The sequence below is a fragment of the Zophobas morio genome, unplaced genomic scaffold (genome assembly GCF_036711695.1).
Source record: "Zophobas morio isolate AGI-343-1 ecotype UQ-CSIRO unplaced genomic scaffold, CSIRO_AGI_Zmor_V1 ptg000004l, whole genome shotgun sequence".
Classification (NCBI taxonomy): domain Eukaryota; kingdom Metazoa; phylum Arthropoda; class Insecta; order Coleoptera; family Tenebrionidae; genus Zophobas; species Zophobas morio.
The window spans coordinates 8431632-8503720 of NW_026972109.1; the positions used below are offsets into that span (position 1 = coordinate 8431632).

The 72089-nt window shown below is 33.9% G+C and overlaps 1 protein-coding gene across 1 annotated transcript; it reads right to left on the reverse strand.

Moving 5' to 3' along the window:
* Positions 1-2778: 2778 nt before the first annotated feature.
* LOC135134860 (muscle segmentation homeobox-like) lies at positions 2779-50368 on the reverse strand. The gene is made up of 3 exons (XM_064063722.1): positions 49804-50368; positions 9261-9448; positions 2779-4002 (listed from the first exon to the last, which is right to left on the reverse strand). The coding sequence occupies exons 1-3, from the start codon at positions 50315-50317 to the stop codon at positions 3730-3732; spliced, it is 975 nt and encodes a 324-aa protein (XP_063919792.1). The 5' UTR covers positions 50318-50368; the 3' UTR covers positions 2779-3729.
* Positions 50369-72089: the final 21721 nt, after the last annotated feature.

A 72089-nucleotide genomic window follows, 5' to 3' on the forward strand; every position in this document is an offset into this window, starting at 1 on the left:
AGTCAGATTTTTTTGGAAAAAAATTTAAAAATGAACAAACAAAAAATTGTGATATAAAATCAAGAAAATGAAAATTAAAAAATCGGGAAAATGAAACATAAATATCAAAAACTTGAAAAATTATGAAACCACAAAAAAAAGAAAAATTGAAAAATTAAAGAAAAGAAAACATTAAACTGTGATATCAAACAATTTGCCGAAGGTAAATAAATCCAAATTTTTCGAAAAATTGTAAGATTTAATTTTGCGATTTTTTTTTTGATAACCCTTCTAAATCAAAATAAAAACATGTATGTAATGTTAAAATATTTACATTTATTTACACTTTCATAATGTAAAATATGATATTATGTTTTTAAATAAAAACATGTCAATCTCAGAGCATGAAAAAATATGCAGAAACGGAACACTCTGTATAGTTGAAAATAATTTTAAGTATGCTACTCCAAAAACCGTACAACATACACCTTGTTTTTTTTATATCTAATCATTAATGGAATATACAGAATGAGTCAAAAAAAAATCTAGACTGTATAGTTATTTGCGAACCATACACTAAATTTATTTTTAACTACACAGGTGTCCAGTTTTTAAGCTGTAACAGACAACTCAAATGCAATATCTATATATTTTTATATATTCTGATTGACCTTTTCTTAGTCTTTATACCCACAGTCTATTTTATAAATACCGAGGCGACGTTGCCAAGTTATTCCGATTTTATTCAATATTTTAACAATAGAATATATTGTGAAAAGATAAATTAAAACAACGCATTTTATTATGGCATCACTAAAAGTGGATTGTAATATACAGAGTGTTTATAATAAATTAAATTGCAGCAATTTTCAAATATCAATTAAACCTGACCTAACCTGATCTAACCTGACTTGACCTGACCCGAGCCGACCTGACCGGACCTGACCTGATCTGACCTGATGACTTGACCGAAACTTTGTTTTAATTGAATCATTTATGACTTTTCATTAAAATGTTGTATTTATTTTTCTCCAAAAACCCACATTTCTGGCCAAACTAAACCAGTGTCAAGCCCATTCCCTCAAAGCATATATAAGCGGTTTAATCTTTATGTTTTTTTTAATAGTGTTTTTTAGAAAGAATTTAAATCTGAGTAATAATAAACTAGCCTTTAAACTTTTAAAATTTAAACAGTAAACTTTTATACCTCATCTTGTATATTATTTGAAAACTAACTGAATATATATTTTTATATCTCACGCTAGAAATATAGTCTTCTGTCATCTGATTGTTGCGACACTCTGTATATATCAAAATAATCATGACATCTGACACAAACGTACTAGTGATTTCAGTGGTTTTAATCCTCGAGAATATAATGGTACCGATCTATGTACATATTTTTAGAAATAAGAAATTAGGGGGCAGATTTTAACCTGTTCGTCAATATATTAAATTGTGGCTTCCAGTGTCGGATTGAGGACCTGGGGGTCCACCGGAAAATTTACAAGGGGGTGCCCCGGGGTACTGTATAGTGTATACTGATGTTTAGATATTATTATTATTATTATTACTATTATTTTGAGTTTTGCCAACGACATTGGCATCTTGAAAAAATTGATGGAAGATTATTCAACAGAACTTCCCTCGCCCGTTCGAAAAATTACAAAATTTGATTTTGGAAAAATTATTTTTTTTATGAAAATTCCTACAGGTTAAAATAAGATATGATGTATACAATGTTAAAAGTAAATGTGAAGCAGTGTGCTACGCATATGTTTCAAATGAGTTTTTTCTTTACAAAATTTTGTAATAACGTCATCAACATTTTTGCAAGAACACGTATTTATAACTACCATGAAAAATTCGAAATCTAAAAAATGTGTAAATCCAACAAATTTAAAGAACAAGTAAATGAACAAAAGTAGAAAAACGATAAGGACATGAGAAACGAATTCTGTTTTAATGGAATAAATAACTCAGTATAGTTTCTATCTAATAAAAATATCAAAAAACAGATGGAAATGGGAGACCTACTTTTCATTTTCTAAGAAATATTAAATTTTGAGAGAGGATGCAATTAATCATTCTTCAAATGGAGTTTAGCTTGCTCTCACAAAGCAAATAGATGAAATAAAAAGTAATAAGATAATTATCACTTAAACACGGTGTGACTTTCGCCCATCATTAAAAAAGCCCCCACATTCTTAAGAAGATTCAAAATTCCACGTTTAATAACACCAGCAATTTTTGTTCCCATCCCATCACTCCCATCCATCCATCCATTAATTAACCGTCTCAGTACCGACATCACGTCCACAATGATCTTGCAAATTCCTCAAAAACCACCCAGCTAATACCTCAAATATCTCAATCGCTTACAAAGCCTTCGCCGCACTCACCATTCCTCCATTAAATTGATTTGTTCCGTGAAGCCTCCCGTCGCCCCGCAGCATAATACCAACAATACACAATCAAAACGTTTAAATATTGAAACCACCTGTCAAATCAAAGTGAAATTGATATGTAGCCGCCATTGATCACGAAATTCGCTCAATAGATTTGATTAAAGCCGCAATCGCTGCGGCCTTGCGCCTCTTGTGCCACCATAGACCCAATTAACCCATCAGCCGCAGCGCTCCACAATCGGGCCCCTGCTTTCCCTAATTAATGCGGCGATTTACGAGGGCATAAAATCTCGCGTTTCCACGAAGCGGCCAGGGCGCGAACCGCAGGGCGCCAATTAAGGGCCCATTCTGTTCCGAGTGGTGGTGGGGGTAAAGGAATGAAACGAGGGGGTAGAGAACTCGGTTATCTGTTTATTTTTTCGCTCTATATGTACTATGAACCGTCGTGGTGAACCTAGCGAGGACTAAGTGCCATACTGGGTGTTTTTACACTTTAAATAGTAAAATTACGCCTATAATTTACATCGTAGTTTTTACAACACTATATACAAACTTTGTACAAATACTATTTACAAAATACATTAAATGCAATCATTTAACGGTTAGTTTGGTTTTATCACTCTTGGTGCTCGTTTGCTGACCCTGGTGGTGATAACCTAGGGATTTTTGTGGTGATAAAGGAAATTAATTTGCTTTGGAATAATAAAATTTGTTTGTGTGGGATTAAGTCATGTTTAATTATAAACGGATTGTTTGTTGGGTTTTCCTTTAAATGACCTCCTCCATTAGCGAGTGGAAAAAGCAGATGAGTTACAGTAAAAAATGAAAAAAAAGTTTTTACAAAATATCCAAAATCAAAAATTAAACACGTTTTAATTCAAAATTTAATTCAATGACAAATATTTTCAAATTTAGAAACGTAATATATACGACGATTTAAAGAAGTTCGACTGTATGATTATTACGAAAAGGTAATATAATTTCTAAACGTAGACCTTTTTTCTTAAACGGTGCGTAAACTTTTGAAAATTTCTGGCTCACCGTGTATATTTCGGACCCGGATGAACATCTTTATCTCCCTTTTGAGAATCCCGCCGTCAAAAATCAATTTATAAACGTCTCAAAAGCGTCGAATCGTGCCGTAATGAGTGCAAAGATCAAGCGAACGGCGATAAGCAGTGAGAGGTCGCCATGAACGATAAAACCAAAACCATGACACAACAAAACAAAAACAACCGATTAAAATGCTAGAGTATCGAATCACTAATTTGGCACAAAGAATAATAATAGTGCGTTCTTCCATTGTAACGATCACATATTGCAGCGTTTGCCGCCCCACGATTTAGGACATGTGGGGGCTGGGAGATCGGATCGCACCTTGCGGCGACGTCAAGTGTGGGGGCGGTTGCGGAATGAGGCCGAGGTGGCCCATGGGGGGCCGGGCCCCCAGCAGCGACGCCAGGGGGTGGGCTCCGGGGGGGAAATAGCCCTGCAGCGCTGGATGCGGGTAGAGTGGATGAGGGTGGCGAGATAAAGACGCCATCTTCAGCTTCTCGATTTCGGCTTCCTGGAGGCGTTTCGCCTTGGCACGGCGGTTTTGGAACCAGATTTTCACCTGGAAAGAAACGAAACGTTAACCTCACCTGTCGGAGTCCACGAACTCGACTATATTATTGTATATGTATAATTTTGTGCCTTAGTATTTTCAGGAATACAGATGTTCTGCAAATCGACCACATCGCCATCAACAACTTAAAATACGCTTCTTAAATTACAATTAAACCTGACAAGACTACAAATTTGCGCTTACTTTTTGAACTTTCATTCGTTCTTCCTGTTACGAGCCTTTGTGGTGTAGTTTTTGCTCGACATGTAATATTGCACAACAAAAGAGCACTTACAAGAAGTATCCATTAAGCTAACGAAGCATAAAATCGCTGTTGGGACGTAATTTGCTACACTTGATTTTTTTGTGTCGTATTTGTAGCGCAAAAATCTATTGCAACATTGTGGAAGAATTCGTTGTTTGTTTGTATGTTTGTTATATACGCATTTGGTGAGCTCTTTATGTGTATATGGGTTTCAAAAGCCAATTAACACCCGCATGTTGTATATCTAGTATTTACCTTGGGGACAACCAATGAAAATACGGAAAATATTTGTTTTACAAAAATGCGGTGATCGTATTCTAATGAGCTTAACAAGACTTGGCAGGTGTTTTGATGGATGTATTATCAACACAACTGATCAACTAACTCTTCTTTTTTCTAACCCACATGTTAAGCGTACGTCAAAAAATTTCCGAACAGGTGACGTTTATTTTTTTGAAGGATTCTGTGTTTATTTATATAATAATTTATCTGTAATGGGTTGTTTAACCTTAAATGGTCACCTCTGAAAATTCATCAGCAATAATAGATAACGGTTTGAAGGTGTTTTGTGAAATTTGTTCGTAATGGCTTTTTCAAGAAACTCAAAATCTTTTTGGTTTTCTGAAACTACACATATTTTCCATACGCCAAATTTTGTCAGCGAATGGTTACTTAAATACTTATTTTTTTTATACATATATTGGTTGATTTGATAATAAAAAAAATAAGTAGTTTTTATTATCCATTTTTTTCGTATTTGTTGTAACCAATTCTTTTTTTTTCACTTTCCTCTCTAGTGTGTTGAAAATGGATATTTTCGCAGTTAAAAATGGCCCACTTTTTGCGTTTTTTTTTTTTTTGTATACATACTGTATCCAAATGGCACTCAAACTCAACGGTATATTATTAATTTATTAAGTTTCCATGTTTATCAATAATATTTAAGTTTTTTCTATTGATATAAAATGAAGAAAGCTGTGGATAAAATATTGTTAATTTCAAAATCATTCTGAATAATAAAAGTACGGTTAAGTAATATAAAAGAGTTCATAGTGATGTTGCCAGTTCATCAAGTACTCTGAATTCCCGAAGGAGTCATATATAAATATTATAAAATTTGGAATCTCCATTTTTATAATAATTAAAAAAAAATACGGTGAAACACAGCCATGGATTTTCGAAGATTTGTCTTTGTTAGAATTTTCGTCTTGTCAGATTCCGTCAATTTGAAAGTTTGAATTGAAAATGTAACGATCAAAGGCAAAATTTGGAATAACCAATATATATTTGCCTTTTTTCTTATACCTAGTTTTCTTCTTCAATTTTTGTAGACAAATTTGGATTTTGGAATTAAACTCCGCCTCTCGATCTGACAACGAATAAAAAATCCGTCACAATTGAGATCAGGGCGGGTATGGGTGGGGCTTAATCTTTGGCTTTATTTTCTGTAGTATTCTTTGCACGACACGATACTCAAAATCATGTTTTTAATTTCTCGTAGAGAAACAAAATTTTTGCAAATATGCTGCACCCCCTTGACTCGTGACGAATAAAAAAAATCATCACGATTTCTTTTTTACTTAATACATATAATTTTCTTTGAACAACACGATTTCGTAAGAACACGTTTCCCATAGGTAGAAAAATAAGGATTTAATTAAGCTCCACCACCGATTTACGACGAATAAAAAAAATCGTCACAATTGAGATAGGGTGGGTGGGCGGGGCTTATATTTTGCCCTTTTTCTTAATATAGGCAGTCATCTTTTCACAGTAGAAACTTAAAACATGTTTAAAATGGTAAATTTTTGTAGACAAATATGGATTTTCCAATTAAGCCCCGCCCCCCTGTTTACGACGATTAAAAAAATAATTTATTTCGCTAATCACGTTCCAAATTTTTATGTCTTTAGGTATGTTTTTTATTATATTTTTGTGAAAAAATTATTCTCATTTAGTTTCTGCGTTTTCAAAAATCGCTAAACATTTTTCATTTTAATAATAATGTACGATTTTAACGTTAATCAAGAAACTGTAAAGATATGTGATTCTACGGGGAAAAAAATAAAAACCAAAAATTCGTAAATCTTTACTTTTTCATTTTTGCCGTTTTATTTTTAATCTGTTTTTTAAACCACCAAAAATTTTCTGTTTATATGTTTTTAATCCGTGTATTAATGTTTTGTTAATAATGTAATCGATCTTTTTGACCCAACGAAATCAAATATATACAAAATTACTACTTGAATAGCGCTTTAACGCTAATCAAGAAATATGTAAAAAGAAGGATAACTCCAAAAAAAGAGAGAAACAAATCAAAAAGTCATACTTGAGCAACAAATATTTGAAACCTATATTTTTTTATTTTTGTCGTTTTACTTTTGACATGTTTTTTAAAACCACTTAAAACTTTTCTATTGTTACGTTTTGAATTCATTTATTTAATTGTTTGTTTTTTAAAATGTTTAAGCAGTACTTTTGCCTGAAATACCTTTACTTTTACCGAATTTTCTCAGTTTTTGTGTACTCAAAAATTGTTAAACAAATACCGCCTTAATAATGCACGATCTCGTCGTTAATAAAGAATCTTTAAAGATATGTGATATGCAGAGAGAGCAAATCTTTACTTTTTTTGCCGTTTTACTTTAAATCTGTTTTTTAAACAATTGATAAAAGAATAGGTAAAAAGGATGACTGCAAATAGAAAGAAAAAAAAAACAAAAATTCATGTTTGCGTATTCAGCAACATAAATTTATAAACTTATTTTTTTATTTTTGTCGTTTTATTTTTGACATGTACATAGTTTAAACCAACTAAATATTTCCTATATATAATATACCTAACTGGTACTTTTACCTGAAATAGTGCTATTTTTTCGAAAATTTACGAAATTTTTCAGTGTATTCATAAATTACTAAACAATTAATTACAACTTTAATACTCCACGATTTCAACGTAAATTTTGGAACCTAGTTTTTTTTAAACACATGAATTTGGAAGTACTTTGGAGCCTCTAGTGTCTTTTCTTACAATAATTTAATTAAATTTCTTAGAGGATACCTTATTTACCAAAATCAGTCTTATCTTAGGAGGTACTAGCCCCGTCCACGCACCCTCTCTTTTCTTAAAGGGTATCTCATGAGCCAAAGTCAGTCTTATCTGAGCAGCGACTAGCCCCGCCCACCCACCCTCTCTTTTCTTAGGGTGTATGTCATTTGCCAAATTCAATCTTATTTTAGCAGGTACTAACCCCACCCACCCACTTTCTATTTTCTTTGAGAGATCTCATTTGCCAAAATAAGTCTTGTCTTAGCAGGTACTAGCCCCGCCCACCCACCCTCTCTTTTCTTAGAGGCTATGTCATTTGCCAAAATCAGCCTTTTCTTAGCAGGTACTAACCCCGCCCACCCACCCTCTCTTTTCTTAGAAGGTATCTCATTAGCCAACGTCAGTCTTATCTTAGCAGCCACTAGCCCCTCCCACCCACCTTCTCTTTTCTTAGAGTGTATGTCATTTGCCAAAATCAATCTTGTCTTAGCAGGTACTAGCCCCGCCCACCCACCCTCTCTTTTCTTAGAGGCTATGTCATTTGCCAAAATCTGCATTTTCTTAGCAGGTACTAGTACCACCCACCCACCCTCTCTTTTCTTAGAAGGTATCTCATTAGCCCACATCAGTCTTATCTTAGCAGCCACTAGCCCCGCCCACCCGCCCTCTCTTTTCTTATAGTGTGTGTCATTTGCCAAAATCAGTCTTGTCTTACCAGGTACTAGCCCCGCCCACCCACCCTCTCTTTTCTTAGAGACTATGTCATTTGCCAAAATCAGTCTTTTCTTAGCAGGTACTAGCCCCCCCCCCACCCACCCTCTCTTTTCTTAGAGGGTGTGTTATTTGCCAAAAACAATTCGAGAATCAGAAATTTCAAATATTTACATTTTTACTGTTTTATTTTGAATCCAAAAATTCCATGTACATATTTAATTAAATTAATCGTCTTTTTGACCCAACTAGTTCGACGTGAATCAAGAATTAAGAAAAATGAGTGGAATAGACAAAGAAAAAAAAAACAAAAGTGCGTGGTTAGTAACAAAAATTTGGAATTTTTTTTTGTCGTTTTATTTTTGACATGTTTTTTAAACCACACAACACTTTTCTACTTTTATGTTATCAATTCATTTATTCAATTGTTTATTTATTAACCTAGCCAGTACTTTTGACTCAATTAGTGCCTTTTTCCCCAAAAAATTACCGAATTTTCTCACATTCTGTGTTCGTATTCAAAAGTCGCTCTACAATTATCACTTTAATAAATCAACAATTTCGACGTTAAACAAGAATCATAAAAATATGTGATTGGACGGAGAAAGAAAATAAAAACAAAAAATTCGTAAAATCAGAAATTTCAAATCTTGTTTTTTTTTTTATTTTTGCCGTTCTATTTTTAATCGGTTTTTAAACCGCCGAAAATATTATGTTTATATTCTTTTGATCGGTGTATTTAATTTTCTGTTAATAATATAATCGGTCTTTTTAACCTAAAATAAAAACTTTTCTATTTTTACGTTTTCAATTCATTGATTTAATTTTTTATTTATTAATGTAACCAGTATTTTTGACTCCTAGTGCCCTTTGTCCCAAAAAATTTACCGAATTTGCCAGTTTAAGTGCATTCAAACATCCTCTAAAAATTTCGACTTAAATAATTTCCAAATAAATTACGAATATGTAAGAAAATATGATTACATAGAGAAAGGAAAAACCAAAAAGTGGTGCCTGCAGTTAAGTGTTGGAAAATTCAAATCTTTAATTTTTATTTTAGTCCTTCTATGTTTGATGTATTTTTAAATCACTCAATTTTTTCCTGTATTTACGTTCCTAATGCTTTATTTTTTATGAATGAATTTTCACTGTATCAAGATAACCAATACTTTTGACTCGGTTATAAAAATTTAAATTAATTTCTCAGTGCTTCTGTATTAAAAATTCTGAAAAAAATCGCACCTGTGTCTCCGTGAGCCTTAAACTACTCGAAAACTCCGCCCTCTCCGCTATACTCAGGTACTGCTTATCCCTAAACTTCTTCTCCAAAGCCAGAAGCTGCTGCGTAGTAAACGGCGTCCTGGGCTTCCTATTCGGCTTATGTTTCCTCAAATTACACTTCAGCTTGGGAGGTTCTCCATTGGAATCCACTGCAACAACAAAAAACCCACTTACAACAACACAAAAAATAACCCTCTTCTCAAATTAGTCGCGATTTTAGACCACTACTAACCCATACCAAGAACCGAGAGCGCTACCCATCCAGCATACAAATGTGTTGGACGCACGGCTCATATGCAACTAATTGCCCCCATATTGCAATATCCTGTCTCTAAACGGGCAAAAAAGTCTCATTATATCAACTGTCACACAGCACGCATTCACTCATGAGAAAACATCAACGTTGGTCTTATGCCAACGGCGGCCATCTTTACAGACGCATCGGAAGTTGATTAATCCGTGGGTTTAATTACAATGTTAATAACATACAATTAGTTCGGCTTACTTTAATTATCAACACAAACCATCGGGTTTGACGGAAAATTGATGTTTATGCTTTTATTGTTAATTTGTCTTGTGGCTAGATTAATACACGACGATCGATGCTTGGCTAAACTTTGACTTTGAATTCCAAAATTACTACTTGAGTTTACCATAAATCGAGGTTTTTGTTTGATAGTGCAAAAGTGCTTATTCACGAGTAATAATGAAAATACGTTTACCTGTTAGTCAATAATTGAAAAACTCGTTCAACCATCGTCCGTATGTACAGTTTCCATTAGGGAAAAGACACAGAGCAGTCGATGCTAATTTATACTAATAATAGAAAAAATGTGTAGAATAACGGTCGCAGTAATTAAAGAATCAAAGGGGCTAACTGTGTCTTCAAATAACTTGCTCAATTCTTACATTTGCCCCTTTCTTGACCACGCCACTGTCTTCGAGGTTTTCGATCCCGCCCATTATCTCCGATCTCCATTATAATGAATTGTTAATTCAGATTTAACGAAATTACTCATCTGATGATATCTCAAGAATTATAAAATCTTAGAACCTTGAGCATTCCTGAAAATTATTGTCGGTGAAGTGACAACGTGGACAAGGCTAACGCACCACACTGTAGAAAATACGGCCATTATCATAAAACAAAACCACTCTTTTTAACTAAGTCATTAATTGTGTGCCTAATTACGACGGATTAAAAGCGCACATGTTCAAAGCCGGATATTCTTGTATCAACCGTCACTCGATATAAGCATTGTGCAAAAAGTCAACGTTGACAATAATTTTGATATTGTACTAAAAAACGTTTCCGCTTTTTATGAACACCTGAAGTTTTGCGTGGTTCCGAACGAGGTTCGAGTTAATTAAGTGGATTTTTGTGTGGAGAATTAATAATGTAATAAGTATGATTTGCGATTTTGCGTGGTTGTGATAAGGACTTTATTGTTGTATTTCCTAATGGATTCTATTGATTTCGGTTCACGCATTCGTATACATCATCGAAATTACCATAAATAATCTATTTTAATGGGTGTTTGCTATTTTTAACGGTTGACGCGGAAATTTATCCACATTCGGGATTATGATAACACGAATAAACGGTGTGGTTAAGTTACAGTTATTTAAATTTTATATCGAAGGCGTAGAAATATTTATATGCATTGATGGAATATAAAAAAACCCAAATCCGGAGTTACCAGGAGACTATTTGGTTTCAACACCCCATTTTGGACGCCAAGTACGACAATGAAACTTTTCCTGTCAGATGGATAGGCCGAAAGGGTACTATCGAGTAGCCTGCCAGGTCACCGGATTTGACACCACTTGACTTTTTTGGTGAGGGGTATTTGAAGAATCGCGTTTATATCAATAGACCGATTCACTACAAAATTTTATTCATCGTCTTTTTTACTACCAGGAAGTAATTGGAGAGCACTTTGAGCATCTTTTGTAGAAAACAGAAGTTTAATTTTGGTTGTGGTTGCTATTGGTTAATTTATTTATTTAATTACTGTTTAGTAATTTCTTTTGGCATTTCAATCAGAAAGAAAATATTATTGTGCTACATCAATGAATGAATGAAGCTGTATTATCCAAAAATGCATTAATTATAATAACATGGTAGTGCCATTTCAAAAAATCAAGTTGGCCTTGCATCTGGAAAACGAATGAAGCAAAAAAAAATTTTTTTACTAATAATTAGAGCACAATTTCTTGTACCCGCATATAAACCTCTCTATTTATAACTTTATAAGCTACATGGGGTTAGAATGACTTAAACTGACTTTATATGTATTCCATGAACACATACAAATATTTCTACGCCTTTGACATAAAATTTAAATAACTGTAAGTTGACCGCATCGTTTATTCGTGTTATCATAATACCGAATGTGGATAAATTTACGCCGCTACCGTTAAAAATAACAACCACCCATTTAATTCAGATTTGTAGAAAATGGTGCTTATTATAATAATAACTATAGTGTCAATATTGCGCTTGAAATGTTTGAAGTCCCTTCTTTCAAAACGTTTTAAGAAAAATATTGCAAAAAAGGTATTTCTACTATTAAAGAAATTGTAAAAAACCAGTTTATATATTTTGTAGTGGACGAAACCTCTGATGCTTGGGGGCGTTATATTGCTAGTCAGTAGATTGTAGTAGTGATAAAGGGTCTAGTAAATCCTATTTAATTGCATTGAAACGATTAGAGAAACCAACTATCTGACTATATTAAGATTTATCAAGGAATCCTTCATGAATTGCTTTCTTCCTGATATTGTTCCTGAATAAGTAATGTGCAAAAAATACATATCCCGAGAACGGTTTGTTGAATCTTTTTATACTTCATTTATTTTTGAGATCCAGGCCTAACTTTTTTTTAATAGGACTATTAGTTAAATATTCCGTTTTTAAATAGTATTTTTTTCCTGAATTGGTGCCAGCGTAACAGATTGATTTAAATGCAATTTCCAAATAATTTACAAAATAGATTTTCTAGAAATTTAATATTTAATGATTGTAAATAGTGAATACATTGTTATGAAAGCTTTTTGAAAAATTTTAATAAAAAAACTATAGGTACTCTTGAAAAAAGATTAGGTAACATTTAAAAGACAATAATTTTACAACAAATATTCGAACTGTTCTCCATTTACTTCCAGCAATAGTAAATACGTTGAACAAAGTTTTCAAATGAATCAGTTATAGAATATTAGAAGGAATATCAGCAATCACATTTAATATTTTTTCTTGGAGTTCTTCGATGCTTTGTGGTCTATTAACATAAATTCGATTTTTACATACCCCACAGAAAAAAGTCAAGTGGAGTTAAATCGGGTGACCTAGCTGGCCACTCAACTGCTCCCCTTCGTCCTATCCACTTTCCAACAAAAGTTTCATTCAAGTAACGCCGTACTTGACGTCGGAAGTCAGGTGGTGCTCCATCTTGTTGGAACCAGATGGACTCTGAAGGTAAATTTGGATTTTCATAGTTGGGAAATATTTGTCCAAGTAGAAGAATAATACTTTGTTGTAAAAGTTGGAGGTATTTGTCAGATGTTAAATTTCCGTTGTTAAGCCCCACCCACCCTCCCCTTTCTCGATTGTGACGAATTTTTCATTTGTGGTATGATTGTGGGGCAGAGCTTAATTGCAAAATTCATATTTGTTTGATTCTTTAAAGTCCCCAGTGTCTTTTTTAAGAAAATTGATACACAGTTTTCGAGGCCACAAGTATCAGTTTAAATGACTATCACATAGTCTCGAGAGCCACGAATTTCTATTTTAAAATATTATGACACAATTTCGGACTCCCCAATGTTTTATGTATCGCGTTATTGAAAGAAAACTACCTATGATTAATTAAGCCCCACCCATCTGCCCTTTTCTCGATTGTGACGAATTTTTCACTTATTGTCTAATGGAGGGGCGGAGCTTAATTGCAAAATTCATATTTGTTTGATTTTTTAAAAATATAATTTTAAAGAATCTCGGGAGTCCCGAGTGTTTTTTTGAGAAGATAATAAGGAATTTCGGGGGCCACAGGTGTCAATTTTAAATGATTATAACACAATTTCCGACGCCACAAGTATCAATTTAAATGATTATGACATAGTCTCGAGAGCCACGAATTTCTATTTTAAAATATTATCACACAATTTCGAACTCCCAATATTTTATGTATCGCGTTGTTGAAAGAAAAGTACGTATATGTGAAGAAAAAGAAACCAAAGATTAATTAAGCCCCACCCACCCGCCCCTTTGTCGATTGTGACGAATTTTCCATTTGTTGTATGATCCTGGGGCGGAGCTTAATTGCAAAATTCATATTTGTTCGATTCTTTCAAGTCCCGAGTGTCTTTTTTAAGAAAATTAATAAGCAACCTCGAGTGCTACTAGTGTCAATTTTAAATTATTGACACAGTTTTCGAGACCACAAGTATCAATTTAAACGATTATCACATCGTCTCGAGAGCCACGAATTTCTATTTTAAAATATTATAACACAATTTCGGACTCCCCAATGTTTTATGTATCGCGTTATTGAAAGAAAACTACCTATGATTAATTAAGCCCCACCCATCTGCCCTTTTCTCGATTATGACGAATTTTTCACTTATTGTCTAATGGAGGGGCGGCGCTTAATTGCAAAATTCATATTTGTTTGATTTTTTAAAAATATAATTTTAAAGAATCTCGGGGGTCCCGAGTGTTTTTTTGAGAAGATAATAAGGAATTTCGGGGGCCACAGGTGTCAATTTTAAATGATTATAACACAATTTCCGACGCCACAAGTATCAATTTAAATGATTATGACATAGTCTCGAGAGCCACGAATTTCTACTTTAAAACATTATCACACAATTTCGAACTCCCAATGTTTTATGTATCGCGTTGTTGAAAGAAAAGTACGTATATGTGAAGAAAAAGAAACCAAAGATTAATTAAGCCCCACCCACCCGCCCCTTTGTCGACTGTGACGAATTTTCCATTTGTTGTATGATCCTGGGGCGGAGCTTCATTGCAAAATTCATATTTGTTTGATTCTGTCCAGTCCCGAGTGTCTTTTTTAAGAAAATTAATAAGGAACTTCGAGTGCTACTAGTGTCAATTTTAAATTATTGACACAGTTTTCGAGGCCACAAGTATCAATTTCAATGATTATCACATAGTCTCGAGAACCACGAATTTCTATTTTAAAATATTATGACACAATTTCGGACTCTCCAATGTTTTATGTATCGCGTTATTGAAAGAAAACTACCTATGATTAATTAAGCCCCACCCACCCGCCCCTTTGTCGATTGTGACGAATTTTTCATTTGTTGTTTGAGTAAAGGGCGGAGCTTAATTACAAAATTCATATTTATTACTCCTAGATTCTTTAAAAAGACGATTAATAAATCTCGGGTGTCCAGAGTGTCTTTTCTAAGAAAATTATTAATGAATTTCGAGGGCCACAAGTGTCAATTTTAAATGATTATGACACAGTTTCCGAGCCCACAAGCATCTATTTTAAATGATTATGACACAATCTCGCGGACCAAATTTCAAGAAGATCCAACTAACCGTTCCCGAAACATTCAACTGCTTCCATACTTTTTAACAACCATGTATATACGCATATTTTGACAAATATTTATGCATATAAATTCGCTCTTTATTTATAACATACAGATCTTCTAAAAATTTTGAAGCAATGATTGAACAAATTAACAAAAAATGTGTCGCAGGAAGCCACTGAACTAAGACTGATCTATATAAAGCATAAAATAGCAGGAGTATATTCTCCAACTTGACCCAATACCCTGTTCTGGTCCACCTTCCTCTAGATATCGTTATTCGTGAGCATCATTAATAATTCTCTAATTTGGAATTCTGCTGCTTATACAACTTGTTATAGATCTTCATGGTGCTCGTGACTTGTATACACCTAAGTCAAAGGTTTATTAAGAAATGAATTAATCTTCAAATTTGACCTACTGCACCATAATTTCCAAAATTTCGAACCATGACTGCACACCGTATACGAAAAATTTAAAAATATCGTTTCCGGAGGTATCGAATGAGATTTATATGTGACCAAACTGTATTTTAATGAATTCACATTATTTTAAAAAAATTGCCTCCCGTCTGCGATTCTTGACCCGGACCTTGTCCAAACCAGCGAGTTACAAATGTCGCAATTACTTATACAGTTTTGGCACGATTGACATATCAACTTGTCCGGTGACTAATTGCAATATTAAACGTCGAACAAGATTAGTAATTTTATTACTAATAAAAATAAACAACTAAATCGAGCAGATACCGTTGGCCGCGCCAAAAAAACCTCCATAAAAAACCTAACCCAGTCCGTCAAGTCGCTGAAACCGGCACACCATTAATTATAATTAACGAGCAATTAAAAACTAATTAGTTGCAGAAACACAATAAGCGCTCTCAAGACCGAAATCTTCATTCAAACTTGTAATTAGCAACATTTGTCGAAATTATTTTTAATTGGGAGGCGAACAAATTGCGCGCGGAAACGGCCATCTTGGCGGAAAATCGATTTTTTGCCGCCGCCGCCGCCGCCGTCAATTAGGGAATAATGGCTTTCGGGAAGGCCGAGAGTGAGCTTGTAGGAAATGAAAGCGCGCACGTTCTATCGATTAATAACTGGAAATAGCCGTTTGGAGTTTTTAATGGAAAATTATGCGGAGTTGGTGAAACGGTGGCGGATACTTCCAGCTGCTTTCGAATTAATTTTCTTAATTGTGAGATAAAAATACTGCGGCGTTCGTGCCGGCGCCGCGAGAGCCTTCGGGGAGTGGAAGAAGATGATAATTTGTGGCTGGGGACTAAATGTTAAATTACAAACAAGTTAAACGCACTTACTTATGGGGATTTCGGTGATTCTACGAAATAATGGCGCGAGGGAAACGGAATCTTGCACATTAAATTACATGGATTTTTTGATAAAATAATTTCTGTGAGAATATTTGCAGTTCAATTTAAAACACAAAAAAAGTTGGCGTTTTCTTTATACATTGCATGCTGACAATAAAATCTCTCAACACTGGTTTTAAAACAAGTAAATAGAATAAATTTTCACACCTACTCATAGTAGAAGAAATTGCTATTGCTATCCATCACGCTTTAGATAAAATTCTTTGTGTACAGCGGCACGACAAGTCCATGTAACTAGATTACATTTTTGTAGCTGGAACAAATGCTTTCGTGCTTATTTTTCATATTTTCGATTTAAAACGACTGATAAGAGATAAAAAATGAACTCAAAAGTCCGTCAAAGTTAATCCATGTAGTGGACGATCGTAAAACTGCAGTGAAACCTGTCAATTAATGACTAGCCCCAGTCAAAGTTACGGTAAGCTACAGAGCACAGGAGGGTTTGTTCTTCATCTATTAAGAGCTATTGTTCGTTTTTAACACATTAATTTCATAAACAATATTTTTTAACTCTACTTTTTTTCTCTTTCGTAGAGTCATTTTTTACTATTGAAAACAACATTGAATCCAGTACACATTCTTGTTTAACCCCTAATTCATTCAGTTGCAAATTCTGCAGCCTCCTCAGTGTTTTTTCTTATAATATTTGTGTTGTTTTAATACTGATCGTATCATCTCAATTGTTCCTTGCTTTACTTTATCATAGGAGAAACATACCTGTATATTTATACTTATTTATTAATTTATTACTGTGTATATGCTTCAGCACTGTTAAATATTGAAAAGTCTGTTGCAAAAAATTTTATGTAGGTTTTACTGCTGCAGTGATAAACAAACACAAAAGAAAAAAGAACTGAGTTGAAGCTAAGTTTGTAGAAGATTTGCAATCATATTATTATATACACAGTGTCCCAGTAAAAACTCTGTAATCTTATACCCTCTGGAAAATTCCCGACTTACGCGTGATGACTTTTAAATAATTTGAAAGAATTTTTTGGATCACATGTGTCTGTTTTTTGAAGTAATTTGAAAGAGTGTCAGAGACCATTTCTATCTGGTTTTTGAAGTAGTCCAAAGAATCTGAGGACCCCTTTTGTTTTGTTTTTAAATACAAATTTTAAAGAATCATGGGATCCCTTCTCACGTTTTTGAAGTACCTATGTAATTAGAAAAAATCTCGGGGACCTCTTGTGTTTTCTATACGAAATTGTTTAAAAGAGTTTCAAAAATGTATTCTTTTGTTTTTGAAGTAAGTATATTTGGCTTTTGAAGTTGTTTAAAAGAATCTCGGGAAACTCTTGTGCCTGGTTTTTGAAGTAGTTTGAACGATTTCGGGAACTGGTTCTGCTTTGTTTCTAAAGTCGTTTGAAAAAATTTCCAGGACCCCTTGTCCCTGGTTTTTGAAGTAGTTTTAAACAACCTCGGGGACCCATTTTGTTTTGTTTTTGAAATTGTTTGAAAGAATCTAGAGGATCCCCTGTGCCTGGCTTTTAAAGTAGTTGGAAGAATTTTGGGGACCCATTTTGTTTTATTTTTTAAGTAGTTTGAAAGAATCTTAAGAATCCCTTTCTGGTTTTTAAAGCAATTTGAAAGAATCCCGGAAAACCCTTCTGCCTTATTTTTGAAATAGTTTGAAAGAATCTCGAACACCTCGTTTGTTAATTTTTGAAGTAGTGTTAAACAATATTGAGGATCTCTTTCTAGTTTTTGAAGTAATTTGATAGAATCTCGGGAATCCCTTGTGTCTTGTTTTAGAAGTAGTTTCAAAGAATCTCTAGAACCCCTTGTGTCTGGTTTGTAAAGTAGTTTGAAGGAATCTTGAGGACCCCTTGTGACTGGTTTTTTAAATAATTTGAAAGAGAAACCCCTTTTGTTTTGTTTTTGAAGTAGTTTTAAAAAATCTCGGAAATCCATTGTGCCTAATTTTTGAAGTAGTTTGAAAGAACTTGGGAATCCCTTTTTTGTTTTTGACGTAATTTGAAAGAATCTTAAAGATCTCTTTCTGGTTTTTGAAGTAATTTGAAAGGTTGTCGGGAACCCCTTGTGTCTTGTTTTTGAAGTAGTTTAAAAGAATCTTGTGTTTGTTTTCTGGAGTAGTTTGAAAGAATCTCGGGGACTTTTTATGCCTGCTTTTTGAAGCAGTTTGAAAGAATCTCACGAATCCCTTTTGTTTTATTTTTGCAGTAGTTTGAACGAGTCTTGGCGTCCCTTGCCTGGTTTTTGAAGTATTTCGAAATAATCTGGAAATACAATTTTGTTTTTGACATAGATTGAAAGAATCGCAGGGACCCCTTATGCCTGGCTTTTGAAGCAGCTAGCTTGTAAAATCCCGGAAACTTCTTTGGTTTTCTTTTTGAAGTAGTTTGAAATAATCTTGACGGTCCCTTTCTGCTTTTTGAAGTAGTTTGAAAGAATTTCGGGAACCCATTCTGTTTTATTTTTAAAGTTGTTTTGATGAATCGCGCGGTCTCATTTTGTTTTGTTTTTGAAATTGTTGAAAAGAATTTCGGAGACCCTTTTTGACTTTTGAAATAGTTTGAAGGATCTCGGGAACCCCTTTTGTTTTGTTTTTGAAGTAGTTTAAAAAAAATTTGATAATCTTTTGTTGGTTTTTGAAGTAATTTGAAAGAATCTCGGGTACCACTTGTGTCTGGTTTTTGAAGTAGTTTTAAACAATCTCGGACACCCATTTTCTTTTGTTTTTGAAATTGTTTACAAGAATGTCAGAGACTCCTTGTGTCAGGGTTTTTGAAGTTGTTTTAAGAATTTCGGGGACCCATTTTGTTTTGTTTCTAAAACTGTTTAAAAAAATCTTGGGGAACCCTTGTGCCTGGATTGAAGTATTTTGAAAAGCCTAAGGGAACCCTTTTGTTTTGTTGTTGAAGTATCTTTAAAAAATCTTGAGGATCCCTTTCTTGGTTTGTGAAGCAATTTGAAAGAATCTCGGGTACCATTTGTGGCTTTTGAAGTAGTTTTAAAAAATTTTGACGATCCTTTTCTTGATTTTTGAAGCTATTTGAAAGAATCTCGGGTACCGCTTGTGTCTGGTTTTTGAAGTTGTTTTAAAAAAATCTCGGGGACCACTTGTGCTTGGATTGAAGTAGTTTGAAAAGCCTGAGGGATCCCTTTTGTTGTGTTTTTGAAGTAGCTTTAAAAAATCTTAAGGATGCCTTTCTTGGTTTTTGAAGCAATTTGAAAGAATCTCAGGTAACACTTGTGTCTGGTTTTTGAAGTTATTTTAAAAAATCTCGGGGACTCATTTTCTTTTGTTTTTGAAGTTGTTTTAAAGAATCTCGGAGTCCCAGTTTGTTTTGTTTTTCAAATTGTTTAAAAGAATTTCGGGGAACCTTTGTGGCTTTTGAAGTAGTTTTAAAAAATTTCGATGATCCTTTTCTTGATTTTTGAAGCAATTTGAAAGAATCTCGGGTACCGCTTGTGTCTGGTTTTTGAAGTTGTTTTAAAGAATCTCGGGGACCCATTTCCTTTTGTTTTTGAAATTGTTTAAAAGAATCTCAGGGTGTTCTTGTATTTGGTTTTTGAAGTTGTTTTAAAAAAATCTCGGGGACCACTTGTGCCTGGATTGAAGTAGTTTGAAAAGCCTGAGGGATCCCTTTTGTTGTGTTTTTGAAGTAGCTTTAAAAAATCTTGAGGATCCCTTTCTTGGTTTTTGAAGCAATTTGAAAGAATCTCGGGTACCACTTGTGTCTGGTTTTTGAAGTTGTTTTAAAAAATCTCGGAGTCCCAGTTTGTTTTGTTTTTCAAATTGTTTAAAAGAATCTCGGGGACCATTTGTGGCTTTTGAAGTAGTTTGAAAAATCTCGGGGACTCCTTTTGTTGTGTTTTTGAAGTAACTTTAAAAAATTTTGAGGATCCCTTTCTTGGTTTTTAAAGCAATTTGAAAGAATCCTGGGTACCCCTTGTGACTGGTTTTTGAAGTTGTTTTAAAGAATCTCGGGTGACCCCTTGGATGCCTTTCTTGGTTTTTGAAGCAATTTGAAAGAATCTCAGGTAACACTTGTGTCTGGTTTTTGAAGTTATTTTAAAAAATCTCGGGGACTCATTTTCTTTTGTTTTTGAAGTTGTTTTAAAGAATCTCGGAGTCCCAGTTTGTTTTGTTTTTCAAATTGTTTAAAAGAATTTCGGGGAACCTTTGTGGCTTTTGAAGTAGTTTTAAAAAATTTCGATGATCCTTTTCTTGATTTTTGAAGCAATTTGAAAGAATCTCGGGTACCGCTTGTGTCTGGTTTTTGAAGTTGTTTTAAAGAATCTCGGGGACCCATTTCCTTTTGTTTTTGAAATTGTTTAAAAGAATCTCAGGGTGTTCTTGTATTTGGTTTTTGAAGTTGTTTTAAAAAAATCTCGGGGACCACTTGTGCCTGGATTGAAGTAGTTTGAAAAGCCTGAGGGATCCCTTTTGTTGTGTTTTTGAAGTAGCTTTAAAAAATCTTGAGGATCCCTTTCTTGGTTTTTGAAGCAATTTGAAAGAATCTCGGGTACCACTTGTGTCTGGTTTTTGAAGTTGTTTTAAAAAATCTCGGAGTCCCAGTTTGTTTTGTTTTTCAAATTGTTTAAAAGAATCTCGGGGACCATTTGTGGCTTTTGAAGTAGTTTGAAAAATCTCGGGGACTCCTTTTGTTGTGTTTTTGAAGTAACTTTAAAAAATTTTGAGGATCCCTTTCTTGGTTTTTAAAGCAATTTGAAAGAATCCTGGGTACCCCTTGTGACTGGTTTTTGAAGTTGTTTTAAAGAATCTCGGGTGACCCCTTGTATCAGGGTGTTGGAAGTTGTTTTACAAAATCTCGGGGACCCATTTTGTTTTGTTTTTGAAATTGTTTAAAAGAATCTCGGGGACCCTTTGTGGCTTTTGAAGTAGTTTGGAGGATGGCGGGGACCTCTTTACCTTTGTTTTTGATGTAGCTTTAAAAAATCTTGAGGATCCCTTTCTTAGTTTTTCCTAAGCAATTTGAAAGAATCTCGGGTACTCCTTATGTTTGGTTTTTGAAGTTGTTTTAAGGAATCTCGGGAACCCTTTGTGTCAGGGTTTTTGAAGTTGTTTTAAAGAATCTCGGGGACCCATTTTGTTTTGTTTCTGAAATTATTTAAAAAAATCTCGGTGTCCCCTTGTGCCTGGTTTTTGAAGTAGTTTGAAGGATCTTGGGGACCCCTTGTGCCTGGTTTTTCAAATCTGAAGGATCTCGAGGTCCACTTTTGTTTAGTTTTTGAAGTAGTTTGAAAGAATCTCGGGACCCTCTTGTGCTTGGTTTTTGAAATAACTTGAAAGGATCTCGAACATCCCATTTGTTTTATTTTTGAAGCAGTTTGAAGGAATGTCACAGGCTGTTCATACGACTTTAAGGGGATTACTACATCCGTACTACATCTAATTTTGAATACTAAGAAAATTTTCCAGTCATGTTAGTGCTCTTTAAGCCTACGTGATCGAATAATCTTCCTGAAAGAAATCTTCATCTATCTTTTGTATTTTTTGTAACAATATTTTGAAATCTGCTTAAATTTGAGGGTTCTGTTTAGGAAAATAGTTTGATTCACTGGACTAAACACCTGAGCCAGATCGTTGCAGAATAAAGCAAGTCCGTCCCTGGTGACCGTTTTGCTGCTCCTCAAACTTCGAACGAGAGTGTGTAGTTTATAATTTTATGTGTTAAACTCTTTAATGTTTCGGTTGAAAAATTTTATTGATATGCGAAAATAGTGTTCTTTCCATACAATAACATACAAATCCAAGTTAATGTCAAAAAATAAACGTTTTATTATTTTAGTGCAAAAATATGTGTCAGGCATATCACATATCGCTAACGAATTGAAATGAGCCTAGTCGAGCATGAAAAAAATATATTATCATTAACTATAACTTAAATAATCCGCTAAAATTATCGGCAGTTAAATAATGCCGTAACAGTTTCAGTGTGTCATAACCACAAAACACAATAAAATTTGTTTTTCCACGGTAATTCATAACCATTAAGAATGACAAAATCGTCTACGTACTAACGTCCACGTTTATAATTTATACCACATTAAAACATCGTTGCAATGCAAATCCTCTACGTAAGTGTAGATAAGTAAAAATTTGTACTATTTTCAAGCTTATTATACCTGTTAAATTTTAATTATAATTTAAATTTGCGTAAACGGAAGTCACAAAACATAACCTTTGAGGCATTAATTCATATGCAAATTGCTAGCTTGAGCACTGTAATAGTACAAGCATATGCCATTTAAGTACACACAAAAACACAAAAAATAAACTTGGAAGGCTTGAAGAAAAACACCCCTCAATTAAATATTTACGCTACGATTGTAATTATGAATCATGTCAACTCCCATTTGCAAGGAGCGGAATGCGAATGCGCATTTGTGTAAAACGCGTGAACCGACTCGCAGTAATTGTGACAAATGTTATGTGTAATTTGGCTCACGGTTTTTGCTTTGTTTTTAATCTTTGTCGACGTCCGCATCCTTCTTGAGTAGCTGTCAAGAATTAAATGGCTCTAAGCCGGCCGCTTTCATAAGAATTCCGCCGTCAGAAGCTTGAAAGTCGCTCTTAATCGATGACTTGTGGAAGAATTTTGACGGAAACGGAAACAATTAGTATTTTTTGAAAAAGTTCGTAATTAGCCAACTATCATGTGATTGGGCCATTTGACATTGCCATTGTGTAGTCTAATTTAAAATGTTAATGAAATAAAACCCGTAATTTGGTAAAAGCGTCTTTATTAGATAAAATTAAAATTTATTAATTACGATATCTCGCACGCTGATGGCGGAGAAAAGAAAAAAATCCGAATTAGCAATTTTAATGAAGGACATAAAGTAAAGCGTTCGTTACAACTAATTAAAAATATACAATAGAGGTATATATAAACATCATTTGTACCGAAAACAGCATTCCCGGCTTCATTTAAATAAACTGACGCATACAAATTTGTATTAATTATTGTTATGTTGATTTCTGGCCGTACTTAATTAATTGCGATACATTATTCATATCTCGCTTTAAAAAGAAACAGTGTTGAAAGCCCATAAACACGTACGCGTGGAATGACCCCAACTCGCCTCCCGTCGCGAAACCCCCAAAACAAGATATCAGATCTTTTAAAAAATACCGGCATTAACGTGAAATATTCCCACAGATAACATCTCCCTTTAATAATTCGAAAATAGTCCAGAATTCCTCCGACAAAAAACCCGAACTGTAGCTATTCGAAGAGAAGGCGGCTCATTATTCATCCGATGAAGGGACTCAGTGGCGGAGGGAAAATAATCGCGCCACTGATCCCACACTCGTTGACAAACACGACTCAAATCTATAGTCTTATTCGAATTTTTCTTACATGAAGAGAAAGAGTGGACTGCATTTTTTACAACATGGTGGGACCCTATTTGAGAAAAAAATAAAAATATCTTAACAAATAATGACTAATTGGATATTTATGCATTATTTATAAACAAATTCATTTTGCTTTATTATCTTGAATAAAATTTGATATTATTGAAAAACAGTTTTATAAATAATGCAGCCGATTGCAAGCGTCAGGTCAGAATAACATCCTTATCTAACATAATTTTTTTTGAAGAGCTTCAAGGCAGAAATATCACGCTAAAGCTAATTTAATATTTTCTGCCATGAAGATAAATAGTGAACTGTATTTTTTCACAATATGGTGGGACCCTATTTCAATGGTGCAAATAAAAAAGAGAAAAACATCATTGATAATGACTTGATTTGGATATGTATGCATTATTTATAAAAAAATTCCATTTTACTTTATTATCCTGAGTAAAATTTGTAACATTGAAAAAAACAGTTTTATAAAAATGCAGCCGATAGGTAGTGTCAGGTCATCATAACACCCTTGTCTAGAATTATTTTTCCTGAACAACTTCAAGACAGAGATATCACGCAAAAGCTTATTCAACTTTTTCTTCCATGAAGATAAATCGTGGACTGTAATTTTTTACAACATGGTGGAAACCTATTTCCTTGGTGAAGATAAAAAAATAAAAATATCGTAACTAATAATAACTCATTGGGATATTTATGCATTATTTACAAAATTTTTTTATTTTACTATAATATCGTGGGTAAAATTTGATATAATAGAAAAACAGCTTTATAAATACTGCAGCCAGTTGCAACTGTCTGGTCAAAATAACATCTTCATCTGAATTTTTTTTCTTGAAAACCTTCAAGATAGAAATATCACGCTAAAGTTTATTAAATATTTTCCTCTATGAAGATAAATAGTGGACTGTAATTTTTTACAACATAGTGGGACTCTATTTCATTGGTTCAGAGAAAAAAAAGAGAAACATCTTAACTGAAAATAACTAATTTAGATATCTATGAATTATTCTTGTAGAGAAATAAGGATTTTGCAAATAAGCTCCACCCCTTTGCCTCACGACGAATAAAAATAATCATCAGAATTGAGACAGGGCGGGTGGGCGGGGCTTATATTTTGTTTTTTTTTTTCTTAATATAGGTACATAGCCATCTTTTCACAACAAGAAACTTAAAACATGATTATAATGGGACATTGTTGCAAGTAAATATGCAATTAATATTTCCTTATACAAATTTTGCATTTTAAACATGCTTTAAGTTTCATGTTGCGAAAAGAAGTCTACACATATTAAAACAAAAAAGCAAAATATAAGCCCGCCCACCCGCCCTATCTCAATTGTGATGACTTTTTTTATTCACCGTGAACCAAGGGGGCGGAGTTTAAATGCAAAATACTTATTTTTTACAAGAAAATAAAAAAATGTTTTTGAGTATCGTGTTGTTCAAAGAATACTATGTATATTAAGAAAAAAAGGGAAATTTGGCAAATGATATACCCTCTAAAAAAATAGTGGGTGGGTGGGAGGGGATAGTCCTCCCTAAGATACGACTGATTTTGCCAAATGACATACCCTCTAAGAAAATAAAAGGCGGGTGGGCGGGGCTGGTACTTGTTAAAATAAGACTCTCATTCGTGATGATTTTTTTAGTCGTCGTGAGCCAGGGCGGCGGAGCTTAATTCGGTCCTCACTTTTCTCCAAAAAGTTACCATGTGATACATGTTCTTAAATAATTGTGTTGTTTTAAGAAAACAATAATAATTAATTTTGATTTATTTTCCCGTGGAGGTGAGTATTACGTAAAAAGAAAAGACGTTCCTTTCTTTTGTATTTAAAGAAGAAAGTCAAATTTTTAGCCCTACCTAGACTCGCCCCGATGTCGACTGTGATGAATTTTTCATTCGTTGTCAGATCTAGGGGCGGAGCTTAATTGCAAAATCGATATTTCTCTATCCAAATTTACCATTTTAAACATGTTTTAAATTTCTTGTTATGAAAAGATGACTACACATATTAAGAAAAAAAAGTCAAATTATAAACCCCACTCACCCGCCCTGACTCATGTGTGATGAATTTTTCATTCGTTGTCAGACCGAAGAGCGGAGTATAACTGCAAAATTCATACTTACCTACAAAAATTTACCATTTTAAACATGTTTTTGAATTTTGTTGTGAAAAGAAGACCGCGTATATAAAAAAAAATGCAAATTATATTCATATATAAATTATTTCAATTATGATGTTTTTTTTATTCTTAGAAACTCGAAATACGTTTAAAATGGTAAATTTTTGTAAGAAAGTATGGATTTCGCAATTAGGCGCCGCCCTTAGGTCTGGCAACAAATGAAATCTTCATTTATATTTAGATAATGGCAGGTATGGGTGGCGTTTAATTTTTGGGTCTACTTATTTCTTAATAATAGCACGATACTCAAAAACATATCTGACATGGTAATTTCTTGTAGAGAAATAATAAGAATTTTGCAATTAAATTCCGCTCCTTTGGTTGTCGACGATTAAAAAAAATCATCATAATTGAGATAGAACGAGTGGGCGGAGCTTATATTTTATTTCTCTTTTTTAATTAATACATTTTTTCTTTGTATAACACGATTACTTGAGAACATATTTCACTTGGTAATGTCTGGTAGAAAAATAAGGATTTTACAATTAAGCTCCGCCCCTCGGGTTACGACGAATAAAAAAAATCATCAGAATTGAGACAGGGCGGGTGGGCGGGTGGGCGGGGCTTATATTTTGCCGTTTTTTTCTTAACATACATGCTTTTTGCAAGGAAATATGGATATTGTAATTATGGGGCGGAGCCTAATTGCAAAATCGATATTGCCTTCTACAAATTTTCCATTTTAAACATGTTTTAAGTTTCATGTTGTGAAAAGAAATCTATACAATTTAAAACAAAAAGGAAAAATTGAAGCCCGCCCACCCGCCCTATCTCAAATGTGATGATTTTTTGTATTCGCCGTGAACCAAGGGGACGGAGCTTAGCTGCAAAATACTTATTTCTTGACAAAAAATAAAAAACATGTTTTTGAACAACAAAGAATACTGTGTATATTAAGAAAAAGGCAAAATATAAACCCCGCCCACCCACCCTATTTCAATTCTTATGATTTTTTTTTTCAAAAAAACTTAAAACACGTTTAAAATGGCCATAATTTTGGTAAAGAAATATGGATTTTGCAATAGGTTCTGCTCCTAGGTCTTCCAACGAATGAAAACTTCATTACTATTAAGATCAGGGCAGGTTTGACTTTAATTTTTTCTTAATATATGTACATAGTATTCTTTGAACAGCACGATACTCAAAAACATTTTTAATTTCCCGTCATGAAATACGGATTTTGTAGCTAAGTTCCGCTCCCTTGGCTCACGACGAATAAAAAAAATCATCACAGTTGAGACAGGGTGGGAGGGCGGGGCGACATTTTGTCTTTTTTTTCTTAATATTTGTAGACTTATTTCGGCAACAAAACACTTAAAACATGTCTAAAATGGTAAATTTTTGTAGCACTCCACTTAAATCGTCCACTTTTCTTCTACAATCTCTTTAAATACGGCAAAAGTTACTATCAACGGAAACTTGGCAACGGAGTTTATAAATGACAATTTTCAGTTCAATTACGAATTTTTATTCGTTTATTCAGCACGGGACAGGCATGTGATCGTATTGACCATGGAATTGTGTCGTATAAATTGGAAAAACAAGGATTTACTAAACCTTTGTAGCGACTTTTCTATTATTTACATGGCTGACTAGATTTTACTAATCTTGAGCTAAATTGTGAGATTCCATCGTTGTCTAAAAAATATTTTCCCAAAAATTTAAGACCGAATTACCACGCATCAGGAATTTCCAATGAAGAATGCTTTATTATTAGAAAAATGAAAAGATTATCTCTCTTATTGTCTTCATACGTTGTTCCACAAAAAAAAGTCACCTCCGCCCCTGGCCCCTTTATCTCACCAAATCCCGCGCGATATTTCACCTGTTTAAATTTAGAAATCGCGACCAATAAGCGACGTTTCCGGCGACGCGGCTATTATTTATTGGTCGAAATGCGGATTTGTGAGTGACAGAAGATAGAGAGAAAAAGCGGTCCAGAAATATCTCGGCGGACGCGTATCTGTGTCGGAAGTTAAAGAGGCAACTAAACGATCATTACCAAATATTTATTGCCGGGGGCATTTACGGGAATTAATAACCATCTATCACGGGCAGACGGCTCGACGGCCCCGCTATTTAACATTCCGAGACCGAAAAATACACAGACACGACAGAAAGAGGATGCCGAGGAATAAATTCCAGCTGACAGTGCGCCCTTGTGGCGGTTTTTAATGGTGACGTGCACAAAGAATGATGTGAAAGATGTACGACCGTTTGTGAAACATCGTTGTCCCGTTAGCATGTGTGTCATTTATTTTAGTTCTGTTTTGAGATTTTGGGTAATACGACCGCTGGAAATGAAGTCGAAGCCGCAGCCGGTATTGCGGTCAAGAGTAGTAATAACGAGGTTGTTGTACAAAGCATAAATAAGTAATGGTGCTATCTGTTTGATCTGGGTATCTATTACATCTACACACCGCAACGGCGCAAATTATGCGGAACTCATAAAGCAAAACTTTTAATAATCTCGTTTTCCCGAACGAGAACCGCTAAATAAAACATTACCAAGAATGTCTCAAATCATTTTTAGAAAGCCAGCGGCGATAAATAGTAATGAACATGCAATTAATGTCACCACTAACAAAGTATCAATTTCTAGAAACACCTGTATACCCGGCAGCACTACCTAGTAAAATCTAGAACCATATTTTTTCGGCACATCGAACCGATGAAAATAATTTATTCTTTACATAATTTTAGCATAATTATCCGCCAGTAAAACGATTATCTCCACCATTCCGCCAAATAAAATAATGTTATCGTTTGAATTATTGTCGAAGTTTTGACGAATAGGGGCGACGGGTGATAAAAATTAGGCCGGGCCGTGCTCCTGCTGCAACTAATTATGCAAATGAAGGCACATAAGTGATAAATATTTAAAATTTGTCTCATTATTAAGCCTCAAACATGACAGGTACGTGAGCATTAAAATAGATAACTTTTTACAACGGTTTAATCTATTGTGGTTCCGCTATAGTTGGCAGACGGTGTCAATAACTTTTTTATAGGCAAAAATTGAAAAATCGCTGATGTCTGATAGAACCGGTGCCAGGTTCTATTAGTATGTGTAGCGTCTTCTAGGTGAAAAATTTCTACTCGTAATACGTTCTGACGCAGCATTTTTTACCTGCAGGGGTACCACCCGTAGTCACACTACTAGTCGCATAAATCATAGTTTTGCAGCGGACCACGTGGTCAAACAGTTGTTAATTAGGTTAATTTATTAAATTAAATCACCACGGGGAGAGGGGGAGAGGATGTTGCGTCATCCATTTATTCGATTTCTTTATGAACAGGCCACAGGAAGGAAGAGGTAAATTTAATCGCTGCTTAAGATTTGACAGGGATTTCTTTTTTAAGGTCTGCCATTTTTTAGCATCGTGAGAGGATTTCTCAAGATGTCCTGTTAAAAACGAAAAAAAAATCAATTCTAAGTTTCAACTCTCAATCAAAAATGTTATAAAGCTGTTCTATTGTGAATTTTTTTCATGTTTATATTGTTCGATTTTCCTCAGTTTTTTTTTTTCACTGGGCTTCGTACTCTTCCTACGGAAATCTTACTCGATACATAAAAAATTGACAAGTTAATGGCAAAAAAGGCCACGATCTCATTAGAAACTCTGCAACAAAATTACAACACAATTTAATTTAAACAAGTCTCTTCTATGTCCTAATTTGGATCGGATTTGTTCTCCTAATTTGGATTGATTTAGTTTAAGAAATCATTAATTTTGTTGGCAAGAGTGCCCACTTTTTTAAAAGGAAAAGGTAGAAAGTGGGAGCAAGAATTAAAATTAGCTGGATAATTGTGCCTGAAAGCCATGATGTCATTCAAGCAGTAGTAAGATATAAACGCAAAATAAAAAAATTGGTAGAAAAATTACAGTTTGAAAAATGAGAAAGAGAAACTTTTTGAAGTTAGAAAAATTGGTCGAACCTTATTTCGACAGAACTTCCCCCGCCGTTGAACTACGATCCAACAAATCCTGCTTCTTTGAAAAATTATGAAATTTGATTTTGTGAAATTTTATTTTTTTGTGAAAACTGATAACATATCGATGGAGTAAAAACAATATAGAAGTAGTGGTCACAGTGCAAAAGAAAAAAAAAATTTCATCTTTTTGAAAGTAAAAAGAGTTATATTGCCGGAAAGGTGTCTTTCACATTCTTTAAAAAGACAACTGGGGTTTCAACTTCTTAAAAAAAAAGATACTTAGGGCCTCCGAGAATGTTTCATATTCTTAAAAAAAAAGACTGTTGGAACTCCCGAGAAGGTTTCACCTACTTAAAAAATACCGTTTAGAAACCCCCGAGAAGGTTTCACCTTCTTAAAAAAAAAGACATTTGGGAACCCCGAGAAGGTTTCACATTATCAAAAAAAAACAGTTGAGACCCCCGAGAAGGTTTCAGAATATTAAAGAAAAAAAAAACAATTGGGGTCTCCGAGAAGATTTCACCTTCTTTAAAAAAAGACATTTGGGAACCCCGAGAAGGTTTCACATTATCAAAAAAAGACAGTTGAGACCCCCGAAAAGGTTTCACATTATTAAAAAAAAAACAGTTGGGATACCCGAGAAGGTTTCACATTATCAAAAAAAAAACAGTTGAGACCCCCGAGAAGGTTTTACATTATTAAAAAAACAGTTGGAGTCTCCGAGAAGATTTCACCTTCTTAAAAAAAAAGACATTTGGGAACACCGAGAAGGTTTCATTTTCTTAAAAAAAAGGCTTTTCGGAATACCGAGAAGGTTTCACATTATCAAAAAAAGACAGTTGAGACCCCCGAGAAGGTTTCACATTATTAAAAAAAAACAGTTGGGGTCCCCGAGAAGGTTTCACCTTCTTTAAAAAAAAGACGTCTGTGAACTCCGAGAAGCTTTCACCTTCTTTAAAAAAAAAGACATTTGGGAACCCCGAGAAGGTTTCACATTATCAAAAAAAGACAGTTGAGACCCCCGAGAAGGTTTCACATTATTAAAAAAAAACAGTTGGGGTCCCCGAGAAGGTTTCACCTTCTTTAAAAAAAAGACGTCTGTGAACTCCGAGAAACTTTCACCTTCTTTAAAAATAAAGACATTTGGGAACCCCGAGAAGGTTTCACATTATCAAAAAAAGACAGTTGAGACCCCCGAGAAGGTTTCACATTATCAAAAAAAGACAGCTGAGAAATTCCAGTAGGGTTATTTTTAACATTCGTGTTTCAATATTTTGTGGAGAGATGAAATTAAATTTTTATGTACAGAGTGTTTGTTAAAACATAATTATATATTACAATTTTCAAATGTCCATATTTCAGTTTTCTCAAATAAGGGGAAACTATCTTGAAGTCCGGTGATGCATCTAACGTTAAAGATTACAAACCCATTTCCCCTCTTTCCAATTTTTCTAAAATTTTCGAATTGATTCTACGTTATTCAAAGTTATATGCCAGAGCATCAACATTGTTTTTAAATTGTAGATCAACAACGACAACTTGAGGAAAAAAAACACCATTTAGCAAAATCAGTCTTATTTTAGCAAGTACTAGCCCCGCCCACCAACCTTTATTTTCTTAGAGGGTTCGCCATTTGGTAATATCAGTTTTATCTTAGCAAATCCTAGCCCTGCCCACCCGCTCTTTATTTTCTTAGAGAGTAAATCACTTACCAAAATCAGTCTTATCTTAGCACGTACTAGCCCCGCCCACCCACCCTCTCTTTTCTTAGAGGGTATGTCATTTGCCAAAATCAGCCTTACCTTAGCAGGTACTAGCCCCGCCCACCCTCCCTCTTTTTTCTTAGAGGGTATGTTATCTGCTAAAATCAGTTTTATCTTATCAAATACTATCCCCGCCCACCCACCCTCTATTCTCTTAAAGTATCTCATTTGCCAAAATCAGTCTTATTTTGGCAAGTACTATCCCCGCCCACCCGCCCTTTGTTGTCTTTATTGGTGGGTGATGAAATTAATTCCACACAAAAAAAAAAGTACTTTTTGAAAACCCTGGAAATATTAATTTATAAAAAATTTCAGTGTGCTTTCAAACTTTCAGTCCTCGTATTTCTCTTCAAAATATATTCACAAGAACAAAGTAGGTAAAAAAGAAAGAACATGTGATCATAAAAAATTGTTTAAATTTGTTTTTGAAATAACGCTTTGTAACCCCTGACCAGATTTCCTGAATACACCAATGACAATTTTATTCAAGCGTAACCTAAGGAAGTGTTCTAATTGGGTCCATTCGGCAAATAGCACCTTTCATGTTTTCTCGACGCCTAGAGTACGAAAAAGTAGGTCTTCCGTTTCCATCTGTCAATCTGTGCTTTCCGAAACTCGTGGAGCGATTGTTGTCAAATTTTATACGTACAATGGGAATATTGTGTATAGTAGTCCAAAAGCTATAAGGTTATATGGCCATCATAAAATTATCCCATTGTGTCGAAGTTAAGTTGTTTACAATAGAAAAGGTTTTCGGATAGTAAATAACGTGTCCAGTGCAGCTCGACCGGCTGTTGTCGTTTTGTTCAGGGTCGGCTCTCAGGCTCTCACTAAATATCTGAATCCACCACTCCGTTAATCGGCTACTACCTGCAGCCGCAGAGGGTTCTGAAATAACCAGTCGCTTTGAAAGCCGACCCTGTTAAATGTGAGCAAGAAGTGTTTAGAAGACGATTTATTGCCAACCGGTAAGCTTAGTGCGAACCACACAAAGGAGGTATTTATTTACTTTTATGATAATCATATAACCTTATAGCTTTTGGGCTACTTTAGATGACCAACCAACCAAAGTTTGTCTTATCATACCCAGCAACAACGTGATCACGTCACCTCGAAATTTACCATACTAAGTGTTATTTAAATTAAAGAAAAAAAAACTCTTATATTTGTGGTTTCTGAATCCGTCTTGATTTTCTTACCGTAGATATCTAGATTATTAATTTTAAATATAAACCAACCAAAACAAAAATTGGTTAAACTAAATAAGGAAAGCAGTTGTATGAAAAATGTACAGTTCCTACGTAAAGAATGTTGTTTTGGAAGTACTTTCTGAAGATGGAATATCATAAACACATGAAAAACACTTTCTTTATGATAATTACATCCTACAGTACAGATATATTGTACAGTCAAATAAATACAACTTCTTCGAAAATAATAAAATTTAGTTTTCCGAATTTTATTTATTTTTTAAGACAACCCATATAACCTAAAATAAAGATACATGTGGACTGTCAAAATACAGGTAAAGAAGCATGTGATACCGACAGCATTCAATACATATATTTAAAGCAGATAAGCAACAGGAAATTAATATATTAACACAACATTCTTAACTTCGATTGTTTATGTCTATACATCGAAAGAATGCGAAGATTAAGCATGTAAGAACTGTTTAATTTGAATGATTCTGCCCACTTAAAACAGAGCAGGCGACTAAAATTATTAATTAAGCTACAATGGAGTAAAACCTTCTGAATATTATTGTAGGTAAGCGCTAACAATTTTACATTTTTATAGGACCACTACGGAGTTCTCCAAAAATTCCAAAAGTCAATAATCGTAGACTAGTATAAAAAATGTCATGGTGAAATTTGGAATTTTTTTACGAAAAATTTAGATGCCTAGGGTAACAAAATCAAAACAGATTCATAAACCACAAGTGTATTAGAAGTATAATATTTTATAAAATTTAAATACGAAGAAAAGGAAACAGAAGAACAAAAAAGGATTCCGCGCCGTCAAATCTTGTACAGACAATATATTCGTCCCTAATCAGATTTCTGAAAAGTAGGTTGCTAAACATTTTTTGGTAACAAAGATCAGGCAAAATTTAGTTAAGTTTTTGTTAAATACATCTAAAATTGCACAGCAGTTGGTCCAGTAGTTTCAGAGGTTGTCAGTCACCAACGGGCGATAAACAGATAGAGGAAAACGGAAGACCTACCTCTTTTTACTCTAGGACCTATGATGCGCCAAGAAAATGGAAAAAAAATTATCCATCATTCTGTCCACTACTCTCAGAAAGAAATTAGTAACTAAGGAATCTACATTGCATACAAATGAAAAAAATGACCTGAAGTTATTTAGACGGAACTTTCACTTAAACATAACGGATACGTTCTTAAAATACGTCTAAAAATTCACAATAAACGATCCAGTCTCGAAGATTATCAGTTTCCAACATACGACGGACATACAGACATACGGAAATGGAGGACCTACTCTTTCATATTCTAGGAGCCATCAGGGGTCAAGAAACATGACAAAAGGAAATAATATCCATCCCTTAAAAGTAAAATTTTTGAAAACACCAAAGAAATATGGAAAGATATTGGATTAGACCACTACCCACCAGAGCGGGAAAATTATTCATATGGTAGTATCAAAACCTTGTCTGAATTGTTTTTAACAACCTTGTAAAGAATGGAGATCCGTAACGTTACATTGACTAAATAATTTTTAATTTTTAATTTACACTTGATTTTTGCTACATTGTCAAGTTTGTTTCATGGTTAACCAATGGGAAATATGTTATACTAAAATCGTCCTCTTCTTCCTCATAATCAACTTATGCGTTCAGTTTTTTAAAGGAAGAAGGAAAAGTGAACAGTCAAGTGAAAAAAGTGTAAAATCTTTGTAATAATTATGAGAGTACCTATCTTGAATATCAAAAAACGTAAACATAAAACGATTAAAATTAACGCAAAGCTAGTACAGTCTGCAGTACCAACGTACTGTGAAGCGTGAAATTGTAGTAAAAAGTGTTAATTAAGAGTAAATGATGTAATTTAAAAAACAAAACGCAACAAAAATGGGAGAACGGTTCAGAAAAGAAGTAATAAAATTATCATTTCCAGTAGTGGTATGAATATCAGCTGCCGCTTCACAGTGGATGGAAAGTGCTATCTGACGATCGAAGTTCGGTTGGTCGAAAAAAGGCACTTTGCGTCAGTTCGGCATGAATTCTTTTTGTGAAATAATCACCTCGGCAAGAGCAAAACGAAAACGAGTGTAAACGGCGCAGTTGTTCCGAGAGACTACTACGAAGTTGATAAATCTTCTGTAATTGTGCTATTTCGGTAGCTGCCTTTATCAGATCCGTGTTGGTTCGGAGATTTATTCCTTCCTTCGCAATGGTTAATTTGTATCGAATTGGAGCCGTTTGGGTCCCGGAGTCCCCGGAGCGCTCGTTAATCCGCCACTTTGCATCTGATTAATTAAAATAAACGTCTCCTCAACAAATTTTCGCCCGATTTTTACGTAACTGAGGAGTCGGAAAAAAAGCTTATTAACAAATAGTTAAATTAGTTTGGAATTAACGGACCCGATAATTAATATCGTGGACCGCCATAAAACGTTCCGGACAAAATACATTTCACAAGTTTTATCAATGGGGAGTCGTAAAAGCGACGACCGGGTAAAAAACCGACCAATTTAAGTTTAAATTCAAAAACACCACTTTCCAATCCTATAACGAGCATTTTATTCAAATTCCGATGTGTTAATTAATGTATGCTGAATGGTCCGGGAGATTAGTTCAATTAAAGCGAACGAGCTCCCGGTTTTAGACATTCCAGTTGCCGTTTCGACCTCGGAGACACCAATTATACCAATTTGGTGCGAATAAATTATCGTTTAATTCCAAAAACAAGCACCTGGACGGCTACCTCACAGATAATTGACTCCCAGACGATACTCTCAACTACTGTTATGCAATCGCAAATCCATTCCGACAGATTCTCACTCTAATTTGTTTCGTTATGGGGCTTTTCTCTTAAGCGATTGGATTATCGACGTTTTACGGCTTTAGATCTTCGACTAATTACTCAATTAATACGCTTGCGAAACGCCGCAACAGTTGACAGACCCACGGCGGCGACCAGACGATTTCCTAACGGCGCTCTTTCGTAACGAGAAGAAAAATCGAAAACAGTTTCCACGTATTTGTCACTTCATAACGCCGCCTTTTACTTTTTGTTCTGGTTTGCAGCAACAACCACGGAACGTTAATTTTCCGCACTTTCAAAACATGCATGCTGTATTCGAGTTAGCTCCCTTCAAATTCCTGCGACTCGCTTTGACCCCCTTGTTCTAATCTAACTCTGGAATTATATACATACACAACAAATAGAATTTTTTATTAAATTTAAATATGTCAGGCCAATGCATATTATGTAGATTATAGAAAAAAAGATCATACATTTATTTTTTGTGCTTTAAAATATGTATCTAATAAAGAAAATAATTGAGTCGAGCTTTTGCAAAAAGTAACATTATTGTGTCAAAATTTGTCAATTCCGGAGTATAAATGATATGTTAATTATTGTTTAAGGAACCAATCTCTTATTTTTAAATAACTATGTACGAATAAATCTAATCTCTTTTTTATTATGATAATTTTTATTTTATTATCGTTAAACATAGTCGGGCGCAACATTACTGTATTCTCAAATTTTCTAAAAAATGGGGGAAATCGTTTTTGATTTGATCAATAAAAAAATGCATTGGTAATTCAACATTTTTATACCACGAGCACGTGATTCTCCTACAATAAGTAATCTTATCTAGCATAAAAAATGTCACGATAAAATTTTTGCAAAAATTTGCATACCTAGAAAAAAAATCAAGGCAGATTCATAAACCACAAGTATAGGAGCATCTTATTTTATGAAATGGAAATAGCGTTTCCTAAAAAAAAATGAGGGGATGCAACAAATCGTTGATTAGCCAAATTTTGATCATTATGTGTCTAATAAAAAGTCCAGAAAAGATGAAAGTAGCGATTCGTCTGATGGACCCTATTACAATACCTCCTTAGCGTACGCTTGGGAAGTAAAAACTACACAAATCTTGCATGTACAATATATTGGTCAATTGAAAAGAAGACTACTAGACTTAGATTCTACGTTTGATAATTATTTTTTATCTATTAGACGGTTAATTTTTGGTGACTATTCTGGTTCATGTCAATCTTTATCTTTTTGTGTTTTAAGTTTTTAGTAGTTTAATTAATGGTAATATTTCTCATGCGTTTGTGATTTTGTTATTATTTTTTAATTTAAATTCGCTTTTTCTCAACTGAGTACTGCATCTATTTTTCTTCTATTTCCATTTAGTTTTTTAGTTTTTTTCATTTTAGATATATTTTTACTTCCCGGGCGTAAGCGAAGGAAGTTTTGTAATTATCACAATTGAGATATGGAGAGTCTTTTATAGGGAAGCAATAGGACCACCCACCCACCCCCTCTTCATTCCAATGATTACTCTTAATATTGTTCAGTCTTATCTTAGCAAGTTTTAGTCCCGCCCAACCACCCTCTATTTTCTTAGATAATACGAGTGTCAATTTTGCAAATTACTAGATTGTCATCAATAAATATGAATTTTTCGTCTATTTTATTGAATAACGTTTTAAGTGTGATTTTAGAATATTGGTTGCTTTTGATTTTTTACAAAAAAACAATTTTTCCATTTATGAAATAATATACCTAGTGTCCCATAAAAAAAAATAAAATTGACGCCATTTCCGCTTCTACAGGAAGTGATAATAAAAATGTGAGGTTGCCATCACATATATCTTTTAGGATGATAGAAATTTACTCAAATAACTAGAGGTTTATCTTTAAGAATAAGAAAGTTATGAGTTGTATCAAATAAAAGAAATGTTATGTTTTTTTGTAACTAATGGAACGTAGGGTGTAGAAAAACGCGTTAATCTTTTTTTTTTGTTATACTACTTCTTTGCTATAACATTAATTTCTTATTTTTGAAGAAAAAACAGAACGGGTGGGTGGGCGGGGCTAAATTTGACTTTTTTTTTTCCTATAGAATCTTATAAGCAAGCAATAGCCCCGCCCACCCATCCGCTCTTCATTCCAGTGATTACCCTTAAAATTGTTTAGTGATTCACCAAATTTAGGCTTATTGTAACAAATAGTATCTCCGCCCACCCGCCCTCTATTTACTTAGGGCGTATGTAATTTGCCACAATCAGTCTTATCTTAGCAAGTATTGCACCAATCCTTGCATTTTGCCCTGTTTTTCTTAATATACGTAGTCTTCTTTTCACAACAAAAAACTTAAAGCTTGTTCAAAATGATACATTTTTGTAGGCAAATATGGATTTTGCAGTTACGCTCCGCCCCTCGGTCTAACAACGAATAAAAAAGTCATCAGAAATGAGAGAGGGTGGGTGGGCGGGGTTTATATTTTGTCTTTTGTAATCGAGTCCGTTGGTCGACTCTCTATTTTACGTTTTCTCGATCTTTCATGACCCCTAGAGTACGTCTGTCTGTCTGTTTGTTTGTCTGTCCGTCTATCCATATGTCTGTCTGTCTGTCTGTCCTTCTGTCTGCCGTCTGCTCGGATTTTTATTAGACAGATAATCTCCGAAAGTATTAGGCCGATTGTTGTCAAACTTGATATTTATATTAGGAATATCATGTAGATTGTAAAACTCTAACCAAAATTTGTCTAATCATGCCTACCAACAACATGATGACATCCTCGAAAGATTTTCTCCAATATTGAATTTCATAAAATATGTATGATACTAACACACTTGTATTTTATGAATCCCCCTGCTTTAGTATATGATTATTATTATTATTATTATTATTGCTATTGTTTACACATCGTTCTCAGTCGAGCAAATACAGAGTGTTCGGAAAATTATAAAACTTAGTTTTGCGAATTTCATAGTACTTCAGCAACGAGGGATGTTCTGTCTAAATAACTTTCGACCAATTTTTCATTCACTGCTTTTTGTCTTTGATTTTTCACAATGTTTAAAAAATTTAAGCACACATGACACAATTTGTTGCTGTTCTGAGTGTTTTATGATAATTTTTTCTTACAAATTTCCATTATCATGACTTTTGTTTCAATCTTTTTCTGTTTTTATTTATAGATCGATTTTCTATAGCCACCATCAACAGAAACAACAATTAATCTAAGAACAAATCCAGTTTTTTTGTAAAATTGCAATATTTAATTTTGCCAAATTTTATTCGTTTTATGGTAACTCCTATAAATAAAAAATTACCTAACCGCGTCCACGAGGTATTTGATGCATGAGCGTGACATCGGCTTCATGAAACACGCGGAAAACATTGCTCAAAAAATCTAAACGAATAGTGACAAAAATCAAGGCGGATTCATAAATTACGAGTACAGGAGTATTTTATTTTATAAAATTTAGATAACTTTTACTAAGCAAAATGATAAGGGGACATCCATAGTAGTTTTGAAAATTATTAAACAACGACACAGACGGAGACGGAAGAGCTATTTTTTCGTAATATAGAGGTCATTAAACGTCGAGAAAACATGAAAGTCGTCAGATGAACCCTATTACAGTACCTCCTTAGCTTACGCTCGGAAAATAAAAACTACGAAATACCGGAATGACCGATGATACACAATTCTTGCATAAATAATATATTGGTCAATTGAGAAAAAAAATGTTAGACCTAAATTATACGTCTGATTATTATTATTGTTCATCTAATAGGCGGTTAATTTCTTGCTGACTGTTCCGGTTCATGTTAATCTTTATCTTTTTGTGTTTTAAGTTTTTAATACTCTAGTTTCTTTGATTGTGACATTTTTGATTTTTGATTATTATTTTTTAATTTAAAATTGACGCTGGAACTTCTTAGTGTGGGAACCCTAATGACTTTTTTCACAATCGAGTACTATATCTATTTTTCTCATAGAATAGTAACAATAGTCACAAATTAAAGGTTTTTAATTTTTTCATTTATTATGTATTTTTCATTCACTATTTTTTTATCTACGATTTTTTATATTGTTTCAAAAGTGGTTGTTTTCAAATGAAACACCTCTATTTTTTTAAAGAGAATGTCATTTGGCAATATAAGATCTGCCATAATATGTTCTGTCTTAGCAAGTACTAACCCCGCCCACCCACCCACCCTCTATTTTCTTAGAGGGTATGTAATTTGCCACAATCATTCTTATCTTAGCAAGCATCAATCGTATTTTTTTTGCTATACTATTTGCTATAAGACTTATTTCTTATTTCAGGAGAAAGCAATGAGAACACGGGTGGGCGGGCCGGGCTAAGTTTAATTTTTTCCTCTAGAGTCTTTTATGAGCAAGCAATAGCCCCACCCACCCACCCTCTCTTCATTCCAGTGACTACTCTTAATATTGTTCAGTCATTTAGCAAAATCAGTCTTATCTTAACAAATACTAACCCCGCGTAGAAAACAGTGTGTGTGCAATTTTTCAAAAACTTTTCAAAAATCGTTCTTGGGACGTTTTCTGTATGGGCTATCGTTCCAAAAAGTCAGCGCTGTGGAGTACGACAAGGGTCTAATATCGAAGTGTTTAATGTATACAAACGATTTTTTTTAGAAATTAAAAATTTTACTGACTTCGAAAAATTACAACGCAATTCCTAAAAAGCCTTTGAATGGTCTTAGCTTAGGAAAATAAGCGGAACAAGTACTTCCAGTTTTACACGTTTGATGATATTAATTCAGGCCTTAGATTAAAGAACTCCCATGTTCAAAATACAGCAGCTCAAAAGATAAAACAAAAAATAAAAAGAATTTTAGAAAAGCCAGAAACATTTTAAAGGTCTGGAGAAGAAACAAACCAAAATTCAACAAAGCAGGTGGAATATGAATGAACTGATTTGACCTGTTCTGAACTGACCTAACCTGACCTGACTAGACTTGGGTTGGTCTGACCTTACCTGACCGGACATCACACAAGAAACTAGAGGGCAGGTGGGCGGGCCTCCATCATCTTAGCGGGTATTTCATTTGCCAAAACGATCTTATTTTGGCAGATACAACCCCGCGTTCCCGCCCTCCATTTTCTTAGAGGGATCTCATTTGCCAAAATCAGTCTTATCTTAGCAGGTACTAAGCCCACCCACCCACCCTCTCTTTTCTTATAATGTATATGATTTGCCAAAAATCAGTTTTATCTTAGCAGATACTAGCCCCACCCACCCACCCTCTCTTTTCTTAGAGGATATCTCATCTGCCATAATTAGTTTTATCTGAACAGGTACTGGCCCCACCCACCCACCATCTCTTTTCTTAGAAGGTATGTCATTTGCCAAAATCGGTCTTATTATAGCAAATATTAGCCCCGCCCACCGACGCTGTTTATTATAATCAATCGTAATTTTTTTGTTATACTATTTGCTACAAGATTTATTTCTTATTTCAGGAGCAACAAATGAGAAAACGGGTGGGTGGGCGGGGCTAAGTTTAACTTTTTCCTACAGAGTCTTTTATAAGCAAGCAATAGCCCCGCCCACCCACCCCCTCTTCATTCCAGTGACTACTCTTAATATTGCTGTCATTTATCAAAATCGGTCTTATCCTAACAAATACTAGCCTCTTCCCATTGTAACGACCGATTTCATTCCTGTACAGTATATGTTCCATTTTTCATTCAGAACAGATAAAATTCATTATTTGTTCTTCTGTAGAATGAAATTGGGAAATAATAGAATCAAGTACTGTATCTATTTTTCTTATAGAATAATAACAATAGTCACAAATTAAAGGTTATTAATTTTTTCATTTCTGATATATTTTTCTTCACTACTTTTTATGTCCAGTTTTTCACATTGTTTGAAAAATGTTCAGTGTAGCGACACATGACACAATTTGTTGATGTTCTGGACTTTCTGTGATAATTTTTTTCTTACAAATTTCCATTATCATAACTTTTGTTTCATTCTTACTGTCTTTTTATTTATAGATTGATTTTCTAAAACGGGCATCAAGAGAAACAACAATTGGTCTGAGAACAAATCCAGTCTTTTTGTAAAATTATAAGATTTGATTTTGTAAAATTTTATTATTTTTATGATAACTCCTATAAATAAAAAATAACCTAATCACGAGATTCAAACATTGGAAAATTAAAAAAACGAAAAATTTAACTTGAAAAATTTCAACCAATAAAATGAAGAAACGAAAAAGTGAAAAATTGAACAATCGACAAAATTGAAAGATCAAAAACCCAAAAAATTTAACAATTGAAGAATTGAAAATATGGAAATCGAAATATCGAGTAACCGACCAAAATATCGAAAAATCTAAAAGTCGAGAAGTCGAAAAATCAAAAAATTTAAAAACCGAAAAGTTGAAGAATCGCAAAATTGAAAAATGAAAAATTGAAGACTCAAGAAATTCTAAAGTGAGACATTCAAAAGTTGGAAAATATATATAAAATCGAAACACTGAAAAATCGGAAAATGAGAAAATAAAGAAAATAAAAAACCCAAACGAGGAACTGAAAACTCGAGAAACTCAAATCGAGAAAGTGAAAGATAACACATTTATGTATGTCATTTGTAAAAATCGATCTTATTTTCGCAGGTACTAGTACCACCCACCCACCCTCTATTTTCTTAGCGAGTATGCCACTTGCCAAAATCGATCATATTTTAGCAAGTATTAACCCCGCCCACCCGCCCTCTGTTTTCTTAGAAGGTTCTCATTTGCCAAATCAGTCATATCTTATGATTTCTCGACGTTTAATAACCCCTAAAGCACGAAAAAATAGGTCTCCCGTTTTCGTCTATTGGTTTGTTATCTGCCTGTCTGCGTCGTTTTTTAATAATCTCCAAAACTACTGGATCCATGGTTGTCGAATTTTATGTGATTTAATAACATGAAACACGTGGAAAATATTGCATTAAAAATGCAAAATAATGGTGACAAAAATCAAGGCGGATACATAAATTACGAGTACAGGAGTATTTTATTTTGTAAAATTTAGCTACCTTTTACTAAGCAAAATGATAAGGGGACGCCATCAAGTTGGTGTTGGGGATGATTAGATAAATTTTGTTAAACGACTTACCATGTGCACGATATTTTTAAAGCACATATAAAATTCGACGACTATCGATCCAGTAGTTTTAGACATTATTAAAAACCGACCCAGAGAGGCGACAGACGACAAACAAATAAGCGGAAACGGGAGACCTATTTTTTCGTACTTTAGGGGTCATGAAACGTCGAGAAAACATTGACCCTAATACACCACTTCTTTAGCTTCGCGCTCAGGAAGTAAAAAGTAATGCCAAGGTTATACGAACTTTGCAAGAGACAAGTTTGGGGTAGGAAATGTTGAAAAGATCAACTACCTAATTAAAAACTTGAACAAATCCCATAGTTCAAATGATATAACAACATGACAAAAAAATAATTATTAATTCTTGATGAGGAAACATGTAAAGCTTGAAATTTCTTAGCCTAAATAAAGAAAAATAAAATAACAAAATCGAATTTCAATATTTTTGACGTTATAATATTTTGACTTTTTAAAAATTTTTGGACTCGTAGTGACATTGAGAAATACACCTCAGTTTATTTATGTTATTATTAGATACTATTGTTGTTTGCTATTAGAAAGTAACCGCTTGTCTTCGACTCGCGTCTGGTTTATTTGCCGCTTGAAAATCACAGCCCGTTTTCGGCTCGGACTGATTTCGGCGATAGACGAAACCAGTCACCGTAGAGGAGATTCTACAGGAATTTGCTCCTACTCTATAAAATTACAACTCGTCTTCGACTCGCGTTTTAGTTTGTTAGACGAACCGAGAATTCAAAACAGACTTTTTGCACGACTATGATGCCAGTGGCACCAATCAAATGAAAAAAAAATCGTAATACTGAATCATTTGGGCTGATTTTAAATTTGGTAGCACGAAATCCACTAATCGAATGTGGTGCCAACTTAAATTTGAGTGTTGACAAATGTTATCATTTTTTGACTTCATTGGTACCACTGAATCAGCGGCCATCTTAGTCGTGCAAAAGGTCTATTACAACCTCGTTTAACGAACACAGACTTCGGTCGTTTGCGTCGTTTCAAAGTAAACTGTCATGTGTCAAAATTGTATGTAACTCTATCTGAAGTTAACGATGTTGTAGACGACATTTCACCATTTCCCAACCTGAGATTTATTTTTTTCTTATTCGTGTTGTGTTTGTTACAATAGTGTAGGTTCTTTAACAATACACCGAACACAGATATTGCAGGACTTTAGCTTCATTTCGAGTCCCTAATTGTATAATTAGTATTAGTTTGATATAATTTTTTTCTATAAAGTTGGATGTATTAAGGGTGTTCTACGTAGTTTCTGTCGTGCTGTGCTTACGCATCGCTTCGCCCCCCTCTCCCCTCGCCGTCCCAAAAAAGATTTACCTCCGTCTGCCATCGCCGCCGTCACCCCTCATCAAAATTCAACAATTACCGAATAATAAACTTTATCTGGCGGAAATCCATCAAAATCCAAAAACAATGGAACGACGACATGCAAGCTCGCCGGATCAGAATTCGATTCGCGATTTGAGCTAGGCTTTGACAGAAGTCTCTTTTGTTCGACTGATCCACGACAAGCCTTCTAGATTTATGTTAACAAGCCCGCTTTTCTACATAACCTGTAATTGAAGAGAGCGGGCCACGAAATCGATCGGGGCGCAATCTGTCGGCGAGACAAAAGAAATTTAATAAAGTTATTAACGAGATAATAACAGAGAGCGCCGACCATCGCCCAAATAAAATCCAATTAAAATAAATTTACCACCTGAAAATTATGCGCGGCCCACCTCGGGCCGTTATAAAATACGTCTTTAATATTACAAATGGCAGGGGATTAATTAGAGGATGGCGATAGCGCCATCTCGCTCGGCAGGACCGGCTCGGGGAATTAGGCCCGGTAGCGTTCGTGACGAAACGTAATTAGGAGGAACACACACTAGGTGTGAAACTCGAACACTCGGGGAAGTTTTGGGCTCTAAATTGTGCAACGACAAGGTTTTGGAAATATGCCTAGTGGTACGCGCCGTGTGTGCCGGCCCTAAGGCTCCATATTGCCCGTGCAGCTCCCTGCATTATCGACACGGCTATTACCTGCTGTTCTGCCCGGAAATCATTCAATTACGTCGGTGAGACGCCACATTATAGTAATTTTGATTTATGAATTATGGTTCCGAGTATGAATACCTAAGCGCTTATAGTAATTGAAATTCGAGTCACGTGAGCATAATTGGCGGTTACGTTGCGTTATGTTTATTTCTCGCCGACACAATTAATAACGTAATGGCATAAAAATGCAGGCGTTGTGAGCGGGCCATTAATAAAACGATCGAAACTGGATCCTTGCGGTACTGCTCACTATCGGTTCTAATTAATTAGAATTTTTTGCCCTGATTAATTATATGTCATGACATTTTGAATTAGTCGCTTTTATTGTTTTATGTAAAGTGAATGCAATTTAGTTTCACCTTGTACGGAGTGATTTATTTTCGGGATAGTTGCGTGCGTAACATGCGTGACACTTCGTATTATTAAGATTGACAAAAAATGGTGGTTGTAATGTGGTCGAGTCATGTACGGTGGTTTGACGTTTGCTCTCGATACAGCTCGTTTTAAAATGGCATTTATAAGTCGTTAATTAATTGGCTTCAAAGTTAATCGTTAAGTAATCGCTGTCTCTTATAATTAATTATAACATTCAGTTTCCTTATTTTTCTCGTTGCGCTGCACTTAATTAAAACACACAGGTGTTTCCATATACAAACAGCGATTAAAATATGGCAGTAATTAATACCGGTCTACCTGGATCATAAATTTATCACGTAAACGAAAAGTCTAAAGGCATGTCAGGAATTGGAAAAAATCACAACTTACAACAATCAGTTTGATTGGAATTTAATTAATGGAATGTGTTTAGGTGCTGCTGTATAGCGACAGCCAAGTGATTTCTTTCCATTGTTATACCTGAAAAGGTCACTTGGACTTCAATTTATTGTCAAACGGGTGAACTGCATAAAGACAGAATGAATTATAGTGACGACTTTATACTGTATAATGAACAGAACGGAAAATTATTATATAAACTAAAAGTAATCGAAGCAAGGTGAAAATAATAAGGTTTGTTATTTTTCTACTTTTTTTATGTGTATAGTGTCTCCGTAAAATATTCAGGAATTGATATTCTTAATCCTGCTATATATGGCCGACTAGCTTAGAAGTTCATGCTCTATTTGCATTATTAAACCATCAATATGTTGGCATCTGCGTCCAAACTTAGCTAATAGTCCATAATGAGATGGGGCACCATCCTGTTGAAACCAAATTTGGTTGAAATTCCAGCCAACTTTCCAGTTAAACATAAAAGAAGCCTGGAATAATATATCACTTTGTCCCGGTTTCCCCCCTTATTATAACGAAATGACACACTAAAAATTTTAAGTCGTGTGTGTACGGTAAACCAAAAATAGCAAGACGTCCTATTTTCCGCATGTGACTATGAAAACAGCCTTTTATGTTTCCTTCCGCACACTCATAAACTGTGTGGTGGTATAAGAAATTTCAACATTAAACGCTAACTGTGTAATTAAACTGTATGAGAATTGCTTCTACGACATGCAATTAAAGTGCAATAATAATTATCTATAACAGTAAGTTCCTGCTGTAATAATAGTCCATTGTTTTTAAATAATAATTGAAATTTATACGTAAATTGTTATCTACGTAAAAATGCTAAAATGCACTAGATATGCACACGAGGCTATATTTTCAAGATTACGTTAATACAAACGTGCATTTTTAAAAAGTTTAACACATTCGGTGGCTATTTTTAAAATTTTTTGTCAAGTGTAATTTATGTCTGAGGCACCAAGTTTTAACAGTAAACGTGAAATTGTCGAATTTTTACTACGTAGTTAAAGAATGATATATTTCGGTATTAAAGTAGAAATGGGTATTATTTGCCTAATCGTTCTGGTTTTTTTTATGTCAAAAATTATGGTGGCTTATTTGGCAAGGAACATAATTTTCACCTCTGACATCAGTTAATTGAAACTTCAAAATTCTTCTCTTGTACCTATAGTTTTTGTTTTCACTTAAAAAATCCTCGTTCATTAGTGAAAAGCACGTGGAATTACAATGTCAATTATTTATTGTAACTAAGTTTAAAGTACATGTTTATTTTTTTTTATTTCTTTGTTGTTGTTAATGATATGTTTCAACAAGTTGTTCTTTTATAAATACGTCAAAGAACAATTATTATTTAAATTAGTCATACAAGTACATAAACATTTTAATGGTTCAACTTTTCCAAAAAAACAGTCATTATAGATAATTTAATTTACAAAGGTCCAAGTTCTTTTTTGAATTCATGATCATAATAAACGTGTTGCGAAAAAATTTTTGACTAAATAATATTTGGAACAAAGCAGAGTTACCAAAATTTGTACAAATCCTATTCGGTTACAATTTCGCTCCAATTTGTGTAATTTTTGAAAATCGCCTCCAGAAGCCTCTTCCTGTGCTCGCACCGTTCCGGGGTCGATGAGCTTTCAATTAACCGGAGGGCTCCGTGTAATCTCCGGATTTTATGCATCGTTCTTCCGACGGAGGAGCAATTCCAGCTCTCAGTTCTTCGGCTAATCGCCGGCGGCGGCGTAAATTACTTAGTCATAAGAGCAGATAACATCATTAAACAAATGAAAATTTTAAATACCTCGCACACTTTATCGTCGGTACTTAGACAGTGTGAACGCACCATAAGACGTGATCGTCGCACGATAAACGACCATTATATGCAATTAGTTATTTCACTATTAAATTATTTGCATTTTATACCATCTTAATCCTTATTAATCGCGCGGAATTCCAAACAACCGGCTATTTATTATAATCGAAGAGAGTGCGCCTAATTTACGACGGATTAGCGCTGGTTTTTTTTCTTCGTGGTCTTGTATGGTTCGAGCCGCTGTCGTTAGTCATTTTTGAGATTTGTGTCTTATTGAAACACTTGTCGACATGGTTTTTGCATTGTAGGGTATTTGAGCGAATGTTAAGGCGTCGCCACACCGACCGGGAGGTGTGACTCAATTATCCGGCGGAATTGGCCGATAAATCAGGGTTCTGCGAAATTGGAAGCTGTCGGAGATAACCTACAATTAGGGCGATCTACCTGTCTTTTTTAAGCGGTGCTGAAGAGGGTATAATCTTAAACGTTAACAAGAAACTAATCTGTATCTGTCTTTGTGTAATAGTTAGAAAAGAATAAGACGAACTTGTTGGGGGTCACTGGTCAGATGAATATTCGCAGATCGAGGCTAAGTCAACCAGATCTGTTAGTTTTGTTAACTACCGCTGATGATGGACGACCACGACCACGGTTTTTATGCAGATTTCGAGTTTTTTCTTACAACATTTATTTACAACCACGTTTATGGGCCAAGTTCACATTAAGAACAGTGGTTCTTAAAAGTTTCACCCTGTTCTGGTTTTTTTTTGATGTCTACACCACAAAATTCCCTTTAAAAGTCAACATTTCGTATCTCAGTTAGGTACACTGTAGATTAAAATTGTGACTATGATTCAAACAAAAAAATCGACACACACGACCCATATGGAAACGGGAGACCTATTTTTTCATATTTTAGGCTCATGAAACGTTCGGAAAACATATTACAATACTTTCTTAGCTTAAAACGCCCAATTTCAAACTTCAGCGAATCAGTGTTGAGTATTTTCTTTAGAGGGAAGTCAGCAGTATTAAATAAAATGTTCGTATTTTTATTAATTTTTCAAGAGAGATGGTAATAGTCAATGTCAACTAGTCAGTGATGTACAGTTGAGCATTTGGGTCTTATCAAAAATTTGTACAGAAATTGTTACTATTGTGATTTATTTAAATTAAAGCAGTTAAATATCGTTTATCTGCATGAACATGTGCATAAGTAAGTAAATATTTTCTAATTAAATATTTATGCGGTTTTTCCCCAGATTCCTATAAAAACACTTACATATAACGCATATTGTTAATTATGTATTTATATTTCCTAGCTTTTTGTTGAATACGAATGTATGCCTAATCCGGTAATAATAATAATAATAATCTGAACTTTACATGTAATATTTTTAATGTTGTTTTTTTTTTTATAGTCTGTATTGAAATATAAACTGCGCGTCAAAATTTAGGGATATTTTAATTAATTCAGTCTAAGCCTACTCGATTACTATACGAAAATAATAAAAAATATGACTTTAAACGATATCCCTAATTTTTGATGCGCATTTTATTTAGGTGATGTATTGTTGCTTAAGCAAAATATTATTTCCAAATATGGCCCTTATTTCCATCAAGCCTATGATCTACATTTTGATGATTTCTGTAATCCCAATATTTGGCCAATCCGACGGGGGCTAGCAACTTTCGGTTCGGATTAAATATACCTACGTTGCATTTTTTACATATTTAAATTTAATCAAATGAATACAAGGGATTGAGAAAAATTTCTAGACATCTCCAAAACACAACAATTGTGCAACTTAAAAAAACAATATGTAAAGTCAACGCACAATGAAAAAACCACTTGGCAGCTGACCATTCTGTCAGTGGATATTTTGACATACCAAATCACGTTGAAGTTGATAACCCAAACTGTTGACGAGGAAATACTCCTTACCCGTAGAGTTTTAAAATTCATATGTCAACTTTGATGACTATTAACAGGCTGACAACCTAATGAAGGTGAAACTACTGATATTCCATTACCAACATATTTGTTCCTGGTTTTTTCATTGTGCGTTGACTATACCTATTAGGTAAATCTATACTCTAGAACGGACAAAAAAATAAATTAAAGAGGAAAAACATTTCTTAAGTACGTTACCATTTTCATGGCAAGCAATCTGAAGATCAGTTTGAGATTTTTGAAAAACATAAAAGATCCCAACTGCAGTTATTTATCATCAGTAAGGAAAAATACAATCGGTAAAAGACCTTCACCACCATAACCAAAATTTCTCCATTTGTGAAAATTTTTGGACACTTGGTATAGTAGTAGTGGAACACGAGGTCCTCAACTTAAATTATCTACTTCAACAACTTCTAGAAGCCTATTTCTACTAGTTCGAACATGACCAAAACAAAAACATTCTTCTAGTGTCATCGGTTCTACTGTCTAGCCTTTTCCCGCTTTTACCTGAATTCAAACTGGGCACTCCAAACGGCGTGGGCCCTTGGAACATGGGCCCCGGGCCGGCGAACGGGTTGACCAGCCCTTGGTGCGACCAATTCGGATGCGCCGCTTGATACACCGCCGCCGCAAGGGCCGAGAACGGCGTGGGCCTGATGGGCCCTTGACTCAACACCGCCTCCTTAGCAAAGTCCCGTTCCCTCTGCTGAAGCAGATCTTCTTTCGACCCTTCTTCCTTGCTATCTGAATTGAGATCCTCGACATCCACTATCGAGTCCTCCTGGTTGGAATCGTACTCTTCGTCCGACGAATGATTCTGCGGAGGGGGCGTCGAGTTATTCGTCGAACTGGGCCTCGTGTCGGCCAGCAAGGACGCAACACTGAAACTAATGTGTCCATTTTTGCTCGTCAGCTGCTGATTCTTGTCATTCTGCATGGTGTCACTCTTAGTGTCCAAACTGTCCAAACTTTGGATAGTCATACTTTGGGCACTTTCCGACTGCTTCAGCATGAATGTCATTTACACTACACTACACGTCATCGTACACTGCTAAAACCGACTGTTACATGTAACTGCCCAAGCTGAACTGACCAAGCGAGCGTCATTAACGCAGTTGGCTGCGGAAGGCGGGGCTTAAGGGGGCGGGGCGTGCGGGCCCGCCTCTGAGCACCTCGCGCGCTCTCCGCCAATCGCGCGCGGGGCAATTTAACTAAAACGCAGCGGACCTGTCCGGGATTGGGCGGCGCGCGGTGTGGAGGTGTAGACGGGTCGAAAACGCGGCTGAGCCGCTGTACTCACCTTTATTTCCTTTTCCACACTTTTGTTATTACTATAACTGCAGCTTTAAGAGCTTGCACTTGTTTATGGTCGTTTTAAAGCGGCCTTTCAAATTGTTATAACTTAATTACGACGGCGAAAGATGCTCTTAGTTATTTCGTGTTATTGGCAGCGTTAATTTTTTACGACTGCTCTGGCTGTCGCTTTTTCTTTCGTTAAGTTAATAACGTTATTAAATGTAATTGCGATTTCTTCGATCGTTATTGACAGGATAATGGGCTTGTGAAATGTGGATGATTATTTAATTGTGGGTTTGTAGGCGGGATGGGGGTGAAAGGAGAGGGCGGCACGGGTGGGACAGAGAAGGACTGCTTGTATAGTAATCGGTGCAATTTATCCGTCGGGAGTACTTCCTTTGTTAGCTTATTTTATGTTTGTACAAAACAATAATCTTCCATTGCAGAGTGACCTCGCCATTTAGCACTCCTCATTAGACCTTATAAAATTTAATATCGCAATCACGAACGTTCGCTTTAATTTTTCCATTATCTTGGCGAATTTCTCATTGGTTGTTCAAGAGTAATTGGAATTTCGATTTTACGCGGCGTTTTCTTAATTAAGTCTGGAGAGATGGCGATAACATTTGAACTTTTTTGACGCTGATGGGCTTTGGAGGGCGTTTTGTTTACCATATTGAGGGATAATTTCAAAAAGAGGTTACACAAAAAATTAATTTTAATTTTGTTATTTTGGATTTTAAATTTTGTACAATAGGGTGCAAAAAATGCGTTATAAAACGACGTAGTAGCGGTGTTTAAACCGCGTTTATGCGGAAAATTTAATTAAATCGAAACCCATTTAAGTATTAATTAATATTTTAATTAATATGTTAATAAATTGGTTTTAGAGAACTTTGTAAATTATAAACCGTTTCGATAATATAAATTCAATTAATTTAAAATAAACATGTTTGTTTAAATTATAATTCATATTTTATTTTATTAAGACCCACCACTGACCCGGAAATGACCGGCATTCAGGCAAGACTTCTATCATTACGGGTACTAAGACCAAGTAATGATATGCATTGATTAGATTAACAGAACAACTTTCGAGATTCTAGAATTACAGCATACAAATTAGTCTGCTATTATTCTCTAATCTCACCCCATCCCCAAAAGTCTAGCCTAACTACCGACCATTTATCCGCGCATCACATGAAAAGTGACCTACACTACTCTGACCTACTGGTGCTAATCTAATCTGACTGACATGATCAGACTGTTCAAGAAACTTACGAACAATATGACATGTTCCTAACAAAACAGCTTTTTGAATTTTGACAATTATTGAATCATTCAAATGCAAAGACTTTAAATTCTCAACTAAGCTATTTGGAACTACACCTACATTAGAGATAACTAGGGGTAGAATTGAAATTTTTTTAAGATTCAACATGGATTTCATTTCTATCGATAATTGTAGATATTTTGAAATCTTGGTGTCGTATGTTTGAATAATGTTGTTTGTGTTAGGAATAGCAATGTCAATGAGAATGGCTTCGTTTGTGTGTTTTTTGATAAGTATGATGTCTGGTCTGTTAGCTGTAATGTTTAAGTCTGTAAGTATTGTACGATCCCAGTATAATTTGTATTTGTTATTTTCAAGGAACGGAGATGGAATGTAAGTGTAATAGGGTGTCGTATCTTCGATTAAATTCATAAGTGTTGCTAATTCTTTGTGAATGATTTTGGCTGCGTTGTCGTGTCTAGCTTTGTAATCAGTTTGTGCTAGGATGCTGCAAGAAGAGATTATGTGCTGGATCGTTTCAGGTTTTGCTTTGCAGAGGCGACAGCAGTCGTTTTTTATGTTCGGATCTTTGATGATGTATTTTCTATAATTCTTGGTATTGATTACTTGGTCTTGAATAGCAAACACAAATCCTTCTGTTTCGGCATACAAACTTGATTTTTTTAACCAAATCAATGACATCTTCTTATTGACATGATTTTCTTCTAAGTCTTTGTAGAATTTTCCATGTAGTTGTTTTTGTTTTAGCACACTTATTATTTTATCTATTGTGTGGGGGGTGTGGATTTCTTCGGTGTTCGACAGATTTAAGGGTGTGTGGTTCAAATCTGCTCTTGTGATGGTGCGAAACATTTCATTTCTTTCCGCTCGTTTCAAGAAATACTTCTTCAAATCTGAGATTTGTCTCTGATATAAGTTTTCTAAGTTCTGGAAACCCCTTCCTCCATTCTGTCTTGGTAATGAGAATCTTTCAATCGACGATTTTGGGTGATGCCTTCTATACTGTGTGAAGATTTTCCTTGTTGCGATGTTTAAATTTTCAAGATCAGTTTTGGACCATTTAATGACTCCAAAAGAATATGTTAGCAGTGGAACGCAGAATGTATTTACTGCTTTCATTAAATTTTTTCCATTTAACTGTGTCTTCAATATTAATTTTAATCTCGCTACGTATTGATCTTTCAACTGTGTTTTCGTTTTGGTATGATTGATGTGGGAGGATTGACAGAAACCCAGATATTTGTATGTATCGTTTCGTTCTTGGGCTTCAATTATTTCCTTATTCTGTGTTATATGTGGTACTTGGTGAAACACGCCTTTTCTGATTGCTTGGGTCTTACATTTCTCAATACCAAAGGACATACCAATATCACCGGAAAATTGTTCAGTCAGATTTAATAGGTTTGTTAACTGATTTTGTGTACTTGCATATATTTTTATGTCATCCATATACAGCAAGTGACTTATTCTGTTTTCTCTTTGTTTGTTAATTCTTATATTGAACCCATAATTGCAGCTGTTCAGGATATCGGAGAGAGGATTTATTGCTAAGCAGAACCATAACGGGCTAAGAGAATCGCCTTGAAAAATTCCTCTTCGGATCATTATTGGGTCTGACTGAATTGTTTGTTCATTTAAGGTTATTTGGAGGGTGGTCTTCCAAAATTCCATGGAACATTTGAGAAAAGTGCAGATTTTAGTATCAATCTTGTATAATTCCAGAATTTTGCATAGCCAGGAATGAGGGACAGAATCGTAAGCTTTCTTATAATCAATAAAAGCAGTATATATGTTTCGGTTTTCTTTTCTAGCTTGTTCACAGATGATGGAATCTATGATTAATTGCTCTTTGCAGCCAAAGGATCCTTTAATACATCCTTTCTGTTCTTCATTAATGATGTCAGAGTTAAAACAGTGTTGATATATTTTTTTATTCTTATCGATGTTTTGAATGTTGTAATTTTTATTATATATTTTCCATGACCACGAAAGGGTTTTTGAATAAAACAAATGACTTGTGAAATTTGGTTTTTTCTAAAATTCAGAGGTGAATCATGTGACTCAGTTATTCCGAAAAAGACACATCTCCAAAAAAAATCTAATCACCTTTCAAGAACAAAAATTCTAAATATTATAAATATTTTTGTTGCTTTCAAATTATTTGCATTCTATTCTATTTTTCGTTTTTGTTTCATTAAAATACGACCTTACGAAAAATTTTTTAAACACTTGAAGTTATATAAATATTTAAGTTGGCGACTTAAATTTGCTGGGGAAAACAACTTTTTTTATGATTCTTGAAAGTGATTTGTAAATTTACACCCAATTTTGTGCTTAAAAGCCTTTATCACTCCTGTATTAATATAAAAGATGTCATTTTATCAAAAAATAGCCGCTGAACCAGAGAAATGTCAACATAAGGAAATGAACGAGGTATACCACAAAAATACAGTATACCTGATCTGACCTACAACTAATTAAAAATATGAAAAAAATCTGAATCTGGTTCGTCTGATTCTGTTAAGCTCTCTCTGTGTTAACATAGTTAATTGGGAGCCTGTTAAATAAAAATAAGAGGATGTTTGTGAAAATATTTTTTTGATCTTGATGAAGATCTAAAAAATTTGTAACAGGTGTTCAATAAATTTTCTCGTTTGTAGTTGGCGATGCGCCAGTGTTATAATTCAAAATAACAATTTTTGATATTAATTTCGGGTGATTTTTTATATTTCTGCTCTAGTTGGCCATGACGCTTAAGTCAGTCGTTTTCATTGAACTGCTGACGTACGAGTCATGATCAACTTGAGCAGAAATTTAAATAATCACATGGTATGATATGTAGTAAAAAAAATTGGTCGAAAATTATTTCGACAGAATTTCCCTCGCCCTTGAAGTAGGAATTATGTCCATTTATAGCAACGGGGAAAATGTAGATAATCTCAATTTCTCAGTTCATGCTTAAATGAGAGTGTTATGTTTATACTTCAAAAGCAGTCGACTATTAGCAGCTTCTGATTAGAAACATGAACAGTTAAAGAAAATGAAATTTTACTGATTTTGTCTTCTCAAAACAATTAAATACACTCAGTTTTTTCCCAAAAACACTAATAAATTTGAACAGTTATTCGGCACAATTATAAGATGACGCTCAAATTTTGATTAATAATTTACCGTGTTTCCAATAACCTTAAAATATTTGCCAAATTTCGAAGCACTCGGTTTTGACAATTTCAAAATTAAATCGTAAGAACATTTTTTTGGCAAAATTTCGAAATGACGTCTTCACTTTTTGGGGGGTGGAATATAAACGAAAAAAAATTGATCAACGATTTACCATGCATAAGATAACTCTAAAACTTTTGCAAGATTTCAGAGGATTCGATTTAGCAGTTTCAAATTTAAATTTCAAATTTTTGTTATCATTTTTGTTTTTTTTTCTAAAAATCTGGATGTATAGGTTATAAACTCAACACGGATTCATAAACCACATGTACAGGAATATCTTATTTTATAAAATTTATATAATAGTGACTAATGTAAATTTTGGAGATCATCTTTCTAATTATTTTTATCGTTTATAGCATCGTTTATATTTTATTTATAGTTTTTTTTCTTCTCTTGTTGATGTGATTTTTTTCATTCAAAATTTTCTTATTGTATTTTTTCGTTCATTATTGGAACAGGACTTTCAGGTTTGCGTACTAGATTTTTTCGTGGATTTTTAGGCAGCTTTCCCAAAAGTTCAGTTTTTCAATACAAAAATTTCGACCTTTTTTCGGCCACTTTTAATAATTATCCAAAGAGATTTTTTAGTCGAGTTCCATATATTTTCAAAATGAATATTTCGAATATTTTACTCCAGGAGCATAAACATTAAGCTATATTTTTCGAATCAGCGGGTCGAGCTCTATTTTTTAGATTTTTTTACGGATTTTCAGGCAACTTTTCCGAAACCTCAATTGTTCTATACCTGAAGGAACTTTTTTGTAGATTTCCTTGCATATTTCCAAAATCGCTAATTGAAATATGGCAACTTTTGGGAGTGTTAAAAAAATCAGTTTCAAAACTCATAATTATTGAAAAAACAACTGGTCCTAAACACGCCTTAATTTTCCAATCCCCACGTTCAAATTTCTAAAAATCTGGATGTCTAATAAAATTCTTTGGCCGAATGGAAATAGAAACTAGTAGAATCTAGGATGTGAAAAACGTAAAAAAGCGCTAATCGTAACTGTTTTATATAAAAAAGTAAAAAAATAATGTCTTATTTCAGAAGAAAAAAAAAAAGAGAACGGACGGGTGGGTGGGCGGGGCTAAGTTAAACTTTTTCTTACAGAGTCTTAGGGTAAATGTGTACAAGAGTGCGCATATGTATAAGAGTACGCACTGATGATTTCTGCTTATTAGTGCCATCTGGATAAGATGAAGTTATACCATTCAGAATCTAATACTAAACCTGAGATAAAGGTGCAAAAGTGACCTGAATATAGTTTATAGTTTGGTCGTACTGACGATTTTATGTTCACACGTTGTGTGGATGTAATTTTTACCGCTCATAGTTTTAGTTTTTTGTAAGGTACGTACCAGTTCTTTTATTTTACAGTAATAATTTTCATTAGCTGTAGCTTTTAAGGTGTCGTTATACACTAACAGTTTTATACTTTCTATCCATCAAAATCTTTTAACTTTGAAAACATTATTATGGTTATGTACAAATGTACAAGAGTGCGCAGCGAGGTATTGTATAAGAGTGCGCGTTGTTTGCGATACGTAGTTTAATAGTCTTGTAGATACATATCATACGATAATGAATTATTTAACTCTACTACTTTGTACTGTTTCTCAAGTTGTGTGGTGGTGGTTATGGTTATTTTTTTTTAATTTTTACTTCCTGAGCGTGTTGTAATTGAGTCCGTCGATCGACTCTCTACTTTTATGTTTTCTCGACTTTTCAAGAACCCTAGTGTACAAAAAACTAGGTCTCCCGTTTTATGTGTAGTCTGTAGTCACTTATTCCCATTTATTTTCACCTTAGAGACAAAGATTTTTTCATAAAATGCAATGCGCACTCATAAGCGTTCAAATGCGCACTCTTGTGCAATGAACTGTCTAAGAGTGCGCATTTACACATCTTGAGAAAACTTGAAATTACTCTTAAAATATAGTGGCTTGGGACGTACAATTAAATACATCTGATCTCTAAACATGTAAATGACAAACCCATATCATAAAATTTGTCTATACAAAAAAATTAAAAAGTTATTGACAGTTTTACACTAAGTGCGTACTCTTGTACACATTTACCCTATAAGCAAGCAATAGCCCGATTTCCGACAACGTTGATATATGAATTTTACACAAATTATCATTTGTTTTTACATATTTTTTTATTATTAAAGTGTAAATCGCTTTTCGAAAATAAATTAAACTTTAGTAAAAATAAAATTTTATTATAAAAAAATGTAATCTTTGATTATATTATTTAGCAATATAAAATCCATTTTCCGTCTTAGAGGTAATCGAAATGAATGATCAATGAAAGGGGTGAGTGACTACAATTCTAGCTTGTCAAAATAGTTCAGCTCCCATTTTATAGTAAATAAAATAAGTCACTGAAATGAAGAAATTAGGCAGACGGCCGGCGCTAAGTTTAGCTTTTTTCTACAGATTCTTACAAGCAAGTAGTAGCCTCGCCTACCCACCCCCTATTCATTCTAGTGTCTACTCATAATATTGTTTATTCTTAACTTAGCAAATACTAGCCCCGGCCACCCGCCCTCTATTTTCTTATAGGGTGTTCTTTGACCAAATCAATCTTAACTTAGTAGGTACTAGCCCCGCCCACCCACCCTTTCCCAGAGGTTCTATCATTTGTGAAAATCAGTTTTGTTTTGCTCACCTGCGCTGTTCTCACTCTAACGATTGATTGATATGGACGCAGGGTGGGTGGGCGGGGCTAATAATACTCTTCTGTCGAATGGGAATGTAAACTAGTAGAATCTAGAATGTGAAGAAGGTAAAAAAAGCGCTAGTCGTAACTGTTTTATATCAAAAAGTATAAAATAATTTCTTGTCTAAAAAAATTATTTCTTATTTAAAAAAAAAAAACCGACGGGTGGGTGGGCGACACTAAGTTTCATAATTTTTCGTTATTTTAGATTTAATTTTTTCAGTTTTGCAAATTTTCCATTATACAATTTTTCATTATTTGATTTTCAGTTTCTCGACTTTTAATTTTTCAAATTTTCAATTTTTCGGTTCACCTTCGTGATTTTTAATTTTCTTTTTCCCGATTTTCTACGCCAATTTCTCGTTTTATCATTTCCTTTTTATCTTTTCAGTGTTGGTATATGTTTTAAGATTTTTCCTTATTTCAGCTTCAATTTTTTCAATTTTGTAATTTTTCGGTGTTACAATTTTTCATTAGGTATTCGATTTTCACTTTTTCAAATTTTAATTTTTCGATTTTTCAATTTTTCGTTTTCTCAATTTTTCTCGATTTCCTACCACAATTTTTAGTTTTTTCATTTCCTTTTTATTTTTTCAATGTTCCTTTCAATTTTCCAATTTTTTCATTTTTCAATCTTGTAATTTTTGGGTTTCCAATTAACCGATGTTCCGATTTCTTTAATTTTCAGTATTTCGATTTTACAATATATATATATTTCCTTTTTCGATTTTGCACTTTTTCGATTTTTAAGTTTCTCCATTTTTAATTTTTCGTTCCTTCAATTTTTCAAGTTCCTGATTTCCAACTTTTAGATTTTTCAGTTTTCCTTTTATACTGTTTGGTTTTTCATTTTTGCAATTTTTCCATTTTTTTAATTCCAAACGTTGAAAAATGGAAAAATCGGAGAACTGAAGAAACGAAAAATTGAAACATTGAAGAACTAAAAATTAAGAATTTTAAAAATAAAAAAAAAGGAATATCTTAGCTTATAAAATTTAAATAACATTTATCAATGTAAATCCGGACAGATAGCAAACAGACAGACAAACAGACGGAAACGGAATACTTACTTATTTTTTGCGTACCTACTGTAGGGGTCATGAAATGTCGAGAAAAGATAAACGTAGCAATCATCCGATGAACTCTATAAAAATATGTACTTTCTTGGCTTACCCTCAGGAAGGACTACATACACTATATTAAAAAATAATACAAAAAATGGAAGCCCTTCTTTATAAACTAGTCAACACACGCTTTTTCAGGTGCTAAATCTACATATATATCTACAATAAATTCGTATTTTCAACAAAGTTCACCAACTTTTTTAAATACGTTTTAATTTTTGGAGAACATTGAAAGGGAAAAAGTCCTTTTTACGAATACATGTTAATGTTTTTTCTGATGATTCAGATCTCTTATAACACGGTTTGTTTAAAAAAATCTCACACCACAATAAAAAATTAATATATATTTTTTATGTATATTTTATCAATTTATTAAAATTTTTGAAGACTAAAATATGAACCAAAAACTCTACAACTTCAAATACTATGCTCTGAGAAGTTTTTAGATTCAAACGAAATACTTAGTTGTTTTTACAATTGAATAAAGATTTTACTCACAGGCGGAGATTTCAGGAGACGAGGCGTTTAGTCGAGTAGCAAATTTCTGCGAGTAGGTAAAATCTCTCTTTGTGGATTTTTTTTAGTATCCGTTTTTGTAAGTCCTTTTTAATACAAAATTATATCAAATTTATCTTTACAAGAACGTTTTCACATACTTTGTTAGCGTTCTGTAAAAATAATAATTTCTTGAAATTTCGAATGCTTGTCGCGACTTCCTGAAATGACTTGTTGATTTAAACCTATTACCTGAAAAGTCCAGCCACGTCTCTAGTTTATAAAGTATTGCTTTAGAAAAGAGATATTACAAACATAAATCGCTCTTTAAAGCAGCTATTGCAAAAAACATTTTTTCTCCGCACTTCGCCACTTCCCATTGTCTCCACACAACCTCAATCACATCCGTTCTGCCCGACTGCCCTCCAAAAAACTTTTAGTCCTCTTCCAGCTGCAGCAGCATCCATAATTCCGACAAGATATCCGTTAACAAGCACAATAACTCACAATTAAGTGATCATTATATCTAATTGCAACGGCAGTATCAATTCAAAAACACACTGCATCAACATCGCTTTTTTTGCTCGACCGTCTGTCCCGATTTTCGAACTGGTAACAAGCAATTTGCAAGGCTCATTAGACCACATTGTGGCCAATCGCTCTCTTTCTGGTCCGTGCTTCGCAAAAAATCCGACCAATAAATCGGAATTCGCAGAATCCCAAAATCGAACCACTAACAAATAATGAAGGCCACTGCTGAGTAAATAATGGACTTGGATTGAGCAGAGTGTGACAGCGATGGGTTGTTTTGTGCAGGGGAATTGTGATGGTCGTTGGGTATGTGATGGGCGCAATGTGATGAATGGTAATATAGATATGGTGATGCGTGAAGTCCACGCCTGGTATTACGCAACCAGTAATACATATTTTTTCAGGAGACGATTCAGAGTTGACGACGTTCTCTATTTCTATCTAAGCCAACATAGTTTCGGTGTTGTGGGGATGACAACGCGTTTGTTTGAAAAATTGTCGCAAAACTAGCTTCTTGCCTTCCCTCCCCTTCACACTCCGAACATACGTCAGGCCCAACGAGGGTGAACGCAGGAGGGTGCATTCACCATTTTCGCCCCTGTGCCGCATCGAAGGGTTGATTATCAGTGCACACATCATTAAATGCGGAAAAATTAAGAGATGCCTGGCGGATGATAAAGCAACGATTTGTCCCTGAAACGTCGACGGTTTCACGATTCGCTCGATTCCTGGGAGGAATGTCAGCGTCGTTAGACGAAGCGACAACTAAACACCCCCTAATTAAGGCACGTTTTAATTACAGCCAAAAACATGATTAATATTACCGAAACACATGTCAGTTTAGCGCTGCATACCTCCTAATGAGGCAGCTAGCGCGTTTCGAATTCCTCCTGCCCGACCACATTAAAGTTGATGCCCATATCCGGACCATGGAAGGATGGGTAGTTTGGGGGGGTTGGGATAGGGAGACCAATTAGCGCCTGGGGTACTGTAATAAAGCCTAAATTGGAGGAATGGCTATACACGAGTGTAATATTAAATGAGAAGGTTCTTGCTGGCGGATGGGTCGTTAATGCCAAAAGGACAAATGGATTGTTTTGATACTCTACTTTTTTTTTATTTGCTTTATAAATACCTCAGACACATACCGAATAATATTTATTTCAAATCGTATTAGACCAATTATTAGAAAAAAAAAAAACTACTAAATGGTCAATATGATGTCATTCTTTGTTTCCACTACTCTTGTTTCTACATCTTTAAAAATATTTCAATTATATGTATTCTGTATTTTTTTCCTAATTTTGTTGGTGTATTAACACTTCTTTGAATTCTTCTACTCATAATCTACATTTTGTCTCTAGGTTTCTTTTTCCGTTTGCTGATGTGATGAAGCTCATTACTAATATTTATTTTTTTTATTCCTTTTTTCTTTTTACTTACCCTGTTTTCTTGTAGATGTACATTCATGTTATGTCTATTTTTCTTTACTTATTTGCTTGTAATTATGCTTCACTAAAAAAATTTCATTACAAAAATTTCGACCTCTTTCGGCGTGTTTTCATTGAAAATTTCTACCATTTTCCCATAATCACCCAATGAAATATATAGCAATTTTTAAGACTAAAGAAAAAAGATTTTCGAAATGGATATTTCTGGGACCATAAACAACCAATATTTTTCAAATTATTATATTCTTTTAATTATGTCGAGATCTATTTTCTAGATCTCAATTTTTTAATATTAATTTATTTTCCAAGCATATTTATTTCCAAAATCATCAACTGAAATCTGGCAATATTTAAAATTAAAAAAATATTTCAAGTTGAACACACATTTCGAAAGATGTTGGTCAAGAACCATAAACACTCTTGATTTTTCCAACTCACACCTCAAGATTTATATCCTAAAATTATTTGCACAAATTTTTAAACAACTTTTCCAAAACGCTCAATTTTTCCCTTTATAAAATTTCTCGCCAATTTTTCCACTATCTTCAAAAATTAATTAAACACATTTTTGTATAGATTTCGACCTAGAGAAATTATTGTCGGCTTTATTTCTTCGAAAATTCTTACCATTTTTCCAGAATCGTTAATTTAAAGGTGACAATTTTTCTTCGAAAATTTTAGTCCAAGATAAATACGTCATATTTTTCAAATCAGGACATTGAGATCTACAACACAGATTTTTTTTAAGTATTTTTAAGCGAATTTTTGAAAAGCTCAATTTTTCAACACTCCCACCATTTGAAGTTTTCGACCATTTTTTGAGCACCTTCAAAATTAGTTAAGATATTTTGTTCCAGATTGCGACACCCAGCAGTTATTTTCGCCTTCATTTCAACCAAAATTCAGATCTATATCCTAAATTTTTCCCAGATTTTGAGATAACTTTTGCAAAATGCTTAATTTTTCCCTATATAAAATTTTTCGTCAATTTTTCCACTTCCTTTCAAAATTAATTAAACACATTTTTGTATAGATTTCGACCTACAGAAATTATTTTCGGCTTCAGTTCTTCGAAAATTCTTACCATTTTTTCAAAATCGCTAAATGAAATATGACAACTTTTAGGATTTTTAAAAATTTGACTTTTAAACATACCATTTCCAAAATTTTGCTGCAACGCCATAAACACAATGTAGTTTTAGAATCAGTTGCTCAAGAACTATACTCTAGATTCTAGAACTTTTTGCGGATTTTTTGGCAACTTTCCCCAAAGCTCAATTTTTTTATGAAATTTTAGACCATTTTTTGACTAGCATTGAAAACTAGTTGAAAAACATTTTTTTGTAGTTTTGACCGGCAAAATTAATTTTGCTTTATTTCTCTGAAAATTCTTACCTTTTTTCCAGGATCGCAATCGAAATATGAGAACTTTTTACATTTTTTAAAAAATTGACCTTCAGACAGAATACTTCGAAAATTTTGGTCCAGGATCACAAACACGCTATATTTTTCAAATGACAATGTTGATATCAAAATACTTAAAACATGTTTAAAATGGTAAATTCTTGTAGAGAAACATCGATTTTGAAATTAAGCTCCTCCCTTCAGTCTGATAACGAATGAAAAATTCATCTCAATCGAAATCGGGCCGACTATACGTGGAGCTTAATCTTTGGATTTCTCTTTTACTTAAAACATATAGTTTTCTTTAAACAACACGATTATTTAAAAACATGTTTCTGATGAAAATTTTTTGTAGAAAAATACGGATTTTGCAATTAGGCTCCGCCCCCATTGGCTCACGATGAACAAAGAAAAATCGTTACAAATGAGATAGGGTGGGTGGGTGGGGTTTATATTTTACATCAGAAAACTGAAAACATGTTTAAAATGGTAAATTTTATGCCCCACACTTCTCTATAAATTTACCTTTTTAAACATGTTTTCAGTTTTCTGTTGTGAAAAGAAACCTATGTACACATACTAAAAAAAAGAAGGCATAACACAAACCCCGCCCACCCGCCCCTTTCGCAATTGGGACAACTGTTTTTATTCGTCGTTTTTTCAGAATCGTCAATTTTCAGAATTAAAAAAATACTTTCAAACTAAATATTTCGAAAATTTTGGTTCTGGACCATAAACGCACAAGATTTTTCGGATTAGCAAATCTAGTGAATAGTTCTTTTCACTAGAATTTTTGGGTAACTTTTTGGAACAAAATATCAATTTGAATCGCCAAATAAAATGTGGAAATTTTCATGATTTAAAAAAAGATTACAAAACCGAATATTTCGAAAATCTTGCTCCGGTACCATAAACACGCTATATTATTCGAATCAACACGTCCAGATCTATACTTCAATTTTAGAAGTTTTTGTAGATTTTGAAGTAAATTTTTCAAAAACTCAATTCTTCAATACGTCCTTTCATGAAATTTTCGACCAGTTTTCGTTCACCTTCAAAAATAAGGATACTTTTTTGTATATTGGGACTATCAAAAGTTTTTTTCGAATTCATTTCTTCGAAAATTGATACCATTTTTCCAGAATCGCCAACTGAAATACGGGACCATAACCAAAATATATTTTTCGAGTCAGAATTTTTTTGGGATATTTAGGTAATTTTTCCAAAAGCTCAATTTTTCAGTATGAAATTTTCGACCATTTCCGCCACCTACAAAAATTAATTAAACACATTTTTGTATAGATTTCGATTCCCAAAAGTTAATTTTGGTTTTATTTTTTTTTTAATTCTTACCATTCATCAGAATCGTCGATTGAAATATAACAATTTATAAGATTTCAAAAAAAAAATCAAACAGAGTATTTCGAAAATTTTAATTCGGGATCATAAACAGGGCATATTTTTCAAATCAGTACTTTGACAAATGTATCCTAGAATTTTATTTTTACAATTTTTAGGGAATTTTTCCAAAAGCTCAATTTTTAGATGCCCCCTTTTGAAATTTTAGACCATTTTTTTACTACATTCGAAAATTAGTTAGACATTTTTTTGAACATTTCGACCGGTAGAAGTTTCTTTTCGGCTTCATTTCTTAGAAAATTCCTACAATTTTTTCAGAATCGCCAATTGAGATAAGGCAATTTTCAGGATAAAAAAAAATGCTTTCAAACAATTTAAACTAAATATTTCGAAAATTTTGGTTTTGGACCATAAACACGCAAGATTTTTCGGATCAGCAAATTCTAGTGAATAGTTCTTTCCATTAGAATTGTTTAAGAATTTTTAGGTAACTTTCCCAAAAGCTCAGTCAAAATCGTCTAATAAAATTTATCATAATAAATAATGATTTAAAAAAAGATAATCAAACCGATTATTTAAAAAATTTTGCTCTGATACCATAAATACGTCTTATTTTTCGAATTAACACATCGAGATCTATACTCGAATATTAGAAGATTTTGTGGATTTTTCAAAAATTTAGTTTTTCAGTACTTACGCGCTCTTATGAAATTTTAGACCAATTTTCGACCATTTTCAAAAATATGTTAAGGACACTTTTTTGTAGATTTCGACTATCAAAAGTTATTTTCGAATTCGTTTCTTTGAAAATTCCTACCATTTCTCCAGAATCGCCAACTGAATTACGGGACCATAACCAAATTGTATCTTTCAAATTAGCACGTCAAGATCTATACTCTAGAAGTTTTTACGGAGTTTTAGGTAACTTTTTCAAAAGTTCAATTTTTCAGTAGGTATGAAATTTTCTACCCTTTTTCCACCACCTTCAAAAATTAATTAGACACATTTTTGTATAGATTTTGTTAACTGAAAGTTAATTTCGGTTTTATTTCTTCAAAAATTCTTACCATTTATCAGAAGCGTCGATTGAATTATGACAATTTTTAAGATCTAAAAAAATATGTATAGATATTTTCAGATAGAATATTTCGAAAATTTTAGTCCAGGATCATAAACACGCCATATTTTTAAGTCGATAGAATGAGAATTATATTCAAGAATTTTAGTTTTACTATTTTCAGGCAACTTTTCCAAAAGCTCAATTTTTAATACTCCCCTTTTTTGAAATTTTCGACCATTTTTTGACATCGCCAAATGAAATAAAACAATTTTTAGGACCTTTAAAAAATTTTACTTATAAACTTAATATTCAGAAATCTGGCCCGAAACCATAAAGCAGTGGTTCGCAAACTTTTATTGTTGATGGCACCCTAAAATATTAAACAAAATTTGGCGGCACCCCGCCAAGAACAGTTTTAATTGTAACTAATTTATTATCAAAATCACTTTATCACATGATTGTATAATATGTAATTGATGTTAAGATTGTTTTATAAATATTGGTTTTCCATAATTTAAGCTTGTCTTTTAAAGACAAAATTTTTTCACTGGAGGTTAAAATATTTTCATTTCTACCTTGCATACTTGAATTAACATATTTTATTTAAGTATTCAAAAATATTAGTTAAATATGCTAGTTTTGCACACCAAACGTGGTCTTGAAGTAGGTCAAAAAATTGTTCGATATTTTCTGATTCAAAAAACGTTTATATCTGTTTTCTTAATTCCCAAAATCCGGAAAGAACACGGCCTTTAGATAGCCATCTTACTTCAGTATGAAGAAAATTAACATGTTCAGAACACATTTTCGATTACTAAACAGTTGTACCATTTTAATAAAATCAGATCATCAATTATTATTTTTTAAAGTTGTTTTTGTGCTTATATTTATTAAAATCATTATAAAATTTTGACGGCACCCTCTTGGGGGTTCTGCGGCACCCCAGTGTGCCGCGGCACCCAGTTTGCGAACCACTGCCATAAAGCCTCCATATGTACAGTATCAATACGTCAAGAATTTAGTAAGTATTTATATTTTTAGTCAACTTTTCAAAAAGCTCAGTTTATAAATATTCCCCACCTATGAAATTTTGGATCAATTTTTCGCTGTCATCGAAAATTAGTTAAAATAATTTTTTCATTGATTTCGACCCTTAGAAGTAATTTTTAGCTTTATTTCTTCGAAATTCCTGCCAATTTTTTAGAATCACGAATTGAAATATGGCGATTTTTCTATTAAAAAAAAAATTCAAAACGAATATTTCGACAACTTTGGTCCGGGCCATAAACATACCATATTTTTCGAATCAGCATATCAAGACATTTAATACTCTAGATTTTTCCAAAAGCTCGATTTTTAGATGTTAGATCTTTTTTTTCTTCATGGGAAAAATAGTTAAAAACTTTTTTTTGTAGATTTCGTTATTTTTGGCTTCATTTCATCTAAAATTTTTACTACTTATTTCTCCAAAATCGTCGAACGAAATATGATAATTTTTAGAATTTTGAAAAATTTGACTTTTAAACACAATATTTCGAAAACTTTCGTGACACCATAAACACGACATATTTTTAGAATCAGCACAACAAGAACTATATCTAACATTTTATAAGAAATTTTAGGCAACTTTTCCAAAAACTCAATTTTTAGATACCCTTTTCGAAATTTTAGAACAGTTTTTGACTATCTTTGGAAACTAGGTAAAGACATTTTTTTGTAGATTTCGCCCCAAAATGTAATTTTCTGATTTATTTCTTCAAAAATTCTTACCATTTTTCCAGAATCACCCAATAAAATGTGGAATTTTTTATGACAAAAAAAAATCAAACCGAATATTTCGAAAATCTTGCTCCGGTAAACGCGACCAATTTTCGACCACCTTAAAAAATATGTTAAAAACACTTTTTTGTAGATTTCGACCACCAGAACTTATTTTGGAATTCATTTCTTCCTAAATTTCTACTATTTTTCCAAAATTACCAATTAAAAAACGGCGATTTGTTGTATTTAAAAAAAATATATTTTCAAGCTGAATATTTCCAAAATCGTGGTCAGGGACCATACGCATGCTATATTTTTAGATTCAGTGAGCCGAAATCTATTTGTCAAAATTTTTTGCGGTTTCTTGGGCAACTTTTTCGAAAAGTTAGTTTTTAGGTTATTTTTTCCCCCAAGATATTGGTAACGTCATATAATTTTTTTTAAATAATAGATCCGGACATGCTTCGATCTTGATTAAAGGAATTTTACAAAATTTTATATTAAATATTATACTCCTATTAATTTCAAAATCTTGGAAATACCAAATGATTATTCTGAAGCGAATTTTTGGGTTGGCATTTCTGAATTATTGGCAGCATTGTCATTTCACATTTGTCAATTTTAACATAGAACACGCTAGTGCAGGGTTTCCATTTTCCTCTGTACTCGTTCCGTTGATAATTCCTTAAATTAGACATCTAACCTCTGAAACTACCACACCAATTAAATCTAAATTGCCAAATACGCACTTATTATTTTTTAAATTCCCCTCCTTTTAAACATTTTCCAAATCCGGGCCCGTCCGTCCATCCGTCCGACAGATTTAGGACCTCTATTAAAGGAAACCATTATTTCCGAAACGGTTTTTCGGTGCCTGCGCCCCCTAATTAAACCATCCAAATTGCGAGTCCTTTTAATTACGCATCCAATTACCGTCTAGTTTTTAAGCAGCTTAACTTGTACATTTAATAATTACGCAGTCCTCCGATTGTATCTACGCATATAGATGGGCCCATTTGTGTTCCCTCGCCGCCACCGTGCGACAGGGGAGACACTAAACGGCTGATATTAAGCTTCGTTAACATTTTTGTTAACAATTACGGAGCAACATACCAATTATCTACAAATGTTACGGTGTTTATGTTCTTAGGAACGGAATTAGACCCAATTTTGACGTTTAAATTTACTTTTATTGCTCCGGTTGCGTCGACGGAATGAGAAAATTCAGGAAATTAATTTTGTGATACGAATGTGGCCACGGCATGACTCTCAATTCATTCCGATGGTGGAGATGTACGTGGAGGGGGATTTTTCCGAGCTGCACACTGATTGCGTTGTTAATAAATAAGAAATACAGGAGATTTACTTTATTGGTATAATAGAACATGAAAAAGTGGGTCTCCCGTTTCCGGAAACAAGTTTTCTAGGTTTAAAAGATAAGCTCAATAGACTGAATGTGATGAAAATATGAAATTTATGTCTGTTTTGACATATTGTTTTCAAACAAGTTTTTTTTTAATGCATAAAATTAATTATTTTATTGGTACTACAAATGCGTACTACTTTTTAATGAGACAGATATATAGGTAATTAAAGGTTGAACTATAATTATGTCATGATGGTAATTATTTGATCAAGCTTAAGTATGTACATGCGGTCGGACGTAAACACTTCTTTCTTGCAATGATACCCCTATAATAGTAGATGCACCTGGTGTTACGGATTGAATTTTTTTTTTTAATTAAGACCCACCACTGACCCGGAAATGACCGGCATTCAGGCAAGACTTCTATCATTACGGGTACTAAGACCAAGTAATGATATGCATTGAATTTTTATGACCCACCACTGACCCGGAAATGACCGGCATTCAGGCAAGACTTCTATCATTACGGGTACTAAGACCAAGTAATGATATGCATTGATTAAATTAACAGAACAACTTTCGAGATTCTAGAATTACAGCATACAAATTAGTCTGCTATTATTCTCTAATCTCACCCCATCCCCAAAAGTCTAGCGTAACTACCGATCATTTATCCGCGCATCACATGAAAAGTGACCTACACTACTCTGACCTACTGGTGCTAATCTAATCTGACTAACATGATCAGACTGTTCAAGAAACTTACGAACAATATGACATGTTCCTAACAAAACAGCTTTTTGAATTTTGATAATTATTGAATCATTCAAATGCAAAGACTTTAAATTCTCAACTAAGCTATTTGGAACTACACCTACATTAGAGATAACTAGGGGTAGAATTGAAATTTTTTTAAGATTCAACATGGATTTCATTTCTATCGATAATTGTAGATATTTTGAAATCTTGGTGTGGTATGTTTGAATAATGTTGTTTGTGTTAGGAACAGCAATGTCAATGAGAATGGCTTCGTTCGTGTGTTTTTTGATAAGTATGATGTCTGGTCTGTTAGCTGTAATGTTTAAATCTGTAAGTATTGTGCGATCCCAGTATAATTTGTATTTGTTATTTTCAAGGAACGGAGATGGAATGTAAGTGTAATACGGTGTCGTATCTTCGATTAAGTTCATAAGTGTTGCTAATTCTTTGTGGATGATTTTGGCGACGTTGTCGTGTCTAGCTTTGTAGTCAGTTTGTGCTAGGATGCTGCAAGAAGAGATTATGTGCTGGATCGTTTCAGGTTTTGCTTTGCAGAGACGACAGCAGTCGTTTTTTATGTTCGGATCTTTGATGATGTATTTTTTGTAATTCTTGGTATTGATTACTTGGTCTTGAATAGCAAATACAAATCCTTCTGTTTCGGCATACAAACCTGATGTTTTTAACCAAATCAGTGACATCTTCTTATTGACATGAGTTTCTTCTAAGTCTTTGTAGAATTTTCCATGTAGTTGTTTTTGTTTTAGCCCACTTATTATTTTGTCTATTGTGTGGGGGGTGTGGATTTCTTCGGTGCTCGACAAATTTAAGGGTGTGTGGTTCAAATCTGCTCTTGTGATGGTGCGAAACATTTCATTTCTTTCCGCTCGTTTCAAGAAATACTTCTTCAAATCTGAGATTTGTCTCTGACATAAGTTTTCTAGGTTCTGGAAACCCCTTCCTCCATTCTGTCTTGGTAATGAGAATCTTTCAATCGACGATTTTGGATGATGCCTTCTATACTGTGTGAAGATTTTCCTTGTTGCGATGTTTAAATTTTCAAGATCAGTTTTGGACCATTTAATGACTCCAAAAGAATATGTTAGCAGTGGAACGCAGAATGTATTTACTGCTTTCATTAAATTTTTTCCATTTAACTGTGTCTTCAATATTAATTTTAATCTCGCTAGGTACTGATCTTTCAACTGTGTTTTCGTTTTGGTATGATTGATGTGGGATGATTGACAGAAACCCAGATATTTGTATGTATCGTTTCGTTCTTGGGCTTCGATTATTTCGTTATTCTGGGTTATATGTGGTACTTGGTGTTGGACGCCTTTTCTGATTGCTTGGGTCTTACATTTCTTTTTATTATTATAATTTAAACATCCGGAAAAATTATTATTAATAAAAAGTAACTGCTAATTGTCATATTCTAACCAGAAATTGTGCACTAGTCCAAAATTTTGACTCAGAAAATTAATTTCAATTAATCAGACGGCGGACAGACAGACAGACGGAAATGGGAGACCCATTCTTTCGTATCTAGGGGTCATGATGCATCGAGAAAATATGAAAGCACTTCTGAATTTATTAAAAAAAAAAATAATTTAGATTAGTAATTTTACCCAAATAGGTATAATTTACATTATTAGCACCAACAACCGGTGTCTTTAGCAGCTGTCAAAAAACAATTCCGTTATTGGCCCAACGTGTGGTAGTTCTTTCTAATTAGCATCACTCGCGTCAAATTTGCCATAATCTTATTTCTTTCAGTTTTTATGTCTCCTCCAATTTGTTTGCTTTTATTTGGTGCCGGATTTTAATTCACACCACATGTCCCCGTTTGTCGAATTTGCAACCTGAAACCTTCATGTGTTAACCATTTAAACTCCGAAGGCACGAGGTTTTTATTAAGCAAAATCATCTTCGTATTTATTTTTTTTGGCAATAACTCTTCCCTCTGTACTGAATGTAATTGGGGGTTTTAAAAACAGCACTTTTTAATTACGTCCTCTAAACGTTTCATTTTACGTTACATGTCACGATAACCGTTCTTTTTTCGCCAGCCGAAATCATTCCCCGATTCCAGCTCGCTCTCTCTCACGCGAACTGGTTAAATTTAAATTACAAAGAGATGAAGTCTGCGTTATTTTAAATGGCAATTAAGATGCTACCGTGCATGTCGTGTTCACACAAAAAAAGCGAAAGCATCGCCCAGAAGACGTCTCGCGTCGCCGAAACCATAACGACTTTAATTAATCGGGCGGTGAACATTTCCTCCTCGAAAGCGATTATACGTGGTGTTAACAGTCATAAAAATTCATCGATTGTCCGATCGTTATAGTCCCGGAATATATACGGTAAGTAAAGCATTTTAATTTCGGCTACTGCGAACTTCAGAAATGTTGATTGGGCCATAAATTGCTAGATGGAATGGACACGGCGATGTTTTACAACGGGACCACGACACATCGGGGTTTTGGGCACTGTTTGACATTTTGAACCACGTGAAATGAAAGTTCTTAAATCGGTCTGTAGAGTAAATTCAAGTACTGATTTTCACGGAAAAGAGATGTTCTTGTTTAGATTATTATATCTATTCATTGTTTTAAGTCATATCCTTGATAACAATTTTCCACCTGTTTAAAGTTCCTATACCCAGAAACCCATGTCTTCCAAAAATGATAACTAAACAATGCTCCTCTCTCTCCTCCCCTGGAGCCATCCGCCGCGCTAGAAATACCTCGGCCCGTTTGATCATTTTAATTAATTCATTTGTTTCTACACAAATTAAAATTAATCACCGGAATTAAAATCCCGAAGAGTTCTCGTCCGCCACGTCGGCCCGATCTACGTCCCGTCGACCCGACAAAGACAGATTTAGCCGTCGTGGCGTGAAAGCGGGGCCGGCCCGACTGGATCGTTCGGTAAACATAAGAT

What these genes read in the sequence shown, in the direction of transcription:
- LOC135134860 (XM_064063722.1), bottom strand. Translation starts at nt 50,317, where the DNA reads ATGACATTCATGCTGAAGCAGTCGGAAAGTGCCCAAAGTATGACTATC. An exon ending in AGTGCCCAGTTTGAATTCAG is followed by an intron (nt 9,449 to 49,803) that starts GTAAAAGCGGGA and finishes TTGTTGTTGCAG; the next exon opens with TGGATTCCAATGGAGAACCT. An exon ending in TAAGGCTCACGGAGACACAG is followed by an intron (nt 4,003 to 9,260) that starts GTGCGATTTTTT and finishes GTTTCTTTCCAG; the next exon opens with GTGAAAATCTGGTTCCAAAA.